The sequence below is a fragment of the Zea mays genome, chromosome 10 (assembly GCF_902167145.1).
Source record: "Zea mays cultivar B73 chromosome 10, Zm-B73-REFERENCE-NAM-5.0, whole genome shotgun sequence".
NCBI lineage: Eukaryota > Viridiplantae > Streptophyta > Magnoliopsida > Poales > Poaceae > Zea > Zea mays.
Window position 1 is genome coordinate 119,594,336 of NC_050105.1, and position 71,774 is coordinate 119,666,109.

At 46.7% G+C, this 71,774-nt stretch overlaps 3 protein-coding genes across 4 annotated transcripts; 2 read left to right on the forward strand and 1 right to left on the reverse strand.

Moving 5' to 3' along the window:
• Positions 1–3,749: 3,749 nt before the first annotated feature.
• Positions 3,750–7,796, forward strand: LOC100382467 (uncharacterized). 2 transcript variants are annotated; one of them, XM_008663924.3, is made up of 5 exons: positions 3,750–3,944; positions 4,070–6,003; positions 6,739–6,919; positions 7,042–7,090; positions 7,319–7,796. In XM_008663924.3, the coding sequence occupies exons 2-5, from the start codon at positions 4,118–4,120 to the stop codon at positions 7,369–7,371; spliced, it is 2,169 nt and encodes a 722-aa protein (XP_008662146.1). In that variant the 5' UTR covers positions 3,750–3,944; positions 4,070–4,117; the 3' UTR covers positions 7,372–7,796. The 2 variants fall into 2 exon arrangements, with proteins under 2 accessions (XP_008662146.1, NP_001168678.1); NM_001175207.1 differs by having other exon boundaries at positions 3,777–3,944; positions 4,073–6,003; positions 7,319–7,793.
• Positions 7,797–8,277: 481 nt separating this feature from the next.
• Positions 8,278–11,162, reverse strand: LOC103641649 (protein GrpE). The gene is made up of 3 exons (XM_008664980.3): positions 10,894–11,162; positions 9,099–9,568; positions 8,278–8,702 (listed from the first exon to the last, which is right to left on the reverse strand). The coding sequence occupies exons 2-3, from the start codon at positions 9,531–9,533 to the stop codon at positions 8,514–8,516; spliced, it is 624 nt and encodes a 207-aa protein (XP_008663202.3). The 5' UTR covers positions 9,534–9,568; positions 10,894–11,162; the 3' UTR covers positions 8,278–8,513.
• Positions 11,163–42,661: 31,499 nt separating this feature from the next.
• LOC100285517 (uncharacterized) lies at positions 42,662–49,451 on the forward strand. Its single transcript, NM_001279566.2, has 11 exons — positions 42,662–43,054; positions 45,494–45,580; positions 45,737–45,843; positions 46,878–46,994; positions 47,067–47,163; positions 47,993–48,066; positions 48,208–48,261; positions 48,364–48,468; positions 48,553–48,611; positions 48,694–48,904; positions 49,031–49,451. Exons 1-11 carry the CDS (start codon positions 43,042–43,044, stop codon positions 49,088–49,090), a joined length of 984 nt encoding a protein of 327 aa, NP_001266495.2. The 5' UTR covers positions 42,662–43,041; the 3' UTR covers positions 49,091–49,451.
• Positions 49,452–71,774: the final 22,323 nt, after the last annotated feature.

Sequence of the window (71,774 nt, forward strand, 5' to 3'; positions counted from 1 at the left end):
ATGCGAGGATAGCGTAGGGGGATCTTACTATACTTCTTGTGCTCTTGGCGCTTAGAAGTGACGGACGTGGCGTCGGATCCGGATGTAGAGGGCGAGGAAGAATCGGTCTCGTAGTAGACCACCTTCTTCATTTTCTTCTTCTTCTCGCCACTCTTGTGCGATCGAATGCGTGAAGGGGATCCATCCTTGTTGTTGTTGGCGGACTCCCTTGATGGAGCCTTCCCGTGGCTTGTAGCGGACTTCTCACCGCCGATCACCATCTTCTTGGCGTGATCTCCCGATATCACTTCGAGCGGTTAAAGAGTCGCCTAGAGGGGGGTTGAATAGGGCGAATCTGAAATTTATAAATTTAAGCACAACTACAAGCCGGGTTAGCGTTAGAAATATAAACGAGTCCGTGAGAGAGAGCGAAAAACAAATCGCAAGGAGATAAAGAGTGAGACACAATGATTTGTTTTACCAAGGTTCGGTTCTTGCAAACCTACTCTCCGTTGAGGTGGTCACAAAGACCGGGTCTCTTTCAACCCTTTCCCTCTCTCAAACGGTCACTTAGACCGAGTGAGCTTCTCTTCTCAATCAAACGGGACACAAAGTCCCCGCAAGGACCACCACACAATTGGTGTCTCTTGCCTCGGTTACAATTGAGTTGATCACAAGAAAGAATGAGAAAAAGAAGCAATCCAAGCGCAAGAGCTCAAATGAACACAAGTCACTCTCTCACTAGTTACTATTTGATTTGGAATGAACTAAAGACTTGGGAGAGGATTTGATCTCTTTGGTGTGTCTTGTATTGAATGCTATAGCTCTAGTAAGGTGTAGGAAGTTGGAAAACTTGGATGCAATGAATGGTTGGGTGGTTGGGGTATTTATAGCCCCAACCACCAAAAGTGGTCGTTGGGAGGCTGTCTGTCGCATGGCGCACCGGACAGTCCGGTGCGCCACCGGACACTGTCCGGTGCGCCTGCCACGTCACGGAGCCGTTGGATTCTGACCGTTGGAGCTGAAGTCTTCTAGCCCACCGGACAGTCCAGTGGTGCACCGGACAGGTCCTGTAGACTGTCCGGTGCGTCTTCTCGCGCGTGCCTGACTTCTGCGCGCTCTGGCGCTCATTAAATGTCGTTGCAGGTGACCGTTGGCGTGGAAGAAGCCGTTGCTCCGCTGGCACACCGGACAGTCCGGTGCGCCACCGGACACTGTCCGGTGTTACACCGGACAGTCCGGTGAATTATAGCGGACTGGCCTCCAGAATTCCCGAAGGTGAGCAGTTCGGAGTTGGAGTCCCTGGTGCACCGGACACTGTCCGGTGGCACACCGGACAGTCCGGTGCGCCAGACCAGGGCACACTTCGGCTGACTTTTGCTTTCTATATTTGAATCCTTTTTCGGTCTTTTTATTGGTTTGTTGTGAACCTTTGGCACCTGTAGAACTCATAATCTAGAGCAAACTAGTTAGTCCAATTATTTGTGTTGGGCAATTCAACCACCAAAATCAATTAGGAAAAAGGTGTAAGCCTAATTCCCTTTCACTCCTTGAGCCACCAATCTTTTGTGGGTTACTTCATCAATATTCTCCATCATCAAATTATGATAATATCCAACAGTTTCGTTCTATCTGGTGAACATGGCAGCATTTAGGCTTATCTCCACAGGCAAGACAACCTCCTGTCCATAAACAAGCTCAAAAGTAGAGACTTTAGTAGCATGGTGTTTAGATATTCTATGAGCCCATAAAGCCTTAGACAGAACCTTATCCCAATGCCTAGGATGGTCAGATATCTTCTTCTTTATAAGGCTAATCAATGTCCTGTTATTAGACCCGGTCAGTCCGTTGGCCTGAGCATAATATGAAGAGTAATTGAGCAATTTGATCTTATATAATTCATCAAACTCATGTATCTATTTTGACATAAAAGAAGTCCCCTGGTCCGTAGTCAAAGTTCGGGGAATGTCGAATCTATGAATGATATGCTTGATTACATACTCAATTACCTCCTTATGTGTCATGTTCTTCAGATCAACGACTTCAGTCCATTTGGTGAAGTAATATGTGACAAACAACACAAACTGATGTCCTTTTAATGGCGAAGGATGAATTTCTCCTATAAAGTCCAAACCCCACCCCCTAAAGGGCCAATGTTTGACAATAGGGTCTAGTTCGGCTACAGGGACTAGCTGCACGTCACTGAACTTCCGACAAACTTGACAATCAGCTATCATGTGAGGCCAATAGAAACTAGATCTTCTCACCAACCACTTCATATTTGGAGTCAACTGATGAGTACCACAAATCCTTTCATGCACTTCGGCCATAGCTAAGATAGCATCATCTGGACACAAGCATTTAAGTAGGACATCGTCAACAGTTTGGCGATAAAGTTTATTATCAATTAATATATATTTGAAAGTTGTACGTCAAACATTACTGTCTATCCTAACACTCGAATTACGTAGGTAATTAATTATAGGCGTCCTACAATCAATTGCATCGGCTATATTGTTAGCCGAATTGATTAAGGAGACATCCCTGGTACCGTCGAACAGTCCGGACTCCTTGCTCGGACGGTCCGCGACATGGGAATTTGGCGCAGCCGGTTATGAGACTTTCAGAATTGTGAAATCTCCCTCGCTTTATTCAATAACCTGATGTATCTTGCGTCAAATTATTAGCTCTGCAATTCTCAGCTCTGGATATATGTCGAATATCGAATTCATCAAAAGAACGGATTATGACTATTTAAAGTGTCATCTGAACATTGATATTTCTCTAAAATTTACTGGACAACTAACTGAGAATCCCCAAATGCCCTCACATGTTTTACAGGAGCTTAGCTCGCCACTTAACAGAGCCGCCACGAGCCAAATCAAACTTAGCTTGGTTCATTTCCACACCTATATCGAAGTTTGCAAGAATGATTTCTCCTTTTCTCTTATCGCGTGGTTGACTTTATTAGACTATCTCTAACAACTTATCCATCCTATCATATCTCTTATTTTAAATTTCATTCTATAAACGATATTTTGTATGACTGTATACATGATCGGCTGGAAACAACCTTAGGAGTTGAGAAATGGGATTAGAGGATTGGTAGAGCTTCCAAATTAGTTAAACTATATTTTTTAGAGTGGGGATTGGAAGTGGGTCGAGATGTTTTTGGGTCGTTTGTTTCAGCTTCTCGTTGTATTTCAGCTTTCGGGCCATTTAAAAGTGAAAAACTATGGAAAACTAAGAATCAAAAGCTAACTAGGATGAACTTTTAGGCTTTTGGGTTTTGGCTTATGGGATTGTTTGGATTATAAAAAGTCCAAAAGCTAGTGGCCATAAGCTAAAAACAAGGGAACCCAATTGAGAAACTAGGAACAATTGGATGTTTGATCTGCAATCGTTCGAGTGTTAGCCTAAAAATCAGTGTGTTACACTTTTTAAGATCTTGTTCGATTATTCTTATAATTCATAGATTGAAAGAGATTGAAAAATATTATAATTTTTTTTAACTTGCTCAATCCATATAGATTACAATGAAACTGAACAAGCCCTAAACGTGTGCAACCTAACCCTGATCCGAATCGCAATCTGCACACAGATGATCCATTCTCTACTGACAAACCGACCAAAGCAGTCTCTGGCCCACCTGTCTGTCTCCCAACAACCACATCCACTGTCGCGATAAGAGAACACGTGTGACCCCAAAGCTCGCCCCAACCGCAACGACCGACCAGAAAAAAAGCAGAAAGGAAACAAACTTCTTGACTACTACGAAACATCGAACTGTTCTCACAGATCACTCTCAAACTTTTTCCCATTTTCTCTCAAAAAGAAGAAACAGCGAAATTTGTAATTCTCAGTGACGCCAACCCTGACTCCGTTTGACGCGGCTCCGATGGTCACCGCCGGCGACCTCGCCGCTGCCGCCAACTCCTGAGACCTCGTCGCGCCTAGGCCCTAGGGTTCGATTCGCACGCCCTCAGTTTATTTTGTCCATTCCTCGTCTCCGATTTTGTTTGCTTGACTTGCTCTCGCCGCATCTGATTCCGCCACCGCTCGGGATTCGGGAATGGATTGGGCGCACCAGCAGGGCGTGAGCTTGCCTCCGCCGCGATCCGGGTACCAGTCCTCGAGGATGCAGTACCAGCACGCTGGCAGTCGAAGCCGCATGCCGCCATTCGCGCGCGGCGGCGGCGCCTACAGCCGCGGACGGAAGCAGTTCTACCCGCCGTCTCCCCTCCCGTCGGCGGCGCTGTCTCTGCCGCTGCAGAACAAGTATGAGGTGCTCATGGAGGCAGGCCGCCTCGCTGCCGAGTACCTGTTGGCGAAGGGCGTGCTCCCACCGGGCTCCCTGCAGCAACGCAGCGGGACAGTCGTCCCTGGAGGGTGGGGCCAGCTTCCTCCTCCGCCTCCGCTTTCCGTGACTTTGGAAGCCCAAGCTTACCACGGGGCCAGGAATGGCCGGCGGCAGGTCGATGATGAGTGTGGTATTCGTAATGCCAGCTCGCGGCGGAACCGTGGTGGTGACTACAGTAGCAGCAACAGTAGTAACTACAATAGAAGGGGGAAAAGGAAATTTGGGGCTGACAATAGGTATTCAGATTGGGCAAAGGATAGGGGGAGGAACAGGCGGTATTCTGATATCCGGAGTTATGATGACGATGATGACAATGGGGCTCCTGGGTTCAAACGGGAGCGCCGAAGCAGTGGTGGGATTGACGAGGTTGGCAGTAGGGTGTCAGGGGTGGCTGGGGAGGGACCATCATCGAAGGTGGAGGCGATGGGGGAGTCGGAGCTGGAGGATACTGGGTCAAAGGCTAGTTCTAACAGCAATGTCCAGCAGAAAGCTGATGCTTCGCAAGAGGCGAAGGATGAAAATGAGGCAAGCAAAATGCAGGAGAATAGTGTGGTGTCTAATTCAGATGTAGTCGAGCAAGCTTTGAATGGTGAAGATAATAGCAACAATGATTCTTCTGATGGTGTTCAAGAGTTAGAGACAAAACATTTGCCAGTATCCTCAGGTGAAAAGGTCTCAGATGGGAGGCCTGAAGATAGTGGTGTTCTGAATGGCAAGGTTGAAGATGGCAGTACTTCGCATGAGAAGGCTGAAGATGATACAACGTCAGAAGAGGTCTCCATTATGGAGAACAATTTGCCTAATGATGTTGGAAATTTGCTAAATTATTGTAATTTTGCAAGAGTTCCAACAAGACCACGATCAGTGCTTGCAAACAGGAATGTTGAACCAGCTCAAAAAGAAATTGATGTGTCCGAACTGGTCAATCCAGTTACTCCTGAAGAAATGTCCCAGATGGCAATTGATAGAGAAGCTAACACCAATTCCATAACTAATATTGAGGAAAACAGTAAAGACGAGCTCGTTGGTCAAGACCAAGAACGTGCTGAAGAAATTAATATCTGCAATCAAGTGGCGGAATCAATGGCATTCCATGAAAAGGAAACACAAGGTGAAACTGAGGAAATGGAAGAGCAGAAGAACATCCCTCGACATTATGAAGTTGAGGATAATAATGAGACTAATGAACTGTCTCCTACATTTGCTTCTTGTCAGAATAACTTCAGTTTGCAAGTGGAAAAAGGAATACAAATCTACAATTTAGATACCCCGCCACAAGATGAAGTGTTGATTGATCCACCCGATAAAGGGAAGACAGTTGATTCAGAGTTATCACCTAACATCAAAGCAGAAGATGCTGTTACAATAGAAGAGGAAAAGCTTGGCCAGTCTAGCTCATTTAAAATACGTGATCTCAACCTGGTTGGTAGTCCAGAGGTTGCCGACATGCGAGGTGACCCTCGTTTAGGCCAAAGCTTCACTGCTAGATGTTCAGTGGACCTACAAGATAATCAACAAATTGACCTTGGAACAGCTCTTGGTAACAATCCAAATAATACTGATACATGTACCCCATTTCTGTTGGCAAACAAGGCAGTTCAAGTTATTGATATCGAAGATGACTCACCAATTGAAGCTGGTGCTTGTGACACTTCAAAGTCAAAGTGAGTCTCTGCTGTTTCATCCTGGTGAAAGAATATATAGAGTCATGGAGAGTGTTTTGTTTTCATTAAATATTATGTGTTGATAAAATACTGGGAATCAGAGCCCTATGACCATGTGAAATTTGTTTTGGACTAGTTAACTTTAGGTTTTTTGTAATAGAAATTATGAGTGGTAGCTACAAGTTATTTCTAAAAAAAAGTGATGTTGGCAAACAAGGTCGGCAGCTATCATGCTACTAGTTGGTTTATGACTGATTGGAAGCAAATCTGCCATTATGTCAGATAGTCAATAGCATGGTATTCATTTTCACATTTATTTTCATTCAAGGAAAACATGAAACCTGTTCATAGCTACTACTGGAATTGGAAGTATGGAACATGAATTAATTCCGGGCTTTGGGCTGTAGTGGCAATCAAATTATATCCTTAAGAACATTGACCAGATTTGTTACAGATTTCTGGCTAGCATGCATTTTGATTTTAGAAACTGTCATAGCAGTGTTGAGGATGGATCAGTGTCTTTCAATCTAATCTAATTATTATTGGTCCATGCCAGTTATTTCTGCATGGTGCACTGGTAATATGGAGCAGCCATATCTGCCCTTGTTAATCTATGCATTAGTTAACTGTGGGTACAATATTTACTGGACATGCTTCTTTATCCCCTGTGGCATCTGGCCACATATGTTAAATCTGATTCATTTTTGTGTACTAATACAATCTGCTGTCAATCAGAGGTGAGATGGTATATTCTAGCATGGAGGGCTCGATGAACCCTCCGGCAAACAACGATGCTCTACATGGTATCCCAGATGGTTATAGCCTTGCAATTTCAGATTACCTTGGTGCTGATATGTCATGCTACCAATCAATACAAACAGAACTTCAAGGTGGGATGAACCTAAATGGTTCAGAGGTGAGCTTTCCTGCTATTTTTAGCTACCACATATAGACTTAAATATTTCAAATCAGATATTGCCTCATTTCGGTCATCTGTAATGGAGTACTTACATCATCTCTTTGTTATTGTTCCTGCAGGGCATAACTGTTATGGATGATTCAATATACAGTTCTCTTGGTGACATAGGTAACTTTTCTGCTTCTTCACCTTTTCTTTCTACAATTATTTGGTTTTATTATATTGTCGTTTCTTGGTGACTGTGTGGCTTTGCTGGCATTTTTTTTCATTTCCCTTTTTTTTTTACTCTGAATGTGTTGAACAATTGAACAGGACATATAAGATATGTGATTTGATTCTTTAATTGTCCTTGGTCCTTGTGCGTTGTTTTTTAAATGTTTTTCTTTATGGTTTCAGGTTTTATGGAGGTTTGGGACCAGCAACCTCAAGACTATGAGAAGTTCTTCTGAGGCGCTCGTATCCCTGAAACTGTTCTGGAGTTCGACTGATAAATAGACCAGTTACACTTGCATAGGCAGAAATAAAACACCTGATCGTGCCTATAAACTGGAAACCCGTATACTTGTGCGCCAGCAGCAGCTCTTTCACTTGTATGTTCCAGGCCATGCATATTGGGGCTTTTGTACGGGTGCATCCTACGCGAAGCACTTTCCCTTCTGTAATACCAGGGTCTGCGTCGGCAGCTCAAAGAGCAGATATTCGTATGAAACAGTTCTTTGACTCCCTGCCTTGCCCGACAGCGGTGTAAAAAGTTGTCGTATAGCTGCCACGTAATTCAAAGGAATTGACCTAAGCACGACATAGTATTCGTCTGAAACATGTCTTCATTTATAAACAGTTCTATATTCCGAAATAGAATTGTTTATTTGTTATATCTATGTTCTTGTTGCGCTGTAAGTTGTGTGGTTTGTGGCTTCTAAAGCTTGTTTGGTAAGAATCGACGCAAATGCCTTCGGATAGGTGTAGTGTTTTTTTTTGGGTAAACAAACTTCCTTTTTTAATCAAGATGTGAATGTGTGAAAAAGATCCAAATACCTCAATAGCAAGATAGATGGAATTCATGAAAAAACCGTCTTAGTCCTTGTGGTGGATTAGGAGGGATTGGAGATAAATAAATCCCCTCCTATTCAAGAATTTATCCACCTCCAATTTATCCACCTCCAATCACCCTCAATCTACCTCTAACCGAATAAGCCTTTATAGTTTTTTTTTTCACCGTTAAACCATGTGGATTTTAACCATGTGGATTGAGTAGTATTAAGTCGATTTAAAATCTATAACATGTCAAAATTATCATAATCCATTCCAATACACTTTAATCCATATGTAATTAGAATAACCGAAGAAGTTCTTAGTTCGAGAAAGTAAGTCAATATAAAGCCGGTATGTATGTGCAATGTTACACCCTCTCTTTTGGTGGGCAAAATTCTAGCAGATTACAATTTACAAGTAACAGCAATTCGCTGGCAACAACATATATAGGTGACCTGTCTCATTTGAGACCGAACACATCCGCCATGTTATGAACAGAAAAATGCTGCTCAGAAGGAGAGGTCCTTTATTTGTCTATCAGTTCCTGATAGTCGTTTGATCAGATCCACAGAGCGGCATCTTTGCCCTCCTCTATGAGCTTGCACTTTGTTTGCCAGAGCCAGTTGAGACCTTTCACAGTAGCAGGCCTTAGCATCCTCTCCTTCAAATGGAACCCTCTGCGGACTTCATGCATGACAATCCCTGCCTTGAATTGCATGGATGCTTCTCGTGAGATGGCCTCATGGACCTGCATAAGAAAACATTAAGAATGAGCCCCCACAGTGGTGCATATATGATGAACATAAAAGTAACACTGTTCGACTCTCATGCAGATCATACTTTCTAGCTGTAAACACTGAAAGTGGATGCCCATTTGTTTTTCTGCCAAATACCCAATATTATTTAGATCAAAAGAGATGTACTGCAACATAGATGCAGGAAACTGTGTGAAAGCTAAGCTTGATCCCATGAGTATGAAACAGGCCATAAAAACCTAGGTATTATTATGCGCTTGTTAATACTCGAACATAATTCTTTTTGCGTGTTCAAAAGGATCCAATATGTTGTTTGCATACAATGTTTTAGGGAGAGAGACCCAGTCAATGAGAATCAAACAGGTGACGGAAGGGTAAATATTACTTACCAAAGGATCAAACGGATTGCCAACTGTTTCCACAACTCCTACACCCAAATATCTTAGCGTTTCAACTAACTGCTTGTATATGCCTTGATAGCTTGTGCTGACCATTTGCTCCTTCTCAGTCCCTGGGGTGTTCTCTAATTTCGTTTTCTCAAAACTATCAACCAGAGGTAACAGGCTCTGGACAACATCCACCCGTATATTTGATGTAAACTTGGCACCGTCCTTTTCAGCCTGTTTCCGGAAATTCTCCAGATTGGCATTTAAGCGAATAAATTTTTCCTTCCCAGAATTTATTTCAGTTGTAATACTTTCAAGTTGATAAGCTACTCTACTGTTCTCTTTTTCCACAGCAGCGATTGCCTTCTCAACTACACCAAGAACCTCATTGTTTCCTTCCAGAAAAGCTGTCATGTATAGTTGAATTAGGTCATTCATGGGACGAAAATCTTCCCCGTTGAGTCGTTGACAACCTGCAGCGACATAGTCATTCTGGTGAAACTTGATGAAACACATTTCGTCAAAATGAAAAGCATGACATGAAGATCCAACAGAGAACCTGGGCATTTTCAAATGGTTTGTTTCTCTTCCCATTTCATTGCTATCATTTATATAAATGTTTTATTACTTATTCACCTCATTGCTGACGAGGTGCAATAGCAGTTCAAAATGCAACTTTACAACTGCGCCATAAAACTTGTTGCTCCTATTTTCACACAATATTCCTCAAACTATCCGATTTAGCTCAGAGAAAAGAACAGGGCGTTTCCAATGTCCTCCACACTACAGTAAACTAACAAACATCCGACGGCCACCTTATCTCCGACGGCCAGACACCCATGTGATTCATAGTAATAGCAAAGCAGTCTAATTTTAGTCCATCTTCTGTATTTGGTAAACCCAGTGGCAGAGCACACCCCAGAAACAAGGTATGGCCGGGGGAGGAAGATGGACGTTGTCACGCTGAGATGCTGCATGTTGGAGTTGGAGAGGGAGGAGCGGAGAGAGTTGCCGCTGTGCCGCATGAGCGCAAAGGGGCGACCACACCGAGAAGGGCCAACAACCGCAGTGGCGCACGCCATACAGGAGCAGGAGATTGGAGAAGGTGGAGCTCAGTGTCAGAGCTGGCGAGCCGCGAGCACAGGCTGCGGATGGAGCTGGAGAGGAGAGCTATAATGGTGGTGAGCACAGGCTGCGGATGGAGCTGGAGAGGAGAGCTAGAATGGTGGTGGCAGGCGTCGAAGAAACAAGAGTGCGGTGCGGCGTGCGGGTGAAGGGAAGGTATGGCGTGAGCCATATCAGGCACTCCACCGCTGGGTAAACCCCAACTAGTGTAGATTAACTACATGTTCTTGTAGTCCAGGCCACATTCAGAGCATACTAAAGATGGGTATTTATCGCAAAATTAGCCATGGCACCTTAACGCACCAAGTTCAGGTCTGCATCAGTCATTCTTTGTAACACTCCAACGGCAGCTAGTCATGGAACAAACTGTTGAAGAATAAGACGCACCTAAGACTATCTCCATATCATACTCCCTATCTCACCGTTTATTTCAAACTCTACTCTATGTAAAACAGTTCTCTGCTGGAGATGGCCAGCACATATACATACGAGAATCTACAGAGAGATCTTCACATTTCTCAAAGAACAGTGCTTCCGTACTGTCTCTGCTCCTCAAGCTTGCAAGTGTCCAATGGGCGAAATTCTCCGCGAGCTAATCGCTCGCTCGATGTCTCTCACCCAACCCACGTTGTCGATTACCACTAAACGCAAAAGTAGGTCTGAAATACCTCACCTTCGGGTCAACGCTAGAGCCGGCGGCGACGCGTAGTGGCCGCAGCTCGGCATTGGGGCGCCGGAGGGAGACTGGGAGAGAAAAGCAGGACTCGGCCTGCTGGGACGCCAGCAAGCAGGCAGCACGGCAGCCCGAGCTAATTCCTGGGGTCGTGTCACGAGTCACGACCCTTGGCCAGCGATGGAATCAACGCAAGCACAAGCAGAGAAGAACAGAGGCAAGTGTTTCGACGGTTGAAACTGATTAGATTCCTTTTCTCATTTTGCATGTCTGCCACAAGACGCACGAGTATAATATATATAGGCACACCATCAACTCCCCTGACCTATTAATTACGATCCAAGATGGCACTTATACGGCCTAAGCAGCCCACAATTCCATTACAGACTCGATTACCATCTCCATAATAGCGAAATAGAAATTGCCTGACTGACCTCATTCGACCATCCTCTCGCACCACTCCCATTTCCCACAGATCTACTTTAGGCTGCATCTTCAGTCATGACATCTCCCCGGACCTTAGATAACGCTTGTCCCCAAGCGTTTGCCTCCGGAAACCTTGCCTTGGCCACTGAATAATCCTCCCATATTGCAGCTTCCTTAGGCACCCTAGTCTATTTCACCAACACTTGAACAATATCTCGATTGCCCTTTCTCACCATCCTTCGATCCAGGATCTGCTCTGGCTCTATACCCCCTTGAAACAAATCCACCACAGTAGGTAGCTCTGAGAAAATTGGAGAATAACAGGGCAAAAATGGCTTCAGTTGTGACACATGAAAGACCGGATGTACTTGTGCATCCCCAGGTAATTCCAGCTTGTATGCCACCACCCCAATCCTCGATATCACCTTGAAAGGACCAAAGTACTTAAATGCCAATTTAGGGCAGGGTCGGTTCACCACAGTCTTTTGTGCATAAGGTTGTAATTTCAGCAAAACCAGATCACCCACTTGAAACTCCCTGGGAGTTCTGCCCTTGTCAGCATACTGCTTCATGCGAAGCTGAGCTCGTGCTAACTGCTCCTTTAACATGACTGAAAAGGCATTCCTTTCAGCAATCCAGTCAGCTATCTCCCTATCTTCAATTCCCAACAGTTTTGGTGTAATCAGCAATGGTGCTTCATACCCATACAACACCGAAGGGTGTACACTCCAGCACCGAATGATAAGTAGTATTATACCAGTACTCAGCTAAAGCGATCCAGCTCTTCCACTTGTTAGGTTGGTCATGCACAACACACCTGAGATACATTTCCAAGCACTGATTCACACACTCACTCTGACCATCAGTTTGAGGGTGATATGCAGTGGACATTAACAACTTCACTCCCATAAGTTGGAATAGATTTTTCCAAAAGGCACCGGTGAAAACCTTGTCTTTGTCAGACACTATAGACCTTGGGACCCCATGCAACTTCACCACATTCTCGAGAAATACTTGGGCAACACCTTTAGCAGTAAAAGGGTGCTTTAGAGGAAGAAAATGACTGTATTTCGAGAATCTATCCACCACTACCAGAATGGTATCAAACCCTTCAGACTTTGGTAATCCTTCTATGAAATCCATAGTCACCTCTTCCCAAATACCTTGTGGAACTGGTAAAGGCTGTAGCAGCCCTGCTGGGTGCACCCTCTCAGCCTTAGCCTTTTGGCAGACTGCACATTGCTGCACATACTGTGTCACATCATTCTTCAAACCCTTCCACCAGAACACCTTCTTTACCCTCTGATATGTGGCTTGAATTCTAGAGTGCCCCCCAACTGCACTATCATGCAGTGCTGCAATTAGTTTAGTACGCAAGGCTGAATTGCATCCGATCCAGATTCAGTTTGCTTTTCTTATAATACCTTGCTGCAAAGAAAACCCCTGCTCGTCCGGGCTCTGAATTAACAGTTGAGTGATCAATTGTTGTGCCTCCTCATCTGTGGCATAGGAGTTCACTACTTCTTGAATCCATATAGGTTGAATTTCAGAGAGAACAGACAACCCCATCATATGCTCCCTCCTTGATAATGCATCCGCTACTACATTCTCTATTCCCTTTTTATACACCACCTGAAATTGCAAGCCCATAAGCTTGGTGAAAGGAAAATAGGCTTACACCTTTTCCTATATGAATTTTGGTGGTTGAATTGCCCAACACAAATAATTGAACTAGCTAGTTTGCTCTAGATTATGAGTTCTACAGGTGCCAAAGGTTCAACACAAACCAATAAAAAGTCCAAGAAAGGGTTCAAATAAAAAGAGCAAAAGACAACCCAAAGGCAGCCCTGGTCTGGCGCACCGGACTGTCCGGTGTGCCACCGGACAGTGTCCGGTGCACCAGGGAATCCAACTCCAAACTTGCCACCTTCGGGAATTTGGGAGGCCACTCCGCTATAATTCACCGGACTGTCCGGTGCGCCAAGCGGAGCAACGGTCGTCCACGCCAACGGTCGTCTGCAACGCTACAGTGCGCGACTGCGCGCGCAGAAGTCAGAGCAGGCGCAGAAGGCGCACCGGACAGTCACTATTCACTGTCCGGTGGCCCAGTTGTTAGAAGCTCCAACGGTCGGAACCCAACGGCCTGGTGACGTGGCTGGCGCACCGGACTGTCCGGTGTGCCATACGACAGCAGCCTCCACCAACGGTTCTTTTGGTGGTTGGGGCTATAAATACCCCCAACCACCACACTTCAATGCATCCAAGTTTTCAGCCATCAAACCTCATACAAGAGCTCCAGACTTCATTCAAAGACACAAACAAGAGATCAAATCCTCTCCCAAGTCCAAAGATCACTCCAATCAAATAGTGACTAGAGAGAGAGAGACATTTGTGTTCATTTGAGCTCTTGCGCTTGGATTGCTTTTCTTCTTCCTTCTTTCTTGTTTCCAACTCAATTGTAATCAAGGCAAGAGAGACCAATTGTGTGGTGGTCCTTGTGGGGACTTAGTGTCCCGATTGATTGAGAAGAGAAGCTCACTCGGTCTAGGTGACCGTTTTGAGAGAGGAAAAGGGTTGAAAGAGACCCGGTCTTTGTGACCACCTCAACGGGGAGTAGGTTTGCAAGAACCGAACCTCGGTAAAACAAATCACCGTGTCATCCGCCTTATTTGCTTGTGATTTGTTTTCGCCCTCTCTTTCGGACTCGTCTATATTTCTAACGCTAACCCCGGCTTGTAGTTGTGCTTAACCTTTATAAATTTTGGATTTGCCTATTCACCCCCCAAGATAAGTCAGAGATTTGTGATATGTTTTAATCACAAAGGCACCCCTCTGCAAATATTGTCTCCACCTGTCCACTGCTAGGATCAGAGCCAAAAACTCCTTCTCATAAATTGAAAGATGTTTGTTCTTCTCACCTAATGCCTTGCTGATGAAGGCTATTGGTCTGCCTTGTTGCATTAGAACAGCCCCCAATCCTATATCTGATGCATCAGTTTCTACTATGAAAGGCAAGTCAAACCTTGGTAAAGCCAGAACTGGAGTAGAGGCCATAACCTGTTTCAAGTTTTCAAAAGCTACCTGAGCTTCTTCAGACCATGCAAACCCTTGTTGTTTTTGTAACAGCCTTGTGAGAGGTTTAGCCAACAACCCATAGTTCTTCACAAATCTTCTGTAGTAACCTGTGAGGCCAAGAAATCCCCTAAGCTCAGTGACATTCCTGAGCTGGGGCCAGTTCAACATTACTTCAGTTTTACTAGGGTCAGTAGATACCCCTTCTCTTGAAATCACATGCCCCAGATACTTCAGTTCAGATTTCATAAATGAACATTTCTTCCTTTTCAGATAAAACTGATGTTCTCTCAACTTATCCAAAACCAGCCTGATATGTTGCAAATGAGCATCCATACTGGAACTGTAAATAAGTATGTCATCTAGGAAAACCATCACAAATTTTCTGAGGAAACTCTGCAATACCAATTCATGGCACACTGAAAACTAGCTGGAGCATTGGTGAGCCCAAATGGCATCACCCTGAACTGATAATGACCATGGTGTGTCTTAAAGGCAGTTTTGAACTCATCCTCAGCCCCCGTTCGAAAATGGTGATAACCTGAGGTCATGTCAAGACTTGTGAAGAATTTAGTTCCAGCTAATTCATCCAATATCTCCTCTACCAGAGGCATTGGAAATCTGTTCTTAATTGTCATGTCATTCAATTTTCTGTAATCCACACAGAATCTCCAACTTCCATCTTTCTTTTGCACTAATAACACTGGAGAGGCAAAAGGACTCACACTAGGGACTATCGAACCAGCAACCAACAGCTCAGACACCTGTTTTTCAATCTCAGTTTTGTGATGTGGTGAATACCGGTAGGGTCTGGAATTCACTGGTATAGAACCTGGCAAAAGTGGTATATGATGGTCATATGGTCTAGTGGGAGGCAACTAGGTGGGCACAGTAAACACATCCTCAAATTCTTCCAGAATTCCTGTTAGTGTCTCATTTCCAGCCACATCTTCCTCTCCTTTAACCTCCTCCAACATCACAAACACCCATACTTCATATCCATTCACCCACTTCTCCAACTACAACACAAACACCTGCTGCACCTCCCTCTTTGGGTCTGCATCCCCCTGTAGTCTGACCTCCACCCCCTGATCACAAAAGGTTAGCACCTTGTTGATCCAGTCATAATGCATTGGTCTATGTTGTTTCAACCAGTCATACCCTAATATCACATCATAAGCCTCCAATGCCAACACTCTCATGGCAGTTCTATAGACATGCCCCCTAGCCTTCCACTTCACCTCCCTGACATTTTTTCACACACCATGATCTCCCCATTAGCTACCTTCACCTTCACAGGAGGACAGTCTTCTATGCTCAACCCCAGTTTAGTCACCATTCTATGACTAATAAAAGTAGTGGAGCTACTGGAATTGAAAGGGAAATATGGTCAAACCTTTTCCTAAATGATTTTGGTGGTTGAATTGCCCAACACAAATAATTGGACTAACTAGTTTGCTCTAGATTATAAGTTCTACAGGTGCCAAAGGTTCAACATAAACCAATAAGAAGTCCAAGAAAGGGTTCAAATAAAAAGGAGCAAAACCAACCGAAGGCTGCTCTGGTCTGGCGCACCGGACTGTCCGGTGCACCACCGGACAGTGTCCGGTGCACCAGGGAGATCCACTCTGAACTCCTCAGCTTCGGGTTTTTGGAAGAGCCCTCCGCTATAATTCACCGGACTGTCCGGTGTAGCACCGGACTGTCCGGTGTACCATGCGGAGTAACGACTACAACGCCAACGGTCGACTGCAAAAGTGCACAGTAACAGTGAACAGTGCGGAATGCACGCGCAGAAGTCAGAGCAGGCGCCAGAAGGCGCACCGGACAGTGAACAGGACCTGTCTGGTGCACCACCGGACTGTCCGGTGGCCTAGCTGTCAGAAGCTCCAACGGTTGAACCCTAACGGTTGGGTGACGTGGCTGGCGCACCGGACAGTGTCCGTTGGCACACCGGACTGTCCGGTGCGCCCGTCGACAGACAGCCTCCCCAACCACCACACTTCAAGGCATCCAAGTTTTCAGCCCACACATTCAATACAAGAGCTAGTGCATTTAATACAAGACACAAATAGATTGAATCAAAATCTCTCCAAGTCCAAATTCCACTCAAAGCAATTAGTGACTAGAAGAGAGAGTTTTGCCGTGTTCTTTTGAGCTCTTGCGCTTGGATCGCTTTTCTTCTTCCCCATTTCTTGTTCCCAAGACATTTGTAATCAAAGCAAGAGACACCAATTGTGTGGTGGTCCTTGTGGGGACTAAGTGTCCCAATTGATTGAAGAGAAGAGCTCACTCGGTATAGGTGACCATTTGAGGAAGGGAAAGGGTTGAAAGAGACCCGGTCTTTGTGACCACCTCAACGGGGAGTAGGTTTGCAAGAACCGAACCTCGGTAAAACAAATCACCGTGTCACACTCTTTATTTGCTTGTGATTTGTTTTCGCTCTCTCTTTCGGACTCGATTTTATTTCTAACGCTAACCCCGGCTTGTAGTTGTGCTTAAAGTTTATAAATTTCAGATTAGCCTATTCACCCCCCTCTAGGTGACTTTCAGGAATCAATCAACATAACCAACACCCGATCTTAGATCAGAGATTGCACCCTCATGCAACCATCACACTCTGTCCCCTTTATGGCATTCCAGGACAACTGATGTAATCCTTGAGAGCACCTAGAGGGGGGTGAATAGGTGATCCTGTAAAACTTGAAACTTAATGCCACAAAACTTGATTAAGAGTTAGCACAATAAAGCCAAGTGGCTAGAGAGAAGTTCTTGCAAGACACGATAACCACAAGAAGAACAATCATAGATAGACACAGTGGTTTATCCCGTGGTTCGGCCAAGTTCAACACTTGCCTACTCCACGTTGTGGCGTCCCAACAGACGAGGGTTGCAATCAACCCCTCTCAAGCGGTCCAAAGACCTACTTGAATACCACTGTGTTTTGCTTTGTTTACTTTATCCCGTTTGCGAGGAATCTCCACAACTTGGATCCTCTCGCCCTTACACTTTGATGTTCACAAAGAAGCACGGAGTAAGGGAGGGATGAGCAACGCACACAAGACACAAAATCAGAGTGACAATACGCACACAAGTCACAACTCGAGCTCACAACACAACCCAAAGAGTTCTCTACTCTAATGGAGCTCTAGTTGCTATCACAAAGAATCGAATGCGCGGAATTGGAGTCTTGGTGCTTAGGAATGCTTAGAGAATTCTTGGTGTTCTCCTCCATGCGCCTAGGGGTCCCTTTTATAGCCCCAAGTCAGCTAGGAGCCGTTGAGAGCATTCCAGGAAGGCAATTCTTGCCTTCTGTCGCCTGGCGCACCGGACAGTCCGGTGCACCACCGGACACTGTCCGGTGCGGATTTCTTTTCTTCTTTGGCGAAGCCGACCGTTGGCGGTTCAGAGCCATTGGCACACCAGACAGTCCGGTGCTCCCTTCTGACCGTTGGCTCTGCCACGCGTCGCGCGCGGATTACGCGGCCGACCGTTGGCCGGGCCGACTGTTGGCTCACCGGACAGTCCGGTGCACCATAGGACAGTCCGGTGATTTATAGTCGTACACCGCCGTCGAAGTCCCGAGAGCGGTCAGTTCGCCAGAGCCAGCCTGGCGCACCAGACACTGTCCGGTGCACCACCGGACACTGTCCGGTGCACCCAGACCGAGCAGCCTTTTGGCTGTACACAACCAACTTCTCCAAAATTGTTTCTCCTGTTTCTAGCACTTAGACACAGTACATTAGTCTTCAAATCAATGTACTAAGTCTAGAAACATACCTTTAACTTTGATTTGCACTTCTTGAGTCCTTGGCACAATTTAACACTTAGGCACTTGTGTTGGACACTTAATCACCAAAATACTTAGAAATGGCCCAATGACACATTTCCCTTTGAATCCTTCCACTATATGCTCTTCCTCCTATTCTAGCTTCAGCAACACTTCATCAGTTAGAACTGTGCTCATATCCTCCACTGTCAACTGATGTACTTGAGTCACTACTCTCTTGGGACATTTGGCTTGATGCTCCAGTTCAAATTTGTCTCCACATATGAAACATAGCCCATTGGCCCTTCTATAATATCTTAACTGTCTTTCCTTACTCAATTCAGGATTCAGGATCCCACTCCTACTCCCCATTGCCTCAGTCTTGATCCCCATAACCCCTTCTGACTTCTCATCTTATTCTTCTCGGCAATTTCCTGATATAATTGAGCTAATCTCATGGCCTTATCCACTGTCTTAGGCGTCCGTGCCATCACTTGGGACTAAATTTTAGGCTTCAACCCCTTCACATAGTGGGTCACAAACAAAGTCTCATCCAACTCTGAATTATGCAAGGTAGCTGCATATCTGATATCATTGAAAGCCTGAGAGTATTCTTCTACCCCATGTTGTTGTTCACATTGACTAACGCTCTCATGGCCTGAGGGTACTCTTCCACCCCAAATTTCTCCCTCATCGCATGGGTGAATTGCTCCCAGTCTCCCAAACCATGTTTCAGTTTATACACCTGCAGCCACTTCAACGCATTTCCCTCCATGTGCATCGAGGCAATGCTTGCCCAGATCCACTCGGGCACCTGATAAACTGTGAAGTATTCCATACACCTATCAAACCAGATCCCTGGATCATTCCCTTGGAACTTTGGAAACGACCACTTCGGTAGAGAATAGGGTCTGAACTCCCTTCCTTCACCCCATTGACCCCTCCATTCTCTACCTCCTTCCCTGCCAAAACCTCCGCCCCTCTCATCCCAGCGAGGAACACGGTCTTCTCGCTCAGAGTTGGATTCGTTACCTTCCAAGTCCTTCGCCAGCAACTCGAGTCGGAGACGCGAGACAACTTTCTCGGTTTCCTGCAGTTGACGAGCCATCAGCGCCCGATCCTCATCAGCCTTCCTCTGACCGACCTCCATTGCTTCCATCTTGCCAGTCAGGCGCTCCACCGCCGTCATCACGCGCTCCCAACACTCTTCTCCTTTCTGCTCAACTTGCGCCATGGCTTCCAGAATCAGCCGCGTTTGCACCGACGGCTTGGTAGATGGCGCCGTGGTGCTCTCCTCCGAAGACCAATGGCTCTGGTACCACTTGTCACGACCCTTGGCCAGCGTGGAATCACCGCGACGTGAGACGCAAGAACAAGCAGAGAAGAACAGAGGTAAGTGGTTGGACAGTTGAAACTGATTATATTCCTTTTCTCATTTTGCATGTGTCGGGGACCATAATTAGGGGTACCCTCAAGTCTCCTAATTCTCAGCTGGTAACCCCCATCAGCACAAAGCTGCAAAGGCCTGATGGGTGCGATTAAGTCAGGGATCAATCCATTCGAGGGACTCGATCACGCCTCGCCTGAGCCTAGCCTCGGGCAAGGGCAGCCGATCCCGGAGGATCTCCGTCTCGCCCGAGGCCCCCCTCCAGCGACGAACATACTTCCGGCTTGCCCGAGGCCCTGTCTTCACCAAGAAGCAACCCTGACCAAATCGCCGCGCCGACCGACCAAATCGCAGGAGCATTTAATGCAAAGGTGGCCTGACACCTTTTATCCTGACGCGCGCCCTTCAGTCGACAGAGCCGAAGTGACCGTAGTCACTTCGCCGCTCCACTGACCGACCTGACAGAAGGACAGCGCCGCCTGCGCCACACCGACTGCAGCGCCACTTGACAGAGTGAGGTTGACAGGCAGTTAGGCCCGGCCTCAGGCACCATAGGAAGCTCCGCTCCGCCCGACCCAGGGCTCGAACTCGGGCTAAGCCCCGGAAGACGGCGAACACCGCTCCGCCCGACCCAGGGCTCGGACTCGGGCTAAGCCCCGGAAGACGGCGATCACCGCTCCGCCCGACCCAGGGCTCGGACTCGGGCTAAGCCCCGGAAGACGGCGAACACCGCTCCGCCCGACCCAGGGCTCGGACTCGGGCTAAGCCCCTGAAGACGGCGAACTCCGCTCCGCCCGACCCAGGGCTCGGACTTGGGCTAAGCCCCGGAAGACGGCAAACTCCGCTCCGCCCGACCCAGGGCTCGGACTTGGGCTAGGCCCCGGAAGACGACGAACTCCGCTCAGCCCGACCCAGGGCTCGGACTTGGGCTCAGCCCCAGAGGACGACGAACTCCGCTTCGCCCGACCCCAGGGCTCGGACTCAGCCCTGGCCTAAGTCGACGGTCTCCGCCTCGCCCGACCCAGGGGCTCGGACTCGACCACGGCCGCGGAAGACATACTCGACCTCGACCTCGGAGGAGCCTCCACATCGCCCAACCTAGGGCGCGGACCGACCACGTCGATAGGAGGCGCCATCATTACCCTACCCCAAGCTGACTCAGGCTACGGGGAACAAGACCGGCGTCCCATCTGGCTCGCTCCGCCAGATAGGCAATGATGGCGCCCCGCACGCTCTGTGACGACGGCGGCTCTCAGCCCCCTTACGGAAGCAAGAGGACGTCAGCAAGGACTCGACAGCCCCGACAGCTGTCATTCCGCCAGGCTCCAGCGCTCCTCCGACGGCCACGACACCACACGAACCGGATGCCAAAACCTCTCCGGCTGCCACGACGGCATGTACTTAGGGCGCTAGCTCTCCTCCGCTAGACACGTAGCACTTTGCTACACCCCCCATTGTACACCTGGATCCTCTCCTTACGCCTATAAAAGGAAGGACCAGGGCCCTCTTACAGAGGGTTGGCCACGCGGGGACGAGGACGAGACAGGCGCTCGCGCGAGGCCGCTCGCTCCCTCTCCTGCGTGGACGCTTGTAACCCCCTACTGCAAGCGCACCCGACCTGGGCGCGGGACGAACACGAAGGCCGCGGGATTTCCACCTCTCTCACGCCCGTCTCCGGCCACCTTTCTCCCCCCTTCGCGCTCGGCCTCGCGCCGACCCATCTGGGCTGGGGCACGCGGCGACATTTCACTCGTCGGCCCAGGGACCCCCCGGTCTCGAAACGCCGACAGTTGGCGCGCCAGGTAGGGGCCTGCTGCGTGTTGACGAACAGCTTCCCGTCAAGCTCCAGATGGGCAGTCTCCAGCAACCTCTCCAGCCCGGGACGGTGCTCCGTTTCGGGAGTCTTGAGTTCATGTCCCTCGACGGCAGCTACGACATGATCCTCCTTCCCCCGCCGCGCGACAGCAGCAATGGCGGCCGACAGCCCGCCCGCCGGCGGCAGAATCGATGACGTCTTCCCTGCGTGGTGGAAGAACAACATTCGAGCTCACCCCGTCCTCTCCCCCGCCGACGGAGGAGGAGGCGGGGCAACCAAGGCCAAGCAGGAGGCAGCGCCTCGTCGGCTGTCGAGCGAGTCGACGGCGCCAGCGCCCCAACGGGGGGCGCGTCGGGCGTCGACCTCGCATTTGAGACGAAGACGAGCGCCGTCTCCCCGCAACACGCCAATTCCGAGCAAACGGACGACGCCAGCACGCTCACGAAAGGCTTGCTGGACGTCACCCTCGTACCTGAGACGACGGTGCAGTCAGTCCCCGACGTGACTTCATCACCGCCCGTCGACCAAGAGGTACCGACCGATTCCCATCTCACGCCTTTCGGATTCAGCCTCGACCCGCCAAGCAGCTTCGCTTTGGCGGACGCTCTCGTAGAGGCGAGTCCAAACCCTCTGGGGTTTCGTATGCGGTCACCCTGGGACCGGCTGACGGACGTCTCGACCTACGGGCCCTCTGGGTCCGAGGAAGATGACGCGCCCGACTTCTGTTGGGACTTCTCCGGACTCGGTAACCCCAGTGCCATGCGGGACTTCATGACCGCGTGCGACTACTGCCTTGCCAACTGTTCCGACGGTAGCCGCAGCCTCGGCGACGAGGACTGCGGCCCAAGCCGCGAATGTTTCCACGTCGATCTAGGGGGTCCCTCCGAAGGCAACCATCACTGTATGCCGGAGGACGGTGATCTCCCTAGGCCGGTGCCTCGCGTTGACATCCTACGGGAGCTAGTTGTGGTCCCCGTTCAGGCGGGGGGTCATGACCCACAGCTCGAGCAAATCCGCGGGGTGCAGGCCAGGCTCGACGAGGGAGCAGGAGCACTTGAGCCGATCCGCCGGGACGTCGGACAGGAATGGGCGGGCCAACCTCCGGCCAGAGAAATGCGTCATCTACCCCAGGGCTTCCAGCACCACATCACCGACAATGTCAGGATGAGGCCGCCACCCGCTTCCAGTGGGGTCGGCCAGAACCTGGCTGCAGCAGCAATGCTTCTCCGTGCGATGCCAGAGCCATCAACCACCGAGAGGCGACGAATCCAGGGAGAGCTCAAGAATCTCCTGGAAGGCGCCGCGGTCCGACGGGCCGAGAGCTCCGCCTCCCGAAGGCAGGGGTACCCCTTGGAACATCGCACCGCGACTTCCCGATTCATGCGGGAAGCCTCGGTCCACACCGGGCGCACGCGCAACACAGCGCCTGCGGCCCCGGGTCGCCTCGGCAACGAGCACCATCACCGTGACCGTCGGGCCCACCTCGACGAGAGGGTGCGCCGAGGCTACCACCCCAGGCGTGGAGGACGCTACGACAGCGGGGAGGATCGGAGTCCCTCGCCCGAACCACCCGGTCCGCAGGCCTTCAGCCGGGCCATACGACGGGCGCCGTTCCCGACCCGGTTCCGACCCCCGACTACTATCACAAAGTACTCGGGGGAGACAAGACCGGAGCTGTGGCTCGCGGACTACCGGCTGGCCTGCCAACTGGGTGGAACGGACAATGACAACCTCATCATCCGCAACCTCTCCCTGTTCCTCTCCGACACCGCTCGCGCCTGGTTGGAGCACCTGCCTCCGGGGCAGATCTCCAACTGGGACGACCTGGTCCAAGCCTTTGCCGGCAATTTCCAGGGCACGTACGTGCGCCCTGGGAATTCCTGGGACCTCCGAAGCTGCCGACAGTAGCCGAGAGAGTCTCTCCGGGACTACATCCGGCGATTCTCGAAGCAGCGCACCGAGCTGCCCAACATCAGTGACTCAGATGTCATCGGCGCGTTCCTCGCCGGCACCACTTGCCGCGACCTGGTGAGCAAGCTAGGTCGCAAGACCCCTACCAGGGCGAGCGAGCTGATGGACATCGCCACCAAGTTCTCCTCTGGCCAGGAGGCGGTCGAGGCTATCTTCCGGAAGGATAAGCAGCCCCAGGGCCGCCCACCGGAAGATGCCCCTGAGGCATCAACTCAGCGCGGCGCCAAGAAGAAGGGCAAGAAGAAGTCGCAAGCGAAATGCGACGCTGCCGACGCGGACCTTGTCACTGCCGCCGAGTACAAGAACCCTCGGAAACCCCCCGGAGGTGCCAACCTCTTCGACAAGATGCTCAAGGAGCCGTGCCCCTATCACCAGGGGCCCGTCAAGCACACCCTTGAGGAGTGCGCCATGCTTCGGCGCCACTTCCACAGGGTCGGGCCGCCCGCGGATGGTGGCAGGGCTCGCGACGACGACAAGAAGGAAGATCACCAGGCAGGAGAGTTCCCCGAGGTCCGTGACTGCTTCATGATCTACGGTGGGCAAGCGGCGAACGCCTCGGCTCGGCACCGCAAGCAAGAGCGTCGGGAGGTCTGTTCGGTGAAGGTGGCGGCGCCAGTCTACCTAGACTGGTCCGACAAGCCCATCACCTTCGACCAAGCCGACCACCCTGACCACGTGCCGAGCCCGGGAAAATACCCGCTCGTTGTCGACCCCATCGTCGGCGACGTCAGGCTCACCAAGGTCCTCATGGACGGAGGCAGCAGCCTCAACATCATCTACGCCGAGACCCTCGGGCTCCTGCGCGTCGATCTGTCCTCGGTCCGGGCAGGCGCTGCGCCTTTCCATGGGATCATCCCCGGGAAGCGCGTCTAGCCCCTCGGACAACTCGACCTTCTCGTCTGCTTCGGAACGCCCTCCAACTTCCGAAGGGAGACCCTAACGTTCAAGGTGGTCGAGTTCCGAGGAACCTACCACGCGGTACTGGGAAGGCCATGCTACGCGAAGTTCATGGCCGTCCCCAACTACACCTACCTCAAGCTCAAGATGTCGGGCCCCAACGGGGTCATCACCGTCGGCCCCACGTACAAACACGCGTTCGAATGCGACGTGGAGTGCGTGGAGTACGCCGAGGCCCTCGTCGCCGACCTGGAGAGCCTCTCTAAGGAGGTGGCAGACGCGAAGCGTCATGCCGACAACTTCGAGCCAGCGGAGACGGTTAAGTCCGTCCCCCTCGACCCTAGCAGCGACGCCTCCAAGCAAGTCCGGATCGGCTCCGAGCTCGATCCCAAATAGGAAGCAGTGCTCGTCGACTTTCTCCGCGCGAACGCCGACGTCTTCGCGTGGAGTCCCTCGGACATGCCCGGCATACCGAGGGATGTCGCCGAGCACTCGCTGGATATCCGAGCCAGAGCCCGACCCGTCAAGCAGCCTCTGCGCCGATTCGACGAAGAAAAGCGCAGAGCCATAGGCGAGGAGATCCACAAGCTAATGGCGGCAGGGTTCATCAAAAAGGTATTCCATCCCGAATGGCTTGCCAACCCTGTGCTTGTGAGAAAGAAAGGAGGGAAATGGCGGATGTGTGTAGACTACACTGGTCTAAACAAAGCATGTCCGAAGGTTCCCTACCCTCTGCCTCGCATCGATCAAATCGTGGATTCCACTGCTGGGTGCAAAACCCTGTCTTTCCTCGATGCCTACTCAGGGTATCACCAAATCAGGATGAAAGAGTCCGATCAGCTCGCGACTTCTTTCATCACACCCTTCGGCATGTACTGCTATGTCACCATGCTGTTCGGCTTGAGGAATGCGGGTGCGACGTACCAGCGGTGCATGAACCATGTGTTCGGTGAACACATTGGCCGGACGATCGAGGCCTACGTCGATGACATCGCAGTCAAGATAAGGAAAGCCTCCGACCTCCTTTCCGACCTTGAACTGACATTCTGATGTCTCAAGGCGAAAGGCGTGAAGCTCAATCCCGAAAAGTGTGTCTTCGGGGTACCCCGAGGCATGCTCTTGGGATTCATCGTCTCCGAGCGGGGCATCAAAGCCAACCCGGAGAACATCGCAGCCATCACCAGCATGGGGCCCATCAAGGACTTGAAAGGCGTACAGAGAGTCATGGGATGTCTTGCGGCCCTGAGCCGTTTCATCTCGCACCTCGGCGAAAGAGGCCTACCCCTGTACCGCCTCTTAAGGAAGGCCGAGTGCTTCACTTGGACCCCTAAGACCGAGGATGCCCTCGGGGACCTGAAGGCATTCCTCACGAACGCGTCCGTCCTGGTGCCCCCCGTTGCTGGAGGAGCAGGCTAAAATAGCCTCGGGGCGAATAACGGTTCCCCCGGAAGCCTTCTCCCGAGACCTGCACCAACCCTCCGTCAAGATCGACGACACGCCCGAGCCCGAGGTACCCTTGGCTCGGTCCGAGGTACCCACAATTCGGCCCGAGGTACCCTTGGCCCCCGAGGGTGAGGCATTGCGCGTCGAGGAGGAGCGAAGCGGGGTCACGCCTAATCGAAACTGGCAGACCCCGTACCTGCAATATCTCCACCGAGGAGAGCTACCCCTCGACCGAGCCAAAGCTCGGCGGTTGGCGCGGCGCGCCAAGTCGTTCGTCTTGCTGGGAGATGGGAAGGAGCTCCACCACCGCAGCCCCTCAGGCATCCTCCAGTGATGCATTTCCATCGCCAAAGGCCAGGAGCCCCTACGAGAGGTGTGAAAGCGAAATAGGCTTTAAACCTTTTCCTAAATGATTTTGGTGGTTGAATGACCAACACAACTAATTGGACTAACTAGTTTGCTCTAGATCACATATTCTACAGGTGTCAAAGATTCAACATAAAACCAATAAAAAGAACAAGACAAAGGTCAAAAGAAAGGAGCAAAAAGAAACCGAAGTGCTCCCTGGTCGGGCGCACCGGACTGTCCGGTGTGCCACCGGACAGTGTCCGGTGCACCACCGGACTGTGTCCGATGCACCAGGGAGGATTGCCTTCAAACTCTTCACCTTCGGGTTTCTCAGGCGCAGCCCGCTATAATTCACCGGACTGTCCGGTGCACCACCGGACAGTGTCCGGTGCTCCAGAGTGAAGCGGCTCCGAACTGGCCAGCTTCGGGAAAATGGGAGGCCGCTCCGCTATAATTCACCGGACTGTCCGGTGTTGCACCGGACTGTCCGGTGTGCCAGCGGAGCAACGGCTACCTCGCGCCAACGGTCGACTCTGACAGTAAACAGTGCGGAACAGTTCTCGTGGCAGAAGTCAGAGCAGAGAGTCAGAGAGGCACCGGACTGTCCGGTGTGCACCGGACTGTCCGGTGCCACATGAGGACAAAGCCTCCAACGGTCGACCAGCTCCAACCTCAACGGATAGGATGACGTGGCCGGCGCACCGGACATGTCCGGTGTGCACCGGACTGTCCGGTGCGTCCATCGCCAACAGACTTCATCAACGGCTAGTTTTTGGATGGTGGCTATAAATACCACCCCAACCGGCCACTTCAAGGTGTGGGAGTTCAAGCAACATTCCAAGTCACCTAGTTGACATACTCAAGCCCTCCCAACCACATATATTCATTGATCCATCCTATACACAAGATTTAGTCCACTACAACCAACACAAGTGCCACAAAAGAGAGAGCAAGCAATTGAGAGCTACTCAATTGAGTTTAGCCCTAGCGCAGTGTGAGATTCATTGAGAGATAGTGTGATCTACATCTTTGTGTTCATTTGCGCGTGGAGTTTTGACTCCCATTCAAACTTCCTCCAAAGTGTTGGAGGCTTGTAAAAGCTAGCAAGAGACACCAAAGATTGTGGTGGTCCTTGTGGGATCGAGAGTGATCCTTGAGAAGAAGAAGAGCTCACCGATCCTTGTGTGATCGGGGGAGAGAGGGAAAGGGTTGAAAAAGACCCGTCCTTAAGTGGACTCCTCAACGGGGACTAGGCCTTCGAGGGCCGAACCTCGGTAAAACAAATCACCCGTGTCCATTGTGTTTATTGCTTGTGATTTGTTTGTTTTCCCTTGCTCTAAGTTTTTCTTGCACCTTTATTTGCTAATATCATTTGGTGTTGCTTCAAGTTAAATTTCCATTTAGTGAAGCAACACATTGCAAGAAAGAACTTGTCCTAGTGCTCTTCTCATCTAAGGCTTCTTGCTTTGTTATTCTATAACTTACTAGTTGAATTGATTTATCACTTCCGCATTATTTAGCAATACCCTTTTCAAGCAAGAACTTAGTTTCTATTCTCCGATATTTGTATATCTTGTTCTAACCACTAATCAAGGGATCTAGTTGGGGGATAAAGTTTTAATTTACAGGTGTCGCCTATCCACCCCCCCTCTAGGCGACTTTCAATTGGTATCAGAGCTAGGCACTTCATCTTGAGTCTAACAACTCGAAGTGATGGCTCGTAGAAGATCCCAAAAGAACAAGAAGACTCCTCCAACGAACGCAACTCAAAAGGAGGTAACTCTTGAGATATTATGTGATGATTGTTCTAATTATGATTCATGGTCTACTAGTGTGATAAATGCCTTTAGAACCATACATCCTCAATTAGAACAAATTATTGACAAGAGTATTTTTCCCTCTAGTTTTAATGGAAAAATTAATTCCGAGGAGGATCAAAGATGTTATCGCTTAAACTATTTAGCTTTTGACATCTTAACTAATTCTCTTAGCAAAGAAGATTATCATGCCTTCATATCAAACTATGACGAATCCATCCATGATGCGCATGATATTTGGACTAGAATTAGAAGCAAATTTGATGAGTCCAAACATGATAGTTCATTTAGTGCTTCCACTTCCTTTGGTATCTGTGACACTAACCCTTGCAAGGAAGAAGAAGAAAATGAACGATGGAGACCAAACGATGAATCCACCTCTCCAAAAGGTTTGTCTTCCCATTTCAATTCTCACATGTGTTGTGTGGCTAATGAAAATGATAGCGGAAGGACAAATGAGGATGAGGAGGAAGAAAGAAGCTTCTTGCATCTCTACGCTCGCCTAAGCCAAGAAGATAAGGCGGTCATGCTCAAACTTCTAGAAAGAGCAAGAGAGCAAAGCGAAGCTCGTCAAAGGGTAGAAGGTATTCTCTCCATGAAGATGCAATGCTTTGACGAGTTGACTAAAGAACATGAGGAGCTAAAATGCTCTCATGTTGATTTGGTCCAAAGGTATGAAACTATTTCAATTGAGCAAGATAATGCTTTACATTGTATCGCTCAATTAGTAAATAGGAATACTTTGCTTAAGGACCAAGTAGAAAAGCTAAAAGTTGAAAATCTACCTTTTCAAGAAAAATATGATATGCTTCTATGTTCTCATGAAAATCTCATGGATGATCATATCATATTAAATATTGCTCATGAGGTTGTAATAGAAAACTTAAAATCCCAACAACCTCACTCATGCACATGTATTCGAATTGATACTATATTACCATGTGCTAATGCTTGTTGTTCGTCGACAAGCAAATCTTCCTTTGAGCTAGAATTTGCAGGAACAAATGATGATTCATATCAAAAGCTCAAAAAAGAAAATGAGAGGCTAAAGAAGAGCTTGACACAACTAAAAGGGAAATGCATTGCCCAACCTTCTCAAGATAACCGCGATCACATGGTGAAGAAGCTTGAGACGGGAACAACCGTGGCATGCACTACATCCCTTGAAGAAAATGTCAAGGATTTGAGGACAGCCAAGAGGAAGAAACAAAAGATGAAATTCAATACCTCCTCCAAAAGCCTCAACCACGCCTCCACAAAAGGTAACATCCAAGGTAATGATCAAGCCACACTTCACATTAAAAGGTGTAGTGAGTGCTTTGAAGAGGGGCACTTGATTAGGTCATGTCCCTATATTAATGGCTTGATTATTACCAAGGATGATAGACTTTGTTTTAAATGCTCCAAGAAGGGACACTTACTTAGATCTTGTCCCCATTTAAAACAAAGAGGCATAGGGTTAGAAAAGAAAGTTTTTACTAACCATGTAGCAAGCAACAAACAAGGAAAGAAGAAATCTTCAAAATTTGGAAAACGCCTATGCTACACATGCCGAAAGAAGGGACATCAATGCAAAGATTGTCCCATTGGTAAAAATCCCACTCCTAACTTGTCATTTGATTCATATATAACTAGGCAACCCAAGATTGCAACTTGTGCTAGAAAGGTAACGAGTTTACCAAGCGCTAGCACAAAGGACACTTGGATTCCTAGATCTTTGTTTACTAACCTTAATGGACCCATCAAGCGATGGGTACCAAAATGTGCTTGACAAGCTTTGTAGGAGAAGGAGATGGTATGAACCTCTGGGGTGCTTGAGGGAGTTAATTCAATTCTTATCGACTCAAGCTATCAATCTTCAAATGATCTACATATCCAAGATTGACCCAAGGTTATTTCAAATTATTATGTCTAAAACTCATATCATCTCGGGAAGATATTAATGTTGTAGGAAATAAAGAATTAATCCTATGCCGAAAAATCAAGACCTACAACATGGAGGAAAGTCAAAGGATGGTAACATTTATATTCTTAAGTGCAATTATCTTAAATTGTCGTGTGCCTTGTGTAGTCACATAGAAATAGAAAGCACTTAAGCATGTTTTAAAACTATGTTATCATTCTTTGAAGAAATTCCTCTCATATGGTAGATTGTGTATTTATCAATTCTATATTATGACAATCTACATGCTTTAAAATTGTTGCAAGTTCTCATGGCATGTTTTTACATTAATTATTCTATTATTGCCATGTTCTAGATATAGAGAGATATTTCATGTTCTTAAAAGAATAAGGTGTCATGTAAGGAATTCAAATACTTAGGACACTTATAAAAGGAAAGTTCTCTCTATAACTAGAAAAGTGAGACTAATGTTTTTGTCTAAGTAATTTAAGTAGTCTCACTTGTAGAGATAAATTTCTCTATGGAAATGCGTAATCCATCATGGCAAGCAAAATCAATCCAATAACTTATGTTGTATGTTTTATTGCTTAAATTGGATATGATTCTTCTTCATTTATCGCTCTCCATGTTATGAATTAGATTTATTCCCTTAAGTCTCAAGAATTTAACCATGCTTGTTTTATGAGTTAAAACTAGGCATACCTCATGGAATGATCTAGTTCATATTATAAAGTTTCCATGCTTTAGTAGTTCACATTTTCATTCTTTATCAAAAAATGATTACAAAAAGGGAAACTAGTGCTTGTGTTGTTCTTAACATCTCTCTTGAGCTTACTTATGAAAAACTACAAGAGAGTAAGTGCAAGTTTAATGCCACAAGCCTCATGGGTTGCTCCTCACCCAAAGGAAGAGAGGTAAAAGCAAAGGTATGGGAACTCATCTTCTTAGTTAAACTTAGTTCCCATCTCAATGACTATTTAATCTAAATTATCATATTCTACCCATGTGAGAAATAGATTCTTTATTGGACTCAATTCAACTAGATGTGCATTCAATCTCACTCTTTTAAAAGCTCATGTCCATTAGAATCTATGTAATGCCTTTGCGATATTTATATATATATGTTATCATATTGACTTACCTCCAAGTGATGATTAACTAACTTCAATATGATAAAGTAAAATCTCCAATGATTATTAAAATGCTTAAAAGGTGCTCACTCATTTTTCTCAAATAAAATGCACTAATGTTAAGAATTTTACTTCATGTCTATGTGACTTGTGGATGATGAATTATGTCTGCTAATCATCTAAAGTAATCATCTTTCACCATATGCTCCCTTGCGCTATTAACATGTCTCTTGAGTATTTTCAATAAGTTTGGAAGGAAAAAGAGACAAATACAAAGGGAGGACACTCAAATGAAAAAGGAAGAACATCAAGGACAACAGCATCTACTTGGACAATAAGATCTTTACAACAATCAATGGTGTGGTTGTAAGCATTCTAAATCCTCTTTTCATTATGAGATTACCAGGCTCAAGTTGTTTATTGCTTAATTTATGAGCCCTTGATCAAGATGTATAATGATTCTCCCTTTATGTCCTTAAAATTGAATGCATCGAAATCAATTCTTTCAATTACTTGATGCACATCTTTAGGGGGAATCCATTATTATATTTTGATTATGTTGAGACTATTGCTTTATCTTAGTAATTTCATATAGTCTCTTGCATGAGAATAATGTTTCTCATATAGTATGCTACTACACATCAATCCAACTTGTTAAAATAAAGTCGCTTTTATCAAGGATTGTTGCCTTCATTTCTAAAGTAGCATGCTTATTGGATTCTCCTATTTTTAAGCTTGAGTGAAAATCTATTGCCTTTGTTGTTCTCTTGATCGCATATTGGTTGATCATTGAACAACTTCAATAATCACTTATGCTTCTTAGTGCCTCATGTAATTTCAATTTGATTTCAATTGGTAATTTTAAATTAACATCTATCTTGATATGCACTAAGGAAAAAGGAGAATTCATGATTCATTTATGCAACTTGTGATCCATTTGATATATGCTAACAATAACTTGAAAAAGATCACTAGTTGTAGAACTCTCTCTTGTGCAAAGTATTTCCATATATTGTCATTGAGTATAGGTCTTAAACATCTAAGACTGAGGACAAAGCACAATGAAGAGAGCATCTCTAAGCAAAGGTACAAAAAGGGTAAATCTTCTACCTATCACTTACACTTGTACCTAAATCTTCCTCTTATATAAACTATTTGCATATCTTGTATAAAAGGAAGAGAAAGCATGTCCTTTGCATTTATCACTGCTTCATACCTAGTTTAACCTCTCAAACATTTCATTCTTGCATTTATGCATCTTTGTTAAAACTGGATGAAGTAATCTTATTGTCAAAGAGCTTAAAGCTTGACCTTGTAACGAGGATAAGCTGCCTTTGTTCCAAAGGTGGATGGTCCTTAAGTCTCTTTGAAATCCTTAAAGGAAAATGCTTAAAATATTTGAAACATGCTTTCTTAAGTGCATAAACTGTCTTGAGCATCACTCATATACTATAACACAATGCACTTCACTTTCTCTATGATATAGACTTGTTCTCATTAACCTAATTATGTGCACTTGGCATTTAAGGCCAAAATATGTCTTTCTCTCCATGCACATATTTAGGGGGAGCAATCTATGGTGTATAGAACTATGATCATGCTTAATTTAATATATCCTTTTGATCATATCTCTTTATGTCTACGACTAATGTGCTTTCAAGTGATCTCTATAATTTAGTCGAAGATTGAAAGGGAAATGGAGTCTTCGGCGAAGACAAGGCTTCCACTCAACTCTATCGTATTATCTACCCTTCGCCATCACTCCACACTAGCTCTCCAATTATGGTATAATCTTCACTCATATATTTTTGCCAAAGGGAGAGAGAAAAGTTCTCAAAGGGCTTATATTTCACTCTAAGTATCCGTTTTTGGCGATTCATGCCAAAGGGGGAGAAAGTATTAGCCCAAAGCAAAAGGACCGCACCATCGCACCACCACCCTAGTTTTAAAAACTTAGTTTTTAAAAAGAGTATTTTCAATTGGTATCTCTTTGTATTCTAAAAGGGGAGAAAGTAGCACCTTTCAAAATTAATATCTTAAAACCCTCTTGCACACTAAGAGGAGAATTTATTGAGCCGGAGTTTTGTTTAGTCAAAAGAAACGCATTTGAAACAGGGTGAGAAAAACTTGTGGTGCAAGTATGGTCCAAAATGTTAAATAAGAAAGAAAAACCATTCATGCATATCTTATGAAATCAATATTGGTTTAAATTCCAAGCAATCTTTGCACTTACCTTAGGCAAACTAGTTCAATTATGCTCTTATATATTTGCTTTGGTTTGTGTTGGCATCAATCACCAAAAAGGGGGAGATTGAAAGGGAAATAGGCTTTAAACCTTTTCCTAAATGATTTTGGTGGTTGAATGACCAACACAACTAATTGGACTAACTAGTTTGCTCTAGATCACATATTCTACAGGTGTCAAAGATTCAACATAAAACCAATAAAAAGAACAAGACAAAGGTCAAAAGAAAGGAGCAAAAAGAAACCGAAGTGCTCCCTGGTCGGGCGCACCGGACTGTCCGGTGTGCCACCGGACAGTGTTCGGTGCACCACCGGACAGTGTCCGGTGCACCAGGGAGGATTGCCTTCAAACTCTTCACCTTCGGGTTTCTCAGGCGCAGCCCGCTATAATTCACCGGACTGTCCGGTGCACCACCGGACAGTGTCCGGTGCTCCAGAGTGAAGCGGCTCCGAACTGGCCAGCTTCGGGAAAATGGGAGGCCGCTCCGCTATAATTCACCGGACTGTCCGGTGTTGCACCGGACTGTCCGGTGTGCCAGCGGAGCAACGGCTACCTCGCGCCAACGGTCGACTCTGACAGTAAACAGTGCGGAACAGTTCTCGTGGCAGAAGTCAGAGCAGAGAGTCAGAGAGGCACCGGACTGTCCGGTGTGCACCGGACTGTCCGGTGCCACATGAGGACAAAGCCTCCAACGGTCGACCAGCTCCAACCTCAACGGATAGGATGACGTGGCCGGCGCACCGGACAGTCCGGTGCACACCGGACATGTCCGGTGCGTCCATCGCCAGCAGACTTCATCAACGGCTAGTTTTTGGATGGTGGCTATAAATACCACCCCAACCGGCCACTTCAAGGTGTGGGAGTTCAAGCAACATTCCAAGTCACCTAGTTGACATACTCAAGCCCTCCCAACCACATATATTCATTGATCCATCCTATACACAAGATTTAGTCCACTACAACCAACACAAGTGCCACAAAAGAGAGAGCAAGCAATTGAGAGCTACTCAATTGAGTTTAGCCCTAGCGCAGTGTGAGATTCATTGAGAGATAGTGTGATCTACATCTTTGTGTTCATTTGCGCGTGGAGTTTTGACTCCCATTCAAACTTCCTCCAAAGTGTTGGAGGCTTGTAAAAGCTAGCAAGAGACACCAAAGATTGTGGTGGTCCTTGTGGGATCGAGAGTGATCCTTGAGAAGAAGAAGAGCTCACCGATCCTTGTGTGATCGGGGGAGAGAGGGAAAGGGTTGAAAAAGACCCGTCCTTAAGTGGACTCCTCAACGGGGACTAGGCCTTCGAGGGCCGAACCTCGGTAAAACAAATCACCCGTGTCCATTGTGTTTATTGCTTGTGATTTGTTTGTTTTCCCTTGCTCTAAGTTTTTCTTGCACCTTTATTTGCTAATATCATTTGGTGTTGCTTCAAGTTAAATTTCCATTTAGTGAAGCAACACATTGCAAGAAAGAACTTGTCCTAGTGCTCTTCTCATCTAAGGCTTCTTGCTTTGTTATTCTATAACTTACTAGTTGAATTGATTTATCACTTCCGCATTATTTAGCAATACCCTTTTCAAGCAAGAACTTAGTTTCTATTCTCCGATATTTGTATATCTTGTTCTAACCACTAATCAAGGGATCTAGTTGGGGGATAAAGTTTTAATTTACAGGTGTCGCCTATCCACCCCCCCTCTAGGCGACTTTCAAGGTGCACTCGGGGGCTCGCGACCATCGCGCAGCACCCCGAGCCCTTGTTGGAGACGCCTTCCGACAAGGTTTCTAATGGCCGGCGGCGGTGGCCGACGCCACCCGAATTGTCCACACCCGCGAAGGGCGTCAGTTCTACGCAAGGCAGACCCACCCCTTGCGGAAGACCCCCGGGGGCTACACACACCCCTGGGAAGGGCCGCTCGTCATCGCCAAATTTCTGAAGCCCGGAACAAACAAACTGGCCGACAGTCAAGGCGAGGTCTGCACCAGCACTTGGAACGTCTAACAGCTACGTCGCCTCTACCCTTAAGATGCTTTCAAGTTGTTCGTATACCTCGCTCCCACGCAAGTTTTAGTCATCAAGGAAGGGTCAGCCTTGCCTCGGTAGAGCCCGACCCTCCCTCGGGGGCTAAAAAGGGGGGAACCCCTCTGCGTCAAAATTTTCAATCGAAAAGGCTTTTGCGTTCCCCTCGCTATGTCGGAAGCAGGACCCCAAGGAGCGAACGCGGGTGCATGTAAGTGGCAAGGCTGACTGAGCCAAGGGACTCCTACGCCTCTGGGTTACGGACACCTCACTCGTCACCCACCACGAAAAGTGACTCCTACTTGGGGAAGCCACCCAGTTACTGACGGGCGGGGCCGGACACGCAAAATGAAAGGAAAAGGGGCATGACTTTATGCAACGATAATAAAGTGTTCAGGCCTCAGTGGCCGCAAAAAGACACACGTGCATCCAACAGAAACTGCTCCGACAGAGTTAGGCGTCGCCCGGGGAAGGAGGCGCGCCTTCGGCTTCGCCCCCGCCCTCGGCAAAGTCCATCCCGGCTTCGGACGACGGCGCGGGCGGGAAGATCTCTGCCTCGAAGGTGGTCGCCAGCACTGCGCTCGGACCCGCGGCGGCCGCGTCGAGCCTCTGGACTTCTGCCAGGGCAGCTTCATCTTCGTCAGGAAGGCAATACCCCTCGCTGACCCGCTCCAGGTCCACGACATAGTGGGAAGCGAGCACGGCGAAGGCCCGCCTGACGCCGTGGTGTAGCGCCTCGCGGAGTCTGCCGCGCACATGATCGCCCAAGGCCTGCAGGCGACTTTCAGGGGAGCTTCCTGAGGGACGTCGCCGAAGCCAAGGACACGGCAGAAGTCCGAGCCGGCCTTGGACATGGCCGCATGGTCGGCCTCCCTCTGCTCAGCCGCCCCGGCAAGCGCCTCAGCAAGCGCCTTGGCGGACTCATCAAGGGCGGACTCGAGCTCTGCGAACAGCCAGAACGAAAGATCTCAAACACAAGCGGAGGAAACAAGCTGAAACGAAAACCGAAAATGGCCAGGGCGTACCTCCGGCTCGGGTACGCTGCTCCGAGACTGCAACCTGGGCTACGGCTAGGTCGGCTGCAAGGGCTCCAGCCCGGCTTTCGGCCTTGGCAGCTCGGCCCCGAGATTGGTCTCCCTCATTGGCGACCTGGTCGAACTCCGGCTGCTGTCGTCGCACCTCTACGTGTGCCGCTGCAGCCTCTGTGCGTGCTGCTGCCGCCTCGGCTCTCAGATCGGTGCAGAGCAACCGAAGGTCCGCCACCTCGGCGCCCTGCTGAGAGAGGCGCGCAGTAGCCCCGGCGAGCGAGGTCCTCAGGGATCGCAGCGAGCCCCAGACGTCGACCTCGTGGCGGATGAACGACGACTTGGCGGCGCTCAGATCCGTCAGATCCTGAGGGAAGGAAGCGGGGCGTCACAAAAGACGCCTTGGTCAAAAAAAAAGGTATGCCTGAAACCATTACCTAGAGGATTTTGGGGACGTCCCTGCAGAAAACCTCCAGCGACGACCCGAGCGACCCCACCGTTGCTTCGGCACACTCGCGGAGCTCGTCCCAAGACTGCTCCTCCCATTCATCGTCAAGAACGAAGAAGGGATCCGAGGCCTCACGGGTCCGGAACCGGAGCAACTGGCACCGACCCTCGAAGCTCTGCCGCACAGCGACAAGGCTGCCGCTCGGCGGGACGGATCGCGTTTCCACACCCCCTCCTCCGAGGCACCGAGCGCCGACGCCTCGGCCATCTCAGCGTCGGCAGCAACAGGTCGCTCCCCGACTGGGACGGCAGCGGCTTCAGTAGCAATAGGTGCCAGCACCGCCGGCACGTCCGGTGGGGCCGGGGCCATGTCCACGTCAGCCGCCTCCTCTAGCACGATGGCCGCCTCGGCAGAAGAGCCGACCTCGGGAACTCGCTCCACGGCGACTGGTGCCGCCTGAGCCCCCTGTTGTGGAGCGCCATGCGAGAAGGTCAGCTGAACAGCAAGGCCCGGAGCGGCACCGGCTGCGGAAGCTGACGCCGTCTTAAGGGCCTTTCGGGGAGCCAGATCGGTCAGGCCATGGCTTCGCTTGCTGAGGAGGAAAGAAAAGTCGCGGTCGGGACATACGAATGGAAAGCTAGGACGAAGACATTCCAAGATACTTACCCGCTCCGGGCCATGATCAACCGTGCCTGAGGGGAGGTCTCTCGGATCTCGACCCCCAAAGGCGCCGCCGAGGTCTGCCTCGCCGGCAGCTTCGGCACCACCCTTGCTTCGGACACCCTGGACGCCCAGGAGACGGACTGCCCAGGCACTGCCACGGCAACCTGAGGGTCGCACTACAGCGCTGCCGGCGTGGGCGACGACTCTCGGGGAACAGATGCCTCGGCCTGACTCCCCGGGGTCACCTCAACTCCCCCGGCCGAGGGGTCAAGTACCCTCTCGGTCTGCCCCCGCTCTTCGGGCCGGGACCTCGGCGTCCCGACTCCGGGGACTGACAGCGCTAGCCCACTCGGGGGCTGGCTTGACGGCTCCTGGCCTAACCTCAAGCCCGGGCTGAAGCCGAGGCGGGAGGCCATGTCGTCATCCTCGTCATCATCTTCATCATCGTCGTCGTCGTCAGGCGTTTCCGGCGACGGCTCCCTCGGGAGCCCCTCCCTCTCCTGCCGACGACGGAGCTTTTCCAAGGCGTCTCGAGCCCGCATCCGCTCGCGGGCCCGGGCCTTCTCCGTGTCCTTCTTTTTCTTCTTCTCCTCCGCGGCAACCCGCCGCGCTGCTCGGTCCACCGCATCCTCTGGGACCCATGGCAGGGAAGGCTTGTGCCACCCTACCTCCTGGAGACGGATGGAAATCCCGACCGTAAGAACCAGGGGCAACCCGACGCAAGAAGAAGGAAGGAGCGGACACTCACCAGAGTCACGCACCCTTGGTCGGGGCGCATCAAGGGCTGGGAAAGGGCGCTAGCGTCCGGTTTCCCCAGCGCGACGGCCACCCGCCCGTGGAGAACGTCGACGGGAAGAGGATCCGAGGACATCCGCGAGCCCTCCAAGTCAGCCTCCGGTGTCATCTCCCAAAGCGGCAACCGCCGCTTCGCCAAGGGAAGCACCCTCCGGCGGTGGATGGTGGCAATCACTCCCGCGGCGGTGAGTCCCCCTTTCCGCAGCGCCTCCAGGGCCTTGAGAAGGGGCTCGAGGTTCTTCTGTCTGTCGTGCGGGGTCCCGTGGCGCCAAGCATCGGCGGCGACGGTAACCACTCGCTGGGAAAACGGCGGGAGCATCTCGCCGTCGTTCCGGAGGTAGAACCACCTGCGCTGCCACCCTTTATTCGAGGACGCAAGGATGGCAGGAATGTACAGCGATGCTCACAACTGCCTCAGCTGGAGGATGCAGCCGCCGGCCCACACTGCCGCGCGGTCTCTTCTCTCCCCCGTCGGCGAAGCAAAAAGCTCCGCAGAAAAGATATGAGTCCACAAGTCCCAGTGGGGGGCGATCCCCAAATACCCTTCGCACACCGCTACGAAGATGGCGGCTTGCGAGATAGAGTTGGGGCTGAGGTTGTGCAACTCCACCCCATAGTTGTGCAGGATCGCCCGCATAAAGCGGCTCGCCGGCACACCGAATCCCCGCTCATGAAAGGAGACAAAGCTCACGACGTACCCCGGCGGCGGGGACGGAGCAGCTCCGCCCGCAGGGGGAATCCACTCCGGCCGCCTCTCATCAGAGAGAGGGCGGAGTAAACCCTCAGCAACAAGATCCTCCAGGTCACCCGTCGTGACCGTGGAGAAAGGCCATGGATCGCGCGGCGAGATGATGGTCACCCGGTCGGCCATCACCGAGCAAAAGGGGTGGCGGCGGAAAAGACTGGGTGAGCGGTTTCCTTTTCTCTGGCTAAACCTCTCGGGTTGCGAAAACCTAAGGGGGAGGCGAGAAGCGGAGCAAAGAACCATCGCCAGACCCTCCTCCAAGTATATAAAGGCCAGGACGAGACCCGTTCAACGTTTCGTCCGGACCCGCCGCGGGATTCAAAAAACCCAAAGCGAAACGGCCGCTCCTCGAACGGCTCGCGCACGCGCAACGACCGCCTCGCGAACCACTCGCCCCGTCGCATTAACCCAGCGGCGGGACAGGCGGCGCCTCTGGCAGGAGAAGCAAGCGACGCTTCGCCTTCGCCATAATGACCGCATCAAAAAAGGTACGCCACGTCGTTCAATTTCGTATCCTTTTCCTTTTCCTCTTTCTCTCTCTTACAACAGGGACCGGGAAAGGGGGATACCCCGAAAAGGATCCTTCTTCGTGAAGGAACCAGGCTCCGAGCCTCCCTACTGATCAGAGGTTCGAAGGCTGGCCCCTCGGAGGGGTTCGACAGCCGCCTCAGAGCGCGTGGGCTCCACGCCCACTACTGGTCAGAGGTTCGAAGGCCGGCCCCTCGGAAGGGTTCAACGACCGCCTCAGGCTACTCAGGCTCTGCGCCCACTACTGATCAGGGGTTCGAAGGCTGGCCCTCGAAGGGTTCACAGCCGCCTTAGACACAGAGCGAGGGATGACCATGGGTACGTTCGATACATAACCAAGGCTCGGGCTACGCTCCCGAGGTACCCTAGGACATTTCTGAGACCAGCGGGAATGATCTTGTAACGGAATCCCATCAGAGGGAGGCATCGAGCCCTCGGACCCCGTCGATAGGGGACCGGGTCCGGCAGATCACCCGCAGGTACTTTTGGGCGCGCCTCTGGGCCTCTAGCCGACCCCTAGCAAATGGGGCACGGACGTCCGCTCGGATTACCCGCCAGCAGCTCACCGGAGACACCATGTTCGGCGCCCTCCGAGGGCAACATGGCGCTTTCCCCCCTCCTCCTTGCGGAAAGGCGACGCAGGGGCGTATGTAAAAAAGTCGAGTCTGCCCCTGACCGTCCTCTCGCCCTGTGCAGAGGCTCGGGGGCTGCTCTCGCAAACCCGGCTCCGGCCAAACCGTTGACAGCGTCAACATACCAGCCCGAGAACTTGGGACCCGACCGTGCACCCGGGAACGACCAGACCAGCCAAAGCATTGTGCAAGGCATTAAGACCTCGGAGGAGTCAAACCACTCCTCCGAGGCCTCGGGGGCTACACCCGGCGGGTGCGCTCGCGCGCATCCACCGGAACAAAACGCAACCGAGAAAGGCTGGTCCCCTTGCAAAAAAGTGCGACGAAAGCCTCCAAGCGAGTGCTAACACTCCCTTCGAGGCTCGGGGGCTACTGTCGGGGACCATAATTAGGGGTACCCTCAAGTCTCCTAATTCTCAGCTGGTAACCCCCATCAGCACAAAGCTGCAAAGGCCTGATGGGTGCGATTAAGTCAGGGATCGGTCCATTCGAGGGACTCGATCACGCCTCGCCCGAGCCTAGCCTCGGGCAAGGGCAGCCGACCCCGGAGGATCTCCGTCTCGCCCGAGGCCCCCCTCTAGCGACGAACATACTTCCTGCTTGCCCGAGGCCCTGTCTTCGCCAAGAAGCAACCCTGACCAAATCGCCGCGCCGACCGACCAAATCGCAGGAGCATTTAATGTAAAGGTGGCCTGACACCTTTATCCTGACGCGCGCCCTTCAGTCGACAGAGCCGAAGTGACCGCAGTCACATCGCCGCTCCACTGACCGACCTGACAGAAGGACAGCGCCGCCTGTGCCGCACCGACTGCAGCGCCACTTGACAGAGTGAGGCTGACATGCAGTCAAGCCCGACCTCAGGCACCATAGGAAGCTCCGCTCCGCCCGACCCAAGGCTCGGACTCGGGCTAAGCCCCGGAAGACGGCGAACACCGCTCCGCCCGACCCAGGGCTCGGACTCGGGATAAGCCCCGGAAGACGGCGAACACCGCTCCGCCCGACCCAGGGCTCGGACTTGGGCTAAGCCCCGGAAGACGGCGAACACCGCTCCGCCTGACCCAGGGCTCGGACTCGGGCTAAGCCCCTGAAGACGGCGAACTCCGCTCCACCCGACCCAGGGCTCGGACTTGGGCTAAGCCCCAGAAGACGGCGAACTCCGCTCCGCCCGACCCAGGGCTCGGACTTGGGCTAGGCCCCGGAAGACGGCGAACTCCGCTCTGCCCGACCCAGGGCTCGGACTTGGGCTCAGCCCCAGAGGACGACGAACTCCGCTTCGCCCGACCCCAGGGCTCGGACTCAGCCCTGGCCTCAGCCGACGGTCTCCGCCTCGCCCGACCTAGGGGCTCGGACTCGACCACGGCCGCGGAAGACAGACTCGACCTCGACCTCGGAGGAGCCTCCACATCGCCCAACCTAGGGCGCGGACCGACCACGTCGACAGGAGGCGCCATCATTACCCTACCCCAAGCTGACTCAGGCTACGGGGAACAAGACCGGCGTCCCATCTGGCTCGCTCCGCTAGATAGGCAATGATGGCGCCCCGCACGCTCTGTGACGACGGCGACTCTCAGCCCCCTTATAGAAGCAAGAGGACGTCAGCAAGGACTCGACAGCCCCGACAGCTGTCCTTCCGCCAGGCTCCAACGCTCCTCCGACGGCCACGACACCACATGAACCGGGTGCCAAAACCTCTCCGGCTGCCACGACGGCATGTACTTAGGGCGCTAGCTCTCCTCCGCTAGACACGTAGCACTTTGCTACACCCCCCATTGTACACCTGGATCCTCTCCTTACGCCTATAAAAGGAAGGACCAGGCCCTCTTACAGAGGGTTGGCCGCGCGGGGACGAGGACGAGACAGGCGCTCGTGCGAGGCCGCTCGCTCCCTCTCCTGCGTGGACGCTTGTAACCCCCTACTGCAAGCGCACCCGACCTGGGCGCGGGACGAACACGAAGGTCGCGGGATTTCCACCTCTCTCACGCCCGTCTTCGGCCACCTTTCTCCCCCCTTCGCGCCGACCCATCTGGGCTGGGGCACGCGGCGACATTTCACTCGTCGGCCCAGGGACCCCCCGGTCTCGAAACGCCGACAGCATGTCTGGCACAAGACGCCGAGTACAATATATATAGGCACACCATCAACTCCCCTGACCTATTATTTACGACCCAAGATGACACTAATACGGCCTAAGCAGCCCACAACTCCATTACAGACTCGATTACCAACTCCATAATAGCGAAATAGAAATTGCCTGACTGACCTTATTCGACCATCCTCTCGTGCCACTCCCATTTCCCACAGATCCACTTTAGGCTGCATCTTCAGTCATGACAGGTCGGCAGCTGGCGGAGCTAGGGTTCGCTGCCGCGGATGCGACGAGGCCGCGCAGGAGGTTACCGCCATGCTGCCCTATCTAGCCGAAAAAGGAAAATGAATAATGACTAGTTTAGTAACTCTATTTTACCTAATGATTTTCATTTAACTTTGTAAAATAAAATCATTTTAAAAAACGAGATTTTGAAACTAGCCTTAAAAAGAAAAATGGCAAATGCCGTGCCGCTGACCCATTGAGGAATTGACGCCTCTCGATGCTGTCCGTTCGCAGGCGGGCCACGCCGTCCGTTGGATCACGGGGCGGGACCCGGTCCACAGATAATTGAGGCGGGCGGGACGGCTACGTCAGCACTCAGCAGCCGGCAGGCCGCAACCCGCAACCGTGGCACCCTGCGCGCCTCGAACAATCTCGTTTCGTACTCCCGTTTCGTTTCTCCCCCTCGCTCCCCAGCCGCATCTCGAGCGCGCTCTCGGCGGCCGTCCACGTCTCGGTCCCACGCGCTGCTCGCTTGCTCGCCGGCGGGGCGCGAGGGCGGTGGCCTAGGTCGTACCCAGCGAAGCGCGGCGTGCCACGAGGTGGGGGTTGGCTCGGGACCATCGAGCCTGTCCGGAATTTTTTCTGGCGCGTGATTTGCCGCTGAGAAAGCATCGGAAAAGGGAACGGGGATTTACTCTCAGTAGCCGCGAGCTACCCGCCGTCCCCTGGTCGATTCAGTGCAAATCCTCCAGGTTTCTGGGTCTTAATGGCTTCCTCAGGTAATCCTCCGCGCTAATTTGTGGGATTGATAGGAGAGAGCCTCCATTTTCTCCCACCTAGTACTTATTCGATTATTTTCTCTGGGTCTACCTGTGAATGTAATGGTTTGGTATCAGGTGATCCATAAGTGGCTTAGAATGAATGGAGTTATGGTGCAATTTCATTGGAATCCTTTTTTTCGCGATCTGGTGTTGTTCAAATAAAACAAAAAATATATGTTCTATTTTCGAGCCAAGTAAATGCCCTGACTGTCTGTTTATCTTTATCTTTGGCAAAGATAGTACCTTCTGTGGGGAGTTGTCAATAGTTCTTAATTTTTTACGCAATGAATATTTATTAACTAGCCAAGTTGTGGATCACATGGAAATTCCAACTGTTTGCAAGGGGCCTTGTTAACTGCTCTCATGTAATTACCTACAACAACTTTAATCGATCTCCCCACTACCTACTCATAACGAAGAGAGAATTAATAGGTAGGGATGACAGGATTTGAACCTGTGACATTTTGTACCCAAAACAAATGTGCTACCAAGCTGCGACAGCCAACACTTGAGATTTGTATCAAATCTGTTAGAAAACAAGTAAAATTGAGGAAAGACGATCCTCTCACCAAATAGCAAAGACATGTTTTTCCCCCATTTCTCAAACAGTTCATGAAATACTATATTGTTTGTTTGATATTGAAGTAGACTACAAAGGTTATAGGATTCTAATGGAGACCCAATGTGGTATAATAGAGATCGTCATAAAAAAAACTCGACCTGCGGGGGTAGGGGGGGGGGGGGTAACAAGGTTATTAAAACGGTAAAAAGTTGGAACGCTCATGGGTGAATTTTGACTTTTAAACGTTTAAACAAAGTTTAAACGTAGTTTTAAACAACACAGGAAAAATACCAATACATCATTATTTCAGACAATAATATGAAGTTAAATACCAAAATAGAGAGGTTAGTGGCTTACCAAAACTTCACCCATGAGCTGGATTGAACCTCAAAAGTAACTAATAGACTGAGCCCAAAAGTAGCTAACCGGTCTAAAATGCATAAAACACTGTGTTTTACAGTTTAGAACGCCAAAACGCGGTTTCAATCTCTAATTAAAGTTTTGACATTTAAACGTAGTTTAAACATCGTTTAAACGTAGTTTTAATAACACTGGGGGGGTAAGACAACCCCAGGCATTGTATTAAGAAGAAGACTTCACACAGGTCGAGAAAAACCCGGACCTCTACCCAATCCATACACAGCGGCACCATAGCCCATGTGAGAACGACAACGACCTGGGGATTTTTTTAACCACTGAAATTCGCTCATACGGGGAGTTGAACCCAAGACCTGATGAGTGCTACTCAGACCACCTAACCAACTCAGCTAGAGGCTCTTTCACTACAGAGATCGTCATCAGTAGTTGTAAGTTGTATCCTGTATCAGGGACTATAGAAATACGGAAAAACAACTCCCTCAGGTACATGTGTCAATGGAATCCTCTAACTAAGTGTGCTACCTTAGTGCTGTTATTTGAGGCGATAAACTGCTATCCTAATTCTTCATTTAGGATCAAGGTTGTTAGGTATATCAATGTGGATCCTAGAACCTTATACTATGATCTATCAAGCCAAAACGATACTGAACCCACCATGCATCCGAAATTGTATAGCACCCTATCCTACATAGAAGTTTCATATAATCCCATATCGGTAAGATCTTGCATAGGATTCCGATCCTAAATAATAATGGATATATATGACTTTTGGAATGATTTGATCGTGATAAATTATGAGGGAGTTAAGGCTTTTTTATGGTTGATCCTTGAGTCCTTGACCACAGTTCGCATCCTAATTCTATCCGATCCTAACAATCTTGTTTTGAATTGTGCTATGCTAGAGCATGGCAAAGGCTATTTCTGTGAGATATGCCATGTGTGTATATATAAAGGGGATGCAGTCTCACTGAACTTTCCTTGTAAGCGTAGTCATATAAAAACTCGGCCGGGGAGGGAAAGACCGCCCTCCCGGTATTATATTAAGAAGAGACAGAAACATGGTCCCGGTCGAGAAAACCCTCAAACCCTGGCCCCCCATCACTAACAGGCCGATCAACTGTCCACTCTGCAATGGCCCAGCCGGTGGGTGGCGCGCAGGAGTCTGATCCCCAAGAGCGGGCGGGGCACGGCGAGAGGATTTTTTTTAACCAAGCCCGAAATTCGCCCTCGAGGGAGATCGAATCTGGGACCTGGATGTGCTACTCGAAAGCCTTAACCATCACGCTAGTGGCCCTTTCGCGTAACCGTAGTCATATGCCCATCATTAATTGTCGCTAAGGAATATTTTGCATCAAGAGTTACATGTCTGCAGGATGTTGTATATTCGTGTTGCTATGTCTTGTTTCTGGATTGTTTTTACGTGATATATACTGATATAATAATGTCTTCTCATGCAGATATCTCTGTTGATATTCGTCCTGACATAAACTCATTTGATCATTTTTTAAGCATGCGATACATTGCAACAGATAGACCCTGGCTGAGTAAGTATAACATGAAGTTGTCTCTTGAATTGAAGTATTGAACTGGCTGTGTGTCACCTTTTTATTTTAATTGAAGAATGACTATTGAACATTAGCTTCTTTAGTGCTACATAGATTAACCTGTTTTTTTTCTTTTGTTATCTAATTCCTTAACAGAATTATATGGAATAAGAGTTCAGCCTGTGCCACCATTCAGCAGTTTGAGCTACAAACCTGATCCAGCGCTCATTCATCATTGCCTACCTGATGAACTAATGCTCGAGGTGATGGTTATATGAAGTGAGCAGCATTTATTTCATTTTCTTAACATATGTGGAAAAAATTTTACTGATTTTTTCTCCACTTATGTCCATTCCATGTGTATTTCCTGCTAGGTATCTCTGTATATATCATTGTATTATTGAATCATCATGGAGAAGAACTAACTAATATACTTGAAACTTGATTGATCCATAATACATGTCTTGTAAAAGGTCCATTCTGTCACTCAAGTATCCTGAGAGTCCACTTTGCCTCTTAAACTATTGTTTGGTTTACTTAATCCCTTGAGATTATAATAAGGGCTCAGATCAGCCACTTCTCACTATGCTGGTTTTATTAAACTATTTTGATAACGCAGAAGGTTGTGTGGCTCTAACATCTGGTTCCTCATTCTCTCTCCCCACCTGATCCCTCTGTTGCAACTACGTACCCAATTGCTCATCCCAGTGGTGTTACTTTGTGCCATCACGTGGCTGCTGTGGTGCTCTCCAAGTATTTCTATGAGCCCATGGATTCCACCATATGATATGCAGACAGGAAGCAATGTCATGATGCACATCCAGACCATTAAGGGGCTTTAATAATCATTTCTAGATACGAAAATGCAATGCTTCATGCAATCTGCACATAACTCCATGCATCCTATTAGTGGTAATGTTTGGATTCTGATCTTACCTACAAGAGGAAGCGGGTTGGAGGGTGCAATATATGAAATGGGGATGTGACACCATACATGGCAACAGTCTTTGAGATCATCAGAACTGCTTAGTAAAACCAACGTAAGAGTGGTGCCCTTATTGTAGTCTAAGGAGGTTCAGTAGAGCAAACAATAATTTAGATTGCTAAACGGACTCTAGTGGAACTTTAGGGGAGTAAAATGGTTTTTTTTCCTTTTCTTGCTAACTACTAACTAGATAAGGCATAACTCATGTTTCACCCATGTGCCTCATCCCATCATGACTTCATCATGAAAAGAAATCAGTGATCAGTGCAATACTGCTTTCCTCAAGTGTTTTAAGCCCTTTTTTTTCAACAGATTTTTACAAGAATGAGCCCATATACTTTAGGGAGGGCTGCATGTGTCTGCCGCAAGTGGAAATATACTGCACGCAATCCTACTTTGTGGCGTGCTGCATGCTTGAAAACTTGGCAGGTTAGTGTATTTGATTTTGTTATTCAGTTTCATGTTCTTATGTTCTCAAGCATCCAATTTTATGTTGTGAAGAGGAGTGGAATGGAGGCAAACTACATGATGGTTCGGTCGTTGTATGATTCCTCTTGGAGGAGAATGTGGCTACAGAGACCAAGAATCCGAATTGATGGTAAATATTCAAGAAGCCTTATATCATACAATGTATTCCCTCCATTCCAAACTATATAGATACATAGTTTCTGCTATGCACCTAGATATGCGCTATGTATATGCACATAGTAAAAACTATGTATCTAGAACAGCCAAAATGACTTACAATCTGTAACAGAGGTAGTAGTACATTACCGAAAGCATATTTCTACAATTAGATAAGAATGTTTTGCATTTCTACAATTAGATAAGAATATTTGTGGATTTTGAATCTTTTTTAGCCTTGTCAAGTTCTGCCTTATGATTTCATCTGTAAAGTGATCACCATGCCAGTGACTGAATGATTATTAGAAAAGTTATTTACAATGTTTTTTTTTCTAAATAGGGCTGTGAACATAAATCAAAATCTCATATATAAGTGGATACACAGCTGTGAATCTGTGATTTGGCACTTAGTTCTAGTGTGCCCAATTTAGTTTGCATAGCGCGCACACAGATCTGATGCATCATGGATATTACATACAAGTATAGAACATAGAGCTATCAGTATGATCTATAGATCTGCAGTAAGCCAGTAGCCATGCTCCTTGGACTCAATTGTGTGTTAAAATGAAGGCATGCTGGAATTGTTAGTTTGGTTTTAGGTGCAGAGCTCATCCCATTGCAATTCCTGGAGATAGTCCTCCGGTAAATACTAATTTTCTATTTGAAAACCGTCTGAAAGCTCTTGACTTAATTCCTAATTTGCTGTTTTGCTATTATTGTATAATTGATACTATTTGTTAGAGCCTTCAGTATTCTGGCTGTGTTATATTTGCACTGACTTTTTATATTTGTTGCTTATTCAGGTCTCTATGTGAGCAGGAACACATACATTCATACTGGAGTTACAGAATGGCAATTCAAGAAAACTGTCAATGTGGTATGGTGGCACTGTTTAGTTTTTTGCAACTCCTCGTGACACATTTACAAATCCTGATCATTATGAACATGTTATTATCTGTTATCTTATTGATTTGATGTTCTAAATTTTACAAAATTGTTGGTATTAATTTATGTTCAGGTTTGCTACTACCGTTACTTAAGATTTTTCCCGAGCGGGAAGTTTCTCTATAAGGTCCCTATTCACAACTCCCATGTACTCATCTATCACTCAAGAGCATATTTCTCACTCGCTCCATTTATCCTTTTTTTTTCTTTCATCCCTGTGAATTACCAGATCTCTCCAGATAAAGTTAAAGACGCTGTTAAGTGCATGCATTTCCGGGCATCAAAGGCTGATTGTGTATTTAAAGGTGACTACGTGCTGTCAGAGGATGGCCAGGTGAGAGTCCAGCAGGCTGACTTATTCTTTCTTCAGTTGCCTTTCACATTCTTCCTAATATGAGCTACTCTTTGTGGCATGCAGATAGAAATGGCTCTCCTGTACCCAGGGCATCGGTACACGCTTGTCAGGATGCACCTTAGGTATTTTGTATGAAATTGTTGCCCGGGTTTTGATGATTTTTGCCGGTACCTAGCCTCTGAAATTTGTGCCAACATTCTGCAGGCTTAGGGGCACCACAGTTGGTGCAAATAACAGGTTGGATGTACTGAAGATTCTAACCACCGGAGTGAATGCAACTGAGCTGCAAAACTGGAAAGGAAGCATACTAGAACTCGTTGAGGGCTGGGAGGAGGATGAGACGCATGACCCGGATGTGCCTGCCGTTTCCCACAGCAGGGGTTTGTCACCCTTTGTGTTTGTTCCGTTTGAGGAGGTACATTATTTTTGTCTAGTTCGCTGTGGCCAACCGTGTTGGAGGGATGGTTAACTGCAACTTGTAGTTCAAATTTTTATGCCGAGCGTAGTATGATTAATTAACTAAAGTGAGTAAATTATTCAGGCTGATACTTCGGTGTTAAACCTCCCCGTGGAGAAGATGGACTACTACGTCCCTGGGTGAGCTCTTCATGACGACGATGGCCATTGGAGAATGAGATGATGGGTGGTCATGTTACAGGTTAAAATGATGATGGCCAACGATCTCCTTCCCTCTCAGATCCCTTGCTAGAGCAAATGTGTAAATACAGTGTTGTTTTGTTTACACTTTTCGGTTGGTCGCATGCTGTTGTATGACATTATGTTTGTTGATACCTGGAAACAGGTTTTATTATTGTTGGTGCTTGAAAATGGTGTGGGAGGAAACTCACTATCAAAAAAAGTAGAGCTACCCTCCTGAAGTAATGTGGGTCTGTATTATTATAGAAACAAGCAGTCTATCGTTGCGAACTTTTTAGTCTGTATGTATTTTCGTATTGTACAGTTAAACCTTGGCACCGTGCTTCGTTTTTTTTGGAACGACACTGACGTTTAGCTACTCGAGTACTAGGGGTGGTGTTTAAATGTACTAGCGCTGATAGGTAGTTGGCTAAAAATATTAGTAGAATTAGCTAGTTAATAAATAGCTAGATAACTATTAGCTAATTTGCTAAAAGTAACTAATAACTGAATTATTAGTTAGACCATTTAGATATATTTAGCTAATTTTAGTAACTAACTATTAGTTCTAGTACATTCAAATGACCGGTATATATTCAAGTAACAGCACGTTAAGTATACTTTGCTGTGTTAATTTGTCTCCTATAACTGGCAACGACAATCCTATGCATCTACCTAGTTACTTGAGCTTAATTTGGGTACAGAAGCTAGATTCCATCCTTCAGGTCTATATCAATCACCACAGCAGCTATAGATGTTGATAATTAGTTTTTATCTACCACGGTGTTTCATTATATAGTATTTATAGTCAACCTACACCTACATCAATGTATTTTTTTTTAAAATACCGTAGAGGAGGCCCATACAGTAAAATTTTATTAATTTAAAGGGAAATTTGGATCCATACCATTAAAAGATCACCACTTTGGATCCATACCATTACTATCTCACTTACATGTGGGTCCACATGAGTTAATGACATGTGGGGTCCATGGTATATATCTAAAGTTTAGATCTTTTAATGGTATAGATCCAATTGTTCCTAATTTAAAAGGATAGAACAACGAAGCAAATAAAAAAGGGAGGGGGAAGGGAGGATCAGTCCTCTAGAGTTTAGCCATAGGGCTACAATAAGCTTAAAAGAAGGGCTAAACTAAACATCTGCTCATTGAAACAAATCCTCCAAGGAGAAGGGATGATGGAAGAAGTGAGGTCATCAAACATTATTCGTGTCATCAAACATACCGAAGAAGTGAGCTCAAAATTCCACTAGTGGCGGATTCAGCCCGTGGCTGTCCGGACTGCAGCCCCGGTCACAGCCCCATCTCCGCACTACACTAGCATGCAGCAACAGCGCGCTAGCCGTCCTGTCTGTGCTACAATAACATCTCACACCAGTAACCTAGCATGCAGCAGCTAGCAGCCTAAAAGAAGTGCACTAGCAACTAGCAAGCCAGAACCGTTGTTTAGCATCCAGCCTACATAGTGTACTCCTTAGCAGACGCAGACAAGAACTATTGGACACTGAACCACCAGGCACAAGAGTAGCGCACAGGATACCGGCACATTTGCAGCAGGCCAAAAACTATACGTTAGTTTTTTTCAAAATTTTAATTAATATTGTTTCATCAATTATTTACTAGGTTAGTTAATAAAATTAATGATTATAGAGATAGAATGGATAAGTTTTTCATCAAAAAGAAGATGGTTTTAACATAATACTTAGAATAAAAAATTAAGCTTGTCTTAGTAGCCCCTCCTTTAGACTATTTTTGGATCCGCCACTGACTAGATGCCCATGTGACGCCACCAATTTGAGCTGAAGGGGCACTCGAACATAAGATGGAAGGTCGTCTCTTCGCAGTTGGAGTCACAATGGACACGGTATAGATTGCTAGCTGTATTCGGAAGGCCTTTTCTCTTGAGCAGATTCTTTGAATTAATTATGTCTCTGAAGACAAGCTAGATAAAATTTTTGATCTTTTTGCAGACTTTGCACTCCCAAATTCACATAAACGGTGGGGAGGGTTAATGGAAGCAAAGCTGAGATTGTAGAATTTCGAGGAACTGAAGTTGCTATTTCCCCAAAGGTAAATCCATCTATCCATCTCTTCCCTGAATGCCAACATTTGATCAATGGTCTCTGAAAAGATATTGTATTCCTGTTCAGCCTGCACGGACAAAGGAGTATGAAAAGTATCTTCCATGGACATATTGCTGAGGAAGGACTACATTGAGGATTCCTTATTTTTTGCGAAGGAGTAGAGACAAGGGAAAGTCGTCATGGGGGAATCCTGTCATAAAAGAATAGTGCTTCCATCTCCCACACGAGGCATGTCATAGCCTCTGAGGTATATGAATAATTTGGTAACGTCTTTCCACCAGAAGGACCCTTTTTCAGGGGAGCAGTGAAGGATCCAACCCGAAGAATAGTAGGAATCTCACACCAAATTAACCTAGGGGTGTCCAATCTGTTATAAAACTTGTGAACAAACTTTATTAGAAGGGCCAAGTTCTGAATTCTCAGATTGAGAACACCCATGCCTCCTTTGTTTTTTGGACAAGTGACCTTGTCCCAAGAGATGAGAGGATTGCCATGAACATCATCATTGTTCCCTTTCCAAAGATATCTTCTAATTCGATCAATGGTCTTAATAGCAGCAACCGACAACTTGAGAGTGCACATAGCAAAGATTGGCATAGCCGAGAAGGTGGAATTTATCAGAGTTAGTCTTCCTACCAAGGAGAGCCAAAGACTGGTTGAATTCAGTCTTCTTTTGATTTTGTTGATGAGAGGGAGGTAATCTTTAACCCTTGGCTTAGTGATTCCTAGCGGGAGACCTAGATAGGTGAAAGGAAAAGTTCCAATCTGACAACCAAAAATTGCTGCCAAGTGAACTGCTTTTTGATGATCCAATTTGATGGGCAGGAGACAAGATTTATCAAAGTTTATCTTAAGCCCAGTGGAAGCTGAAAAGGAATGAAGAATTCCTTTTAGGCAAAAAATCCCTTTGGGAAGCCTTCATGATAATTAAGGTGTCATCTGCATATTAAATGATTGGGAAATTCGATAAACTGTTGGTTGAAATAGGGGCCGAGAACACGCCAACAGAAGCTGCTCTATTGACGATGCACCGAAGAAGGTCAGCAGTTATGACAAATAAAATGTGTGAGAGAGGATCACCCTTCCGAACCCCTCTCTTGCATTTAAAACTCTTTCCGAAGACACCATTCAAGAGAACAACTGAGGAACCTAAATACAACAACCTTTTTCATATACTTTTAAAATAAAAACACAATGTTTTATTGAAATATAAATTAAACCGAGTATCGGGTACATAATTTATAAAATGATTAAAATGTAAAAACTTAAAAATATAACTTACGTAATCTATAAAAATAAATGATACACTTCCTCTTCCGCTTCTTCCTCATCTAATTTCAGTTGTTTATAATATTGTTTTAAGGTTAACTTGTTTGTCTTTTTCATGCCTTTGTTTATATCGATGGTGGAATGGTTCAACAATTTATTAGAATTGCTCAAACAATTTAGTTGAGCAATCATGTCTAGTCTTCTACAACTTCTTTAGCATTCTTTTCTTCGTAACCAGAGACTCGATGTTACTTATTGCGGGTCTCTTCCCCTTATATTGTGCTCTTGTCCTATCATAGCCAATAGAGTGTGGTGTGCCTACACTTTTCTGTGGCGTGTAACTATAATAATCGTCCAAGTTGAGATGAGATCTTTTGCACCCAACACTAGAGTCGTTGTAACTACATGTCTCACATACTGTAACACCCTGAATTTGAGGGTATAAAATTTCTTTTCTAATATCCACTAAATTCAGGTGTTACTCTCTCAGTTCTTCGCTTTCCTTTCTCTTTTCCCTAAAAATGGAGAATCATTTTGTTTTATATTAGCGTAAACCTAGTGGAATGAGCCATAGAGGCACTTTGGTTGTTGCATTCATGCCGTTGCATGGTGTTTCTAAGTGCAAAATGTGTTTGAAACATGTTAACATATCTTATAGAAGCGCTCGGTAAATTTTCATATTTTTCGGAATATTTTTCTATTTTCCGGAAACCAAAATCTATTTATTTGTGGAACTTAAAAATGTTTTTAGAAATTCTAATTATGTTTTTTGAGTTCATTAGGTCCCAAAACATTTATAGGAATTTTTCTGGAATTTTTGAAAGTATCTATAATATTTTGAGCACAAAATATGGATTTCTAAGCTTTTTCGAATTTTAAAAATAGTAAAATCTGAATTTTAACTGAATTTTTATCTCGTCCAAACCCTAGGTATATATACATGTCCGGCTTCATCTCGTCGAGCCCGTTCCAGAACACCAAACGTTTCCCCCAAATCCAATCCCTAGCTCCCGGTATTGCTCGCCGAAGTTCGGGGCGGTTCCAACTCCGGCGAGCAATTACTCCCAATCCGTGCATCGTCTGCGGAATCCGAGGGTACCGCTGCGTTCGTCTCGTCGAAGGCTTCGTCGCAGCGCGTTCGGTTCATCGATTGGATCCCCAAATCTCCGGCAATCGACGGATTTCTTCTCGGCTCCGGCGAGGGTCTTCTTCCCCGGTGAGAAACCTCCATTGTTGCACCTAGGGTTTCTTCGTTTCTTCGTTTTCCCGTCCGTGCAGAGCCTCTCCCACTCTCCCCTCACCTTCCCCGGTGGCGGCGCCCCTCCCCCTCCGTTTCCCCTCCTCGACGGCGCCCCTTTCTTCCTCCCCGGCGGCGGCGGCGGTGGCCGGCGGTGGCGCCCGCGTCCCGTGCTCCCGCGCCCGCGCGCACCCCTCCCCGGCGGCTGTGGCCGCGCCCCGCGCGCCCGGTGCGGCCGCGCCCGCCCCCGGCCGGCCCGGTCTCGTCCTCCCCTGCGCAGCCCCCTTCTCCTCCTCTCTCTTCCATGGATGGGAGGAAGAAGATGAGGAGAGGAAGAAGAAGATGGCAGTTCTGTAAATTAGGACGCGCGAATTACAGTATGGTTTAAAACATTCATAACTTTTGCGTTTTAAATCCGATTCGATCCATTCAAGTTGCGTTAGATTCGTATTAAAATAATCTTAATTTAGAAATATTTATCCTAATTTTTGCACATTTTATTTAATTTAGTTAGACGTTTGTTTAACCAGTGGCTACTAGAACGACGTTTCAATTTAAAAAACCTAATTTAGGATTTCGATTTGCGTATTTATAATTAGTCATCAATATGATTAACCTTAACTGAAATGTTATTTATTAACAATTATTTAGTTTAATCACGTTGTTTATTTATTAGTTTCGCAGGTCGGTCCGCGCGTGTCGTCGCGTGTCGTTCGCGAGTGTCGCGCGTGTCGTTCGCACGCGTTGTCGTGTGCCGTTCGCGTGTGTCGCACGCCTTGCCGCGTGCCGTTCGCGCGTATCACGCGTTGTCCGCGCGCTAAGTCGTTTGTGTCCGCGCGTTGCGCACATCGTGTTTGCACGTCGTGCGTCGTTAATTCGCCTAGCTTAGAATCGCTCATATTCATTAAGTTACTTGCTTAACTGTCAACTATTAAAATAGTAAGTTAGTCAAAACTAAGTAGTAGTATTAATTTATATTTGATTAATATCAATTAATATAATTATGTTGAATTAGATGTTCTAATTAGTACTTGTTTAACGTAAACGTACTAACCCCTCGACCATAGCTTCGTCTATCATGGTTCTTTTTCTCGCGTAATCGTAGAAGCGCTCTCTATTTTATATTGCTCGCTTTTATAATATTTTATCTTGTATGGTGTAATGTTCTTATGCATATATATGTTTGTTTGCTTGTGTCTGTTTGTCTTCGCTTCGCGTTGCGATTGGATCGCGATTCGTTTCCGAACTTCGAGGAATCGACGGTCAAGCTTCGGCGACCAAGTGATCTAGCTCTTTGGGTTCCACGAAGTTGAAGACTCTGAGCATCTGTTTGGTGAAGGCAAGTGTCCTCTGACCCATTATGTCCCATTTACTTTATAATACACTGTCCCGCATACTATGAACAACCTAAGGATTTACTAGCTTTCTATTTACCTTGTCCTTGATTTACCTTTTGGGTTACTATGGTTAGCTACATGCTAGCGCTTTACTTTAATCAATGAACATGATGAGATACAATGATGATACTATGATTTTATTCTGGATATGATGATATACTTGTGGCATTTAGGGGACTCGGGCTGTTTCCCTAGTACCTCTCCGTAAGGACCTGTTCGTTGAGAGACCACCCGGGATAACAGTGCAACCATGAGGGTGAAATGGGATGCCCTTAGCTGATTAATTAGAGGAACTAGAGGTGTAGTTGCTTCGCCGTCGTGCCGTTAATGGGGTCCAGGCACAATGCTTGCTCTGCCGAGGCGGGGTGCCGAGGTCCTTTCGTTTTGCTTTTGTTAGTCACCCTCCTGCGGGGAGGAGTACTGTGTTTATCAAACTGGAGAAACCTAACGGGCGACTATGACCTCTAGGGAATCTTTGTAAAAGCTACGTAGTGATACCCTGCCAGACCACCTAGGAAGTGATCAATGGGGAGTCATGATCCCCGGGCAAGACGGGAATCACGGCTCATGGGTAAAGTGTGCGACCTCTGCAGAGGGTAGTGAAACTGATATATCAGCCGTGCTCACGGTTAAGAGCGGCCTTGGGATCCTCTTTGATTAGAGATACAGATGGTTCAATATACAATGGTTCTATTTATGGTTTTGGCTCGATGATGATAATGATGTTCCTCGAGGAGGAAATGGTTCACGGGTTGGCTATTACTAAAACTTGGCTTCCACTAATAATAAATATCTGACCAACTAAAAGCAACTGCTTGAGCTTAACCCCACATAAAGCTAGTCCACTACAGCCAAACGGGACATTTGCTGAGTACGTTGATGTGTACTCACCCTTGCTTTCACAAAACACCAGGTTGCCTTTGGTGTAATCTATGCTCAGGTAAAGAAGAAGTCGTCGAGGCGGATCTCCAGGAGTTCTAGGACTTCGATGAGTTCGAGGATTAGGCTAGCGACCTCCCCCAGTCAGCTGCCTGTGGTGGGTTGTTTACGTTGGCTACGTTTCGATCCTGTGTACTTTGATTTATATTATGTAAATGGCTCTAGTCTGTAATATTATTACTTACTCTTTATTGTAATTCGAAGCATTGTGCTATGATGAGTCATTTATGTAATCGCTGTGTACGTGAATAACTGATCCTGGCACGTACATGGTTCGCATTCGGTTTACCTTCTAAAACCGGGTGTGACATAAGTGGTATCAAAGCCGTGCTGACTGTAGGACCGCTGACCTAGAGTAGCATTGGCCGTTTTAAGGACTTATTGATTATTACTTCATCTCATCCTTGATTCTGCTTCAAAATATTAGTCACCTTGACTAATTCTATGTTGTGCTCCTATATGCCCCCTTGACAAAAATTATTTTATTCTAGTATGGTCTATACTTCTCTCAATCTATTAGATCTGATCTCATCTTGTGCTTGCGACATCTTTGTAGATGCCCCCTGACCATAGCCTTTAGTCTTTTGGGACTCTTTCCTCATCCATTATTAAATTGCTACAATTTGACCATCTCTATTCCATTTTGTTATTGACATGCTCGTATCCTTGCATTTTTAATACCCTTATCCCTTAATCTAAAGCACTTACCCTTGTACCTCTACTGCCTATTTAAACATTTCAGTTATATGTCCATGATCTTACTGTCTTTTGAGACCCTTTCCTATTCTCTTGTTAAGTCTCTATCTTTTTGGCAAATTGTACTTTCTTGGTCTTGGTATGCTCGTACCATTGGAATCTTGCATACTCCTATTTTTATATATGCTTACCTTTATATCCCAATATCTGTTTGAAATATTTCGGTTAACATGCCCTTGACCACCCTTGTTTCCTAATGATCCATGAGTGATCATTTTATTTTGCGCACCTGTGGTAATCTCGTTGTTTCCTTGTAACTTCCTTCGGTAATGAATTTTTACTTCAACTCTTCTGTCGGAACCTCACTTATCTTATCCTTGATTGTTTTCTCCACCTTGCCATTTGGTGAGTCTTGCCTTGACTCTGTCCATGGATTATGCTTTTCATCATTATCACATTTACCCTTATCGCCTCTACATCTTACCTTGATGTTTATATTATACCCGGCCTTTAAAACCTTCTCTCTTCCATCTCAATTTTATAGTTGTATTTTACCTATTTTCCCTTGGTCGTATGCTATTCCTTGTCGCTTGCAAGTTTTAACTCCATCCTTGGTCGTGCTCCAGTTGAGTATTACCTTTACCTTTCTCATGTTTTAATCTTACCTTGGAGATCAAACTATGTCCGTTCTCTAAGATCTTCAATCTCCTATCCCAGTTTGGGAGCTGTGAGTTACCTATCTCTCCCTTGATTTCTTTTCACTTCTTGTCGCCTTACAAGTTTTGTGTTAATTCCATCTCTTGCTATGTTTTTATTTGCTATCACCCTCACCTTGTCGTCCATCGATCTTGCCTGGATACTCATCTTTATTCCTACTTCTTAAAAACCCCCTCTCTTCCACCTCAATTTCAGAGTGATAGTTTACGTATCGGGCCCTTGGACGTATCCTCTTCTTTCCCACTTGCAGATCTTGTCTGAACTTCATCCTTTGTGGTACTTATATCCTTGGTTCTTATGCACATTTACTTCCTCTCTTACATTCTTGTTCGGTATCACCTTTAGCCCTTGTAATATTCATACCCTTACCTTCATGCTTACTTTGAACCTCCCTTTAAAAGCCTTCTCTTTTCCATCCTTGTTCGAGGATAATGTCTTACCTATTTCGCCATTGATTGCTCCCCCTTCTTTGACACCTTGCTAGTTTTGTCCAAAATACATCCTTTATTGTGTGTTTGTCCATTATCACCTTAACACTTGTCATCCCTCGATTTTTACCTTGATGCTTATCTTGCACCTGCATTTTAAAGCCTCCTCTCCCATTTCATTTCAAGAGTGACGTCTTGCCTATCCTGCTCTTGTTCATTCCCTTTTTCCTCTGTCGCGTTGCAAGTCTTGTCCTAACTCTATCTTTTGGTGTGTTTTTGCCTTTCACCTCCCTTACCTTTGTAATCTCTAGATCTTTCCATGATGTTATCTTATGCCTACCTTTTGAAATATCATCTTTTCCATCTCGATTTGAGAATGGTGTTTTACCTATCCTGACCTTGGTTGCATTCTCTCCCTTGTCAGTTACAATCATTGCTTTAGCTCCATCCTTTATTATGCTCATGCCCCTACCCTCCATGTCTTATTATTCCCCTTGCCTTTTGTTGGCCTTAGAGTAGTTTCCCTTTTCAAGGAAAGACCACCATTTAATTAAAAGGAACGTATAGCAATGAGATGTTTGTTGATGTGTGCTCATGATGTTTGTCCTTCTGCTATGACTGATTTGCTTCTTTGGAATGAGTGTTGATGTGTTGTGGCCCTTGGACCGTAATGGAATCTGTTTACTAGGTGAGTGCCATAGAGTTAAGTAGTTGGGTTCTCCCCCTCCTCTCTCTAATCTATCTATACTTACCTTTTCTCGTTATTCTTTCCTCTTGCACCTGTCCTTTTGGCAACCTCAACTCCTCCAAATCAGTCAAGATCAGAGTCGGCAACATCTTCATCAAGTGTGTATCAATGCTCTTGTTAAGGGGGTTAGCCGCTAACCCCAATGAAGACAATGCAATCAACATCAACCAACAAGATCAGATTGGCGCAGCGAAAGCGTGTGTGGGTCCTAACCCACAGGTCCATGAGATCCTCAAGAATTGCATCAATCGGTCTCAAGCATCTGATGGTCAAAGCAACCAATCCACAAGTCAAGCTGGCGGAGTCAAAGTTGAGTTAGAAAAAGCTATGAAAGACTAATGAACCAATCTCATTTTCCTGCTAGCCTCTTCTTGAATCTCGAGGACGAGATTCTGTTAAGGGGGTTAGATTTGTAACACCCTGAATTTGAGGGTATAAAATTTCTTTTCTAATATCCACCAAATTCAGGTGTTACTCTCTCAGTTCTTCGCTTTCCTTTCTCTTTTCCCTAAAAATGGAGAATCATTTTGTTTTATATTAGCGTAAACCTAGTGGAATGAGCCATAGAGGCACTTTGGTTGTTGCATTCATGCCGTTGCATGGTGTTTCTAAGTGCAAAATGTGTTTGAAACATGTTAACATATCTTATAGAAGCGCTCGGTAAATTTTCATATTTTTCGGAATATTTTTCTATTTTCCGGAAAGCAAAATCTATTTATTTGTGGAACTTAAAAATGTTTTTAGAAATTCTAATTATGTTTTTTGAGTTCATTAGGTCCCAAAACATTTATAGGAATTTTTCTGGAATTTTTGAAAGTATCTATAATATTTTGAGCACAAAATATGGATTTCTAGGCTTTTTCGAATTTTAAAAATAGTAAAATCTGAATTTTAACTGAATTTTTATCTCGTCCAAACCCTAGGTATATATACATGTCCGGCTTCATCTCGTCGAGCCCGTTCCAGAACACCAAACGTTTCCCCCAAATCCAATCCCTAGCTCCCGGTATTGCTCGCCGAAGTTCGGGGCGGTTCCAACTCCGGCGACAACTCCGGCGAGCAATTACTCCCAATCCGTGCATCGTCTGCGGAATCCGAGGGTACCGCTGCGTTCGTCTCGTCGAAGGCTTCGTCGCAGCGCGTTCGGTTCATCGATTGGATCCCCAAATCTCCGGCAATCGACGGATTTCTTCTCGGCTCCGGCGAGGGTCTTCTTCCCCGGTGAGAAACCTCCATTGTTGCACCTAGGGTTTCTTCGTTTCTTCGTTTTCCCGTCCGTGCAGAGCCTCTCCCACTCTCCCCTCACCTTCCCCGGTGGCGGCGCCCCTCCCCCTCCGTTTCCCCTCCTCGACGGCGCCCCTTTCTCCCTCCCCAGCGGCGGCGGCGGCGGTGGCCGGCGGTGGCGCCCGCGTCCCGTGCTCCCGCGCCCGCGCGCACCCCTCCCCGACGGCTGTGGCCGCGCCCCGCGCGCCCGGTGCGGCCGCGCCCGCCCCCGGCCGGCCCGGTCTCGTCCTCCCCTGCGCAGCCCCCTTCCCCTCCTCTCTCTTCCATGGATGAGAGGAAGAAGATGAAAAGAGGAAGAAGAAGATGACAGTTCTGTAAATTAGGACGCGCGAATTACAGTATGATTTAAAACATTCATAACTTTTGCGTTTTAAATCCGATTCGATCCATTCAAGTTGCGTTAGATTCGTATTAAAATAATCTTAATTTAGAAATATTTATCCTAATTTTTGCACATTTTATTTAATTTAGTTAGACGTTTGTTTAACCAGTGGCTACTAGAACGACGTTTCAATTTAAAAAACCTAATTTAGGATTTCGATTTGCGTATTTATAATTAGTCATCAATATGATTAACCTTAACTGAAATGTTATTTATTAATAATTATTTAGTTTAATCACGTTGTTTATTTATTAGTTTCGCAGGTCGGTCCGCGCGTGTCGTCGCGCGTGTCGTTCGCACGCGTTGTCGTGTGCCGTTCGCGTGTGTCGCACGCCTTGCCGCGTGCCGTTCGCGCGTATCGCGCGTTGTCCGCGCGCTAAGTCGTTTGTGTCCGCGCGTTGCGCACATCGTGTTTGCACGTCGTGCGTCGTTAATTCTCCTAGCTTAGAATCGCTCATATTCATTAAGTTACTTGCTTAACTGTCAACTATTAAAATAGTAAGTTAGTCAAAACTAAGTAGTAGTATTAATTTATATTTGATTAATATCAATTAATATAATTATGTTGAATTAGATGTTCTAATTAGTACTTGTTTAACGTAAACGTACTAACCCCTCGACCATAGCTTCGTCTATCATGGTTCTTTTTCTTGCGTAACCGTAGAAGCGCTCTCTATTTTATATTGCTCGCTTTTATAACATTTTATCTTGTATGGTGTAATGTTCTTATGCATATATATGTTTGTTTGCTTGTGTCTGTTTGTCTTCGCTTCGCGTTGCGATTGGATCGCGATTCGTTTCCGAACTTCGAGGAATCGACGGTCAAGCTTCGGCGACCAAGTGATCTAGCTCTTTGGGTTCCACGAAGTTGAAGACTCTGAGCATCTGTTTGGTGAAGGCAAGTGTCCTCTGACCCATTATGCCCCATTTACTTTATAATACACTGTCCCGCATACTATGAACAACCTAAGGATTTACTAGCTTTCTATTTACCTTGTCCTTGATTTACCTTTTGGGTTACTATGGTTAGCTACATGCTAGCGCTTTACTTTAATCAATGAACATGATGAGATACAATGATGATACTATGATTTTATTCTGGATATGATGATATACTTGTGGCATTTAGGGGACTCGGGCTGTTTCCCTAGTACCTCTCCGTAAGGACCTGTTCGTTGAGAGACCACCCGGGATAACAGTGCAACCATGAGGGTGAAATGGGATGCCATTAGCTAATTAATTAGAGGAACTAGAGGTGTAGTTGCTTCGCCGTCGTGCCGTTAATGGGGTCCAGGCACAGTGCTTGCTCTGCCGAGGCGGGGTGCCGAGGTCCTTTCGTTTTGCTTTTGTTAGTCACCCTCCTGCGGGGAGGAGTACTCTGTTTATCAAACTGGAGAAACCTAACGGGCGACTATGATCTCTAGGGAATCTTTGTAAAAGCTACGTAGTGATACCCTGCCGGACCACCTAGGAAGTGATCAATGGGGAGTCATGATCCCCGGGCAAGACGGGAATCACGGCTCATGGGTAAAGTGTGCGACCTCTGCAGAGGGTAGTGAAACTGATATATCAGCCGTGCTCACGGTTAAGAGCGGCCTTGGGATCCTCTTTGATTAGAGATACAGATGGTTCAATATACAATGGTTCTATTTATGGTTTGGGCTCGATGATGATAATGATGTTCCTCGAGGAGGAAATGGTTCACGGGTTGGCTATTACTAAAACTTGGCTTCCACTAATAATAAATATCTGACCAACTAAAAGCAACTGCTTGAGCTTAACCCCACATAAAGCTAGTCCACTACAGCCAAACGGGACATTTGCTGAGTACGTTGATGTGTACTCACCCTTGCTTTCACAAAACACCAGGTTGCCTTTGGTGTAATCTATGCTCAGGTAAAGAAGAAGTCGTCGAGGCGGATCTCCAGGAGTTCTAGGACTTCGATGAGTTCGAGGATTAGGCTAGCGACCTCCCCCAGTCAGCTGCCTGTGGTGGGTTGTTTACGTTGGCTACGTTTCGATCCTGTGTACTTTGATTTATATTATGTAAATGGCTCTAGTCTGTAATATTATTACTTACTCTTTATTGTAATTCGAAGCATTGTGCTATGATGAGTCATTTATGTAATCGCTGTGTACGTGAATAACTGATCCTGGCACGTACATGGTTCGCATTCGGTTTACCTTCTAAAACCGGGTGTGACATATAGTTGGGCTAATGTGAAGAGTGCGCCATATATGTTTTAGCTTAAAGTCAGTTTCCTTGGACTTGTTGCGAAAGCTCTATTGATCATTTGAAGCAGCATAACATCATTTTCTCCACTCAACCAAGCCACGTACAAGCGATTGTAGATACAGTTGAAGAGGGCGACCTTTCGGTTACTTATCGACCACCAATCTTTAAACTGCTTGGGGATACAGTGGCAAAGAGCTTCTATGATGGAGTTGTGGTGCTGGATATTTGGCCATAGAAGGGCAATTTCTTCTTGATGTTGCCATCAACAGGGTTTAGACATTGCTGATATAGTAAGGAGCATATGGATAAGTGAAGGGTGGAAGAGGAGGAGCGTCGGTGGTAGGAGCATCAATGGTAGAAGGAGGAGAGTCAGTGTTGGAGAGGTCTCTGGTCGAAGGTCTATATTGACTAAATAAGTGTTTAGAAATTTTCTCAGGATAAAAACCTCAAGGAAAGTCGAAGGCCATCATACCTAAAGAAGCTTCGAACTATGGATAGAGCTAAAACATGAATCTCATCCAAGGCATCAGAAAGACCTTCAACCATGATTCATCAAAACTTAGGACCAATCACACGAAAATGATCAATCACATGGTGTTTCCACTATGAAAATTGTGTGCTATCAAAAATATGTATGTTACATCCAATATCTTGTTCACTAGTCACCATCCTCTCAGGTTGGTTAATAACACAAATGAGACACCAAGTTCTGATACTACTTATAGGGTCAAGATGGCAGACTAGATAGAGCAAATAGCCATTTCTAAAAACTTAAACCTTAGGCGCAATATAATTTAACTATCAATCTCGTCAAAGTTGTACCTTGACTATCTATCATAGAACCTTATAAAGATTTTAGTTAAACAATTAAGATGTCGATCTAGATAGGTCCCATCTAGAAAATCAAGTTGGCAAGGTAGCACAAACCTATACAGCTAGTACTCAAACAATTCAAGAGCTCCTACACATACTAGTGAGGAAAGCACACAAATCATAAGCACATTAGTGTTAGTCAATTAGCAAGGTTACACAATCTTAACTAGTGAGATAAATAACTCCACAAACTTACAAGTAGAAGAGAACAACTACTTTTGCAACACAAGTAAACTAATCACAAGAATAATACTAATCATTATTTATTAGCTCAAATATGAACAAGCTAGTGTCAGGGAGTTGCAAACAAACGGGAGGACAAATGTTGACATGATGATCTTTCTCCGCTAAACACCTACTTCTCGTTGAGGTAAGTCCAAAGTTGCCATCGATCCTCTTGCGAGTGGTGACCCGCAAGTCACACTCTTCCATGTGAAGTACTCACACCTGAGCTCTAGCACTTTATCTGGTAGTACCACTTGGCACGCTTCACAACTCACTCTAATAGTGTTGCTCCTCACGTTGCATATGGGGTGAGCACGATACCCCCTCACAAAGTCTTCTCTATAGCCACACACTTCTCGTGGGCTTTCCTAAAGCCACAACCTCTAAGTCGTCTAGAAGGTGGTAACCTCCAACACTAACAAGCACCATCGACTTGCAACTCGACCATCTAGTGCCACTCAATGCAACCACTCAATGTGAAGCACTAGGAATCGCTCTGACATGTGATCTCTAGAAATCATATGTGAGTACGAGTATAGGCTCAAAGATAAGCACAACACTTGGTCAACACATCCCCAATGTGCTCTCTTACTCCAAATGATCGGCCACCCACTTATTTATAGAGGAGAGAGACCAACTAGCAGTTATTACACTTTTTCGAGGAATATGTGCACTTATAGACAATCCATAGGACAACTCGTGGATAGTACACATTTGAACTCCAATGACTATATCTTATATAGAAACGTATCGATTAGTTCAGAGAGTGTCTGGCAGGCAGTCCACCACTAGGGTGCGACAATCCACCGATGAATCTTTCAATGTACTCAGAGCTCCCTAGTTTATATCCATGGTTTAAAATTATATGACAAACATTTCACCCTAGGGCCCTAGATAGTCTGTTGTCAAAACCATATTTTCACCTAAAAACTTCCAAGTTTCTCTTTGCCTCTAGAATGATATGATAGATAGTCTGTCTAAAGGCCAAAACAACCATGAGTCAATATTTAGCTCAACGAGAAACTTCCTAGTTTTTGTCCGACACCAAAATAGACTTGTGAATAGTCCACCGTTCAAAATTCAACACAATACTAAAACTTAGTGTCTCTAGCCATTCTCTGGTAGCTTCGTCAATAGTCTAACGTACACAGTTTACCCTTTTTCAAAGATGCCAACTCGCAAATGTTCCACCAACTTGTGTATGTGAGTTAGCCTTTTCATAATTATTTTCATAGGGGTTTTCTCTTCCACTTTACCACGCCACTCAATCTCTATATGTCACGGGTTAGATCTCACAAGTGGCACTAGATTATTGACATACAAACAAGTTTGTCTCTCTTGATAGCATGGACATCTATCAAAAACCCATCAAATTCTTCTCTACACAATCTTCGACCAATGAAATGAAATGCCCTATAAGCCATACATTTTACTTGTATATTCCATTTTATCTCCTCCAATGGCAATGCTACACAAGCATCTAACACCCATGAATGGTATAATTCACTTCATATAATCATACAACCTTATTAGTTTATTTATCATAACTTCACTTGCTCTTCATCACTGCTTTGGCCCATCGATGCCAAGTCCTTTGACTTGCCCTTCACTCTTGCAATCAGTTTCATCATAGCCAAACCTTTTGTCTTTTAATCTTATTCACATAGTCACACGACACCATGTTGTCTCATATGCAATGAACTCATGTGAACTAAATCCTCTATGAATGATATGATCTACTTCATATCATCATGTAGTCTTATTAGTTCACCAATTAAAACTTTGCTTGCTCTTTACATTGCTTCGATCCGTTGGTGCCAAGTTCTCCAGGTTGCCCTTCACACGTGCAACCAGTTCATCGTAGTTAAGTCATGTCTCTTAATCTTATACATCTAGTTGCATGACATCATGACATTTTTATATGAAATGTGCTCCTTGGATATTTAGCTAAGCATCTTCAACATGTCAAAATCATTTTCTCCTTTATGGCTAGAGTTAATCACACAATATATCTATGGACTAAACCCTACTTGTATTGGCCTACCTAAGTTGTCATTCAGTTACCAAAACCAAACAACATTCTTAGATCCAACCACCACCATGGGGTAAAATCATATCAAAGAGATCAATGGTCCGAAAACTAGATCCTATGTAGTGCTAGAACCTAGTAGAAAAACTAGGGGTCATTTATAGCCGACAACACCATGATGGCTAATCGTTAATTTGCGGTGGTTGTCCTCAACAAAGTTGTACAACTTAGGGCATGGTCATCCAGGAACGACATAAGTTAGTGATATCAAAACTAGATCCTTAGTCGTGCTAGAATCTAGTAGAAAAACTAGGTTTTTGTTTGTGATCAATAGCGCTGAAATGGCTAACCATCGATTTGTGATGGCTATCTGTTAAGGCCAAGACGTCATTGAAAGGGAAATATCCTCAACATTTCCTATAATCGATTTTGGTGTTTGACGACCTTCACAAACCTTATAGACTAACTAGTTTGCCTAGTTGATCATTTGTCAGGTACATAAGTTCATCGACAACTATTCTAAGTCAACTATCCGGAATACCGTAGATTATTCCGGACAGGAGAAGCTTTTTTTGGAAAACACCTATGCGTGGACCATCTGTGCCCTTACGGCGGACCGTCCGCGACACTAGGGTGAACCTCGGACAGGAACTCTGCAAAAACATACGTTAACACTATAGACCGTCCGAAGGAGAAGCGAGCACCGTCCGAGACCAGCGCGGACCGTCTTGTCGTTGTAAAACCAGAAAACCCCGAAGGTGACGGGTTCGGTAAAATTCATTTATAGCGTCCTCACGGACCGTACGGGGTGCACGGCCGGACCGTCTACGACTGCTTTATCTGACATCTTATGACACATTAAATGCACTATAGCCGTTGATATAGCCGTTACTGCTGACCGTTGCGATTTCAGCCGTTGATGTGTAGGGGCGGACCGACTGAACTAGGGCGCGGACCATCCGCGATCGACAGAATTGGAGCAACGACTAGGAAGTGGTTGGAGGTTATAAGTACAACCCCAACCACCTCCATTTACTTGATTCAAGCCTCTCATTCATTCTCATTCAATACAAGAGCATTCACTTCAACCAAAGACACATTCAAGCTTCTAAATCTCTCCAAGTTCCATAATTGTGACTAGTGATCATTAATGATTAGTGACTTGAGAGAGTGTGATTTTGTGTCTTTTCTAATTGCTCTTGTTGCTTGGCTTTTAATCGTGCTTTCTTCATCTTTCTCTAAACTTTCTAAGTGATTTGTAAAGCAAGCAAGAGACACCTAATTGTGTGGTGATCCTTGCGGGGTCTTAGTGACCCGTAAGATTGAGAAGAAGCACTCGACCGGTCTAAGTGACCGATTGAGAGAGGGAAATGGTTGAAAATAGACCTGGCCTTTGTGGCCTCCTCAACGGGGAGTAGGTTCTTTGGAACCGAACCTCGGGAAACAAATCACCGTGTTCAATTGTGTTGATCTTCACCACTTGACTTGTTTCTTCCCTCTCCTCTCTCTCTAAAATTCCCTTGCTCATATTGGTTTGAGTTAGCTCCCAAAGTTATCCGCATTGATTGAGAAACACATAGCAAGAGGAACTATCTTCCGCACTCCGAATTCACTATTATTTATTTCTAACCCTAACCCCGGGTGAAGTGCGTGTTCAAAGTTTATAATTTTCATATTTCGCCTATTCACCCCCCTCTAGGCGACTTTCAGTCATCACCAGGACAAGGTGATTGTCAGCGTTGCGGTACAAACCTTGTCGAAGTTGCAGAAATCTAATCGAGGTCACCTGTGCGCTCATATCAAAGGAAAACAGGGAAGCAAGGCGATATAGTTAGTCACGCAGAAACATGGACCACCAGCTTAACGACCCATGACCTATTCCGCCTCAAGGTTCACCTGATCATTGGTCCTTGGTGTAAGGAAAATAGATGCCGACCTGATCATTGGTTCAGTTGTAAATTTCTAAAAAACTTAATTCTAGCTGTAAGTTGTGGAAAAGCTAAAATATATTTGGTTAAAACAACTATCAACTATAGATTTTATAAGAGCAAGATAACTTAGAAACATAGATATATAACAAAAATCTAGAAAGCCTAGGATAAGAGATGATTCTGAATCAAAATTCTAAATTGAACTAGAGAAATACGTAGATGTTCAAAAAATCTATTATACTATTATACCCGTTTGGTTGTTATAAAACATCACTGAAGCATTTCATAATGCACGAAGCAAAACGAGCACAGAATAACCTCTGGAGTAGTACTGCCACGATCATATGCCTGATGGAAGTGGGGTGGTTTGGTGGAAATAATTGGAGTACTGTTGACGCTTTTTTGGAGCGCCAAATACTCAAGAAGAACCGGCGACGGTGCTCTCTGGTCAGGCGCGGACGGTCCGCGGCCTGGGGCCGGACGGTCCGCGACCTGGCACAGGGGCTAGGGTTTCCTGCCTGACGGCCGGACGGTCCGCGCCCTGGGGCCGGACGGTCCGCGCGTGCGCAGGGGCGGCGGAAGATCACCGGCGGCGCCTGGATCTCGCTCCCGGGAGGGACCCCGTCGGGGAGGAGAGATCCTAGGGGTTGTCTAGGCTCGGGCCGGCCGACCTAGACTCCTCTAATCGGCGTAGAGTCGAAGAGAGGCGAAGAATTTGGGGATTGAGAGGCTAAACTAGAATTATACTAGAACTACTCCTAATTGTACTGGAAATAAATGCGAATAGAAGTTGTATTGATTCGATTGATGATTACAAATCGGCCGTAGACCTCTCTTTATATAGAGGAGGGGGGCTGGACCCTTTACACGACTGGATTCCGGGTTAATTCCGCAAATCTAGCCAACAAACATAGCACAAAACTTGGAACCCTAAACTACTCTGCGCATGCGCGGACCGTCCGGCCCACAGCTGCGGACTGTCCGGACCGTGGACCGTCCGGCCTCAGGGCCGGACCGTCCGGCCGCTCAATATGGTGCTCAACATATGCCCCCTGCCTTTTGGTGGAGCTGAGCAAACCAAAAGCAACTAACTCGATGTGATTACATCAGTTCTCTTAGGCATCCTGCCACATACTAGGATGGTACTGTTTGAGGAAACGCCCATTCAAAGCCTTAGGCAAGTCTTTGTCTTGTAATGTTTGTAGCAAATAGGCGTTGCCAGACATCACCTGTTTTACTTTATAAGGGCCTTCCCAGCTTGGTGACCATTTCTCGAACTTCCGGTCTTTATTCCTTAGAGGCAGAATGGTCTTCCACACCAGGTCCCCTACTTGAAATGATTTTGCTTTGATCTTCTTGTTGTAGGCCCTGGCTACCATGATTTTGTCCTTTTCTATTGCTCCCAAAGCTATCATTCTTTTGTTAGTCACCTCATCAATATTATCCATCATTGAATCATAATAATTGGTAACAGTTAGATCATTTTGTCTGGCGAACCTGATAGCATTCAAACTTATTTCCACAGGCAACACTGCTTCCTGCCCATAGACAAGCTCAAAAGGAGATACTTTAGTAGCCCTATGTTTAGATATTCTATGAGCCCATAAAGCCTCAGACAAAATCTTATGCCAATGTTTAGGATTATCAGATATTTTCTTTTTTATCAAATTAATCAATGTCCTATTGCTAGACTCGGCCTGACCATTGGCCTGAGCATAATATGGAGATGAATTAAGCAGCTTAATTCTGTATAATTCAGCAAATTCACGTACCTCCTTTGACATAAAAGAAGTACCTTGATCTGTAGTTAAGGTCTGGGGAATGCCGAATCTATGAATGATATGCTCAGTTATAAACTCAATTACCTCCTTGTGTGTCATGTTCTTTAGAGCAACGACTTCAGTCCATTTGGTGAAGTAGTCAGTGGCAACTAACACAAACCGATGCCCCTTTGATGATGAAGGATGAATTTCTCCAATAAAGTCTAATCCCCATCCTCTGAACGGCCAAGGCTTGATGATAGGATGTAATTCGGCTGCAGGGACCAACTGTAGGTCGCCGAATTTTTGACACACTTGGCAACCCTTGTAGTACTTGAAACAATCAGCTATCATACTAGGCCAATAAAAACTAGACCTTCGCAACAACCACTTCATCTTTGGAGCTGATTGATGAGTACCACAAATTCCCTCATGTACTTCGGCCATGGCTAATATAGCGTCATCTGGGCCCAAGCATTTAAGCAGGATGTCATTGACTGTTCGGCGGTAAAGTTCATCACTCATCAAAACATACTTGAAAGCTGTTCGCCGAATGTTCTTATCTGTCCTGATATTGGGATTTCGTAAATAATTAAGTATAGGTGTCCTCCAATCACTTGCATCAGCTTCATTGTCAGCCGAATTAATGAAAAGAACACTTCTGGTAACCCCGGACGGTCCGGCGTCATCCCGCGGACGGTCCGCGACCTGGGAATTTGGCTTTGCACTGGTTATCAGATTTTCAGTTTTGTGAAACTTCCCTCTCTTTATCCGATAACCTGATGCATCTTGTGCCAAATCATTAGCTCTATGATTCTCAACTCTAGAGATATGCCGAATACTGAATTCGTCAAAAGAATGGATTATGCTCCAACATTTCTCAAGGTAACTATTTAGAGTACCATCAAAACATTGATATTCTTCTAACACTTGTTGGACAACCAGCTGAGAATCACCAAATACCATCACATGTTTTACTCCCATACCATTTAAAAGTTCTAAACCGAATAGGAGGGCCTCATATTCAGCTTGATTATTAGTGCAATAAGTTTTCAATCGGCTAGAGAAGTCAAAGGAGACATTACTTGGTGAAACAAGTACAATGCCAATTCCTTGCCCTTCATTGCAAACCGATCCATCAAAATATAAAGTCCAAGGAGTAATAGTGAGGTATGACATGTCTAGCTCATGAATATCATTAACCCGATGTTCTATAATGAAATCCGCTACGACTTGGCCTTTCATAGATTTCAATGGTTCATAGGCCAAGTCATATTCTATTAGTGCATAAGCCTACTTACCAATTCTACCACTCATAATTGGGTTATGCAACATGTATTTGATCACATCGGCTTGACCAGAAACAGTGCAATGACTAGACAGCAAATAACATCTACATTTGGTGCATGCGTAAAACAAGCATAAGCATAACTTTTCAATAAAAGTGTACCTTGTTTCAGCATCCACCAACCTTCGGCTTAGATATGCCACCACATGCTCCTTCCCCTCAGTTTCTTGTGTCAGAACAGCCCCAATGACCTTATCCTCAGCTGCAATGTATAATCGAAATGGCACTCCTGCTTGTGGTGCTTTTAATACGGGAGCCAAAGATAAGTATATTTTGATGAGATCAAATGCTTCTTGCTGTTCTGCCCCCAAGCGAATTCGGCATCATTCTTAAGCCGAAGAATAGGGGTAAACGCATCAATCTTCCCGGCTAGGTTAGAAATAAACCGTCGTAAATAATTCACCTTGCCGAGGAACCTCTGTACCTCGACTTTACAGGTCGGAGGCCCCACATTCCGAATAGACTTGATTCGGTCAGGGTCTATCTCTATACCATGTTCATGTATGACAAATCCTAAAAACTTACCAGCCGACACTCCAAAAGCACATTTACGTGGGTTCATTTTCAAACCATATTGACGCATTTTATCAAAGGCCTTGCGCAAATCAGCTATATGAGAACTAAACTCAACCGATTTGACTACAATATCATCAATGTAAACTTCCACAGTGTTTCCTAACAATTCATGGAAGATCAAATTCATAGCCCTCTGATAAGTAGCACTAGCATTTTTCAGACCAAATGTCATGACAACCCACTCAAATAAACCAATGAAGCTTGGACATATAAAGGCCGTTTTAGACGCATCTTCTTCGGCCATGAAAATCTGATTATATCCGGCATTACCATCAAGGAAGCTAATAATTCTATTTCCTGATGCATTATTGATTAATGTGTCGGCTATGGGCATGGGATATTCGTCTTTAGGAGTTGCTCTATTTAAATTGCGAAAATCAATGCATACTCTAAGTTTACCTGTCTCCTTCTTCTCCACCGGCACAATATTGGAGACCCACTCTGCGTATCTGCAAGGTCTGATAAAATCA

Excerpts from the sequence above, each read along its gene's own strand:
- LOC100382467 (XM_008663924.3), top strand. The coding sequence starts at position 4,118 with ATGCAGTACCAGCACGCTGGCAGTCGAAGCCGCATGCCGCCATTCGCG. Across the intron at positions 6,920-7,041 it reads TGAACCTAAATGGTTCAGAG|GGCATAACTGTTATGGATGA; the intron begins GTGAGCTTTCCT and ends TTGTTCCTGCAG. Across the intron at positions 7,091-7,318 it reads CAGTTCTCTTGGTGACATAG|GTTTTATGGAGGTTTGGGAC; the intron begins GTAACTTTTCTG and ends TTATGGTTTCAG.
- LOC103641649 (XM_008664980.3), bottom strand. The coding sequence starts at position 9,533 with ATGAATGACCTAATTCAACTATACATGACAGCTTTTCTGGAAGGAAAC. Across the intron at positions 8,703-9,098 it reads GCAATCCGTTTGATCCTTTG|GTCCATGAGGCCATCTCACG; the intron begins GTAAGTAATATT and ends TTTCTTATGCAG.
- LOC100285517 (NM_001279566.2), top strand. Across the intron at positions 46,995-47,066 it reads CATGCTTGAAAACTTGGCAG|AGGAGTGGAATGGAGGCAAA; the intron begins GTTAGTGTATTT and ends TATGTTGTGAAG. Across the intron at positions 48,905-49,030 it reads TGTTTGTTCCGTTTGAGGAG|GCTGATACTTCGGTGTTAAA; the intron begins GTACATTATTTT and ends TAAATTATTCAG.